Source organism: Abrus precatorius, unplaced genomic scaffold (genome assembly GCF_003935025.1).
Source record: "Abrus precatorius isolate BTA unplaced genomic scaffold, Abrus_2018 Scaffold1, whole genome shotgun sequence".
Classification (NCBI taxonomy): domain Eukaryota; kingdom Viridiplantae; phylum Streptophyta; class Magnoliopsida; order Fabales; family Fabaceae; genus Abrus; species Abrus precatorius.
Genome location: NW_020874291.1, coordinates 6,367,666 through 6,439,754, shown reverse-complemented (window position 1 = coordinate 6,439,754; position 72,089 = coordinate 6,367,666). Strand labels below are relative to the sequence as shown.

Genomic DNA, 72,089 nt, shown 5'->3' with positions numbered 1-72,089 from the left:
AGACAAACCATTTTCAACAATACACACTTAGATTTACCATGCAATGACACATCCATTCAAAGTTATCATTTTTGTGCAATAATAAGTATGGGCAACCGAGAACTAAGTAAGGATTACGATATCAACGACATGCAACAGGGTAAATGAAGTGTGGACCGAAGGAAGATAGATGAACTTCACAAAAATAATGCACAACATCATATTATTTCAAAATCTCCCATTGTACTGCCGAAAGGCAAGGATAATTAAAGATCATGAAAATATCAAGCAATCGTTGACATGTAAACACACACCAACCACAATCAGGTTCATGCAAGCCACAAGATAAGATTTTTTACTACACCATCCAAACAGAATCATTACGAGATGGAGGAAAATTGTTTGCATGTAATTTTTTATGAAGGTTAGAGACGAAATAAGAAGGAAAGAGCGCATGCAAGGTTTACAAATCAACGAACAAGCACACACATTCAAACGCAACCAAGGACTTCCCTAACCTGGTTTGAAATGAGAAAGAGAAAGTCGAAAGCTTGCTCAAGTGTCTTGCACAAGTTCGCCCACAGAGTGGCTCCTTGGTGGCGACGTAAACGTTGTAGAGGGTGAGAGTGAAGGCCGCCAAAGGAAGTGAAGGTGCAGGCCGTGAGGTTGAGCTCCTTTGCATCTTTGAGTTCCTTAAGTGGCAAAGTTGAGGAGATGTCTAAGAGAGGGAGGAATGGAGATGAAATGGTGAGAGAAAATGGTTCCAAACGTGTTAGGTCACAGTGATTTTGAGAGAGCCTTTTGGAAGGAGAAGGAAAAAGGCGCGTGGAAAGTGAGTAGAGTCCTTTTATAGCATGAGTGAAGTGTCCATGCCTTTTCATTTTCAAAAGGGCGTGACAGTTGAGGCTGCACATAAGGGGTCGTGGCTAGTGCAATTGGAGGGGTGTGGCTTTTGGACTTTCCTTGAAAAGTCACCTCTCTCAGGCTTCCTAGGGCATGCAAAACGTCCCATTATGACATTAAATGCAGCGAGTTGGCAAATGTAATAAGATAGTCGTTTGAATTAATTAGGGGAGGAGTAAAAAAAATCTTTCCATATTCGTGTCCTTTGGTTTGCTCATGAAAAAGTGGCTCTTCCTTTGGGGCAATGTGCGCACATAAACCTCATTATGATTAGCAATGAATGCAATGTAATTAAGGAAGGAATATGTAATTAATATCATGCACGGTTTTAGGGTTTTAAATGCACTAGGTAGTAATTCCTCACGTTGATTTATTGTCCCTTTAAATGCAGATTACGGTTTTGAGTTCCTATAGGGAGGAGTCAAGTTCAAACTCTTCATATTCCTTGCATTTGAAGGGTCATGTCCTTTGAATCGTTGGTGAGAAGGTGTGCTTCCATTATGGCCGTGTAAGGGCAAGGGTTTTCCACGAGAAATGGTAATTACAAAAATTAAAGGGAAAGGGAATATAAATTTAATGCTGGGCACAGTTCAAGGCAAGTAAATGCTCCAGGTGTAATCATCTTATGCTGATTGGCTCACCCATTAAATGTAGGCTGCGGTTTGGGTTATTTGAGGAGGGAAAATGAGCATGCACCCCTTCAGTTTCTCGAGGAGTTTAATACAGGTGGAAGGGAATTAAGACATTAGTGGTGCCTTAAATGGATAGGTGAAAGGTTTTTCGTGGGAGTGATTAAGCATGGAAAACTTCCTCAATAAATGACCATTGGAATGAATGCTAATTTAAATCAAATTGGTCAACTCTAATTAAAGGCACGAGAATAAAAAGGGTCCACACTTTGGGAAAGAATTATGGCTCCATTGTGGTTACCTAGGAATATGAAAAGTGTGCATTTAAAAGAGTGGACAAGGCTCTAAATTTTGAGTAGTGCTAGTCTCTCTCTCCCTCTGCCCATTTATGAGTTTTCAGTTGTACAATTAGGAGGGAGAATTCAAATAGTTGCCACGTGTGGCGGCTACAATTAAACTAGGTGCATTAAGTGCAATCATTTAGGGTTTAAGCCTATTAAAACCGGTTCTCTCCCCCTTCCCTAGGCATGCATGCATTATGATTGGTCAAGAAAAAGGTACAATTAATGAGGGCGGCTAGCATTAAATACCCACTGAGGTTCTATGTCTTCCACTTTCTCTCTCTTGCTAATTCGAGTGTCTCTTTATATTCCCAAGACCATCACACACTTGTCTCTCTCTCCTAGAGTAATGGCATGGAGATGAAAGGATGTCATTAAAATGACATTAAATGAGGATAATGGCACTTAATAGAGGTTCTATTCACGAGTTTCTCTCTCCTCTCTCTTCATAACTCGAGTTAGTAGGTCATTAAACATCCTTAATGCCTAGTGTTAAGGTGTCTCGAGTCACATTGATTAAGGAATAAATGTGTTCTAATGGCAATGCTAGTGGAATATTTAGAGGCAAAGAATCTCAAGAGACTTCAAGGAAGATAAAAAGGCACACGTGCATAGCACCCACAAAAGACATTAATAAATGCAATTAATAAAGTCTATATTAATGAGACAACAATGTATTTATGACGCACCAAGTCCAATCTTCTCTCTCCATGCTAATGTCTTTTCGTTTTCCAAATTCACTACACTTAATGTTTGCACAGCCAACTAGATATGACGTTTGAAATAACGATAAAGGCTTTAATGCTTATTAAATGACTAGTTGGACACTAAGGGTTGTCTTTAACTTCCACTAGCCTCTTGGTTTCATGTGATAAGCTTTAAATACATGGGTTAGTGGAATTTTAAGAAAGGAAATTAATGTGTCTCTTAGTGGTCTCTAATGCACATTAATGAGATGCCAACTAATTATTAGCCCCCCCTAATTAAAGGTAGTTAGAGAATCCGGCCAGCGTAATAACTAGACACATGGAAGAGTTAATTCCCTCTTTCTTGAAAACCAACGTGGCATTTAATGAAGAAAGAGAATGAGTGGAGTCTTAAGAAGGGTAGTCAAAAGGACACTTGAGAAAGGTACAAATAATTTATAATGAACAATCTTTCTCCTCATGCTATACAGAACTCTAAAAAGTGTCAATACAAAAGATCAAAGGGCAGTACATGTGATTAGCAAAACCTAGAGAGTAAGCGAAGAGTTATAGCTTAGTTGTACCCCTTTAAACAAAATCAATAAGTCAAGGGTGGTCAAAATAGACTTTTACTCTTCACATCCCACATGTTGCATTTTTAGGTAAACGAAAGGTAATAAAATAGAAAGGGAAGAACAAGTCATGCATACATAGAAGGTAAAATATATTGATTGTTGCATACATGGAAGGTAAAATATATTGATTGCAAGTTCATATGTCTATAACAAGTAAATTAAACAAAATAATTTTCAGCAAAGCAAAAATTCAAATAACAGAATGTCAAAGACTAAAAAAAAAATCCATTCTAACATATGACAACACATCAAAATAGTATGTGGAAATAGAATATAAGAGAACAAAGGGAAAAAAAAAATTTCTCCGTTTCTGAAATAGCGCACATTTGCAAACTAAGGTTTAGAAACTAAATAAAATTTTGAGGATGTTACATGTTTCCGCCCCTACGTATCTTCTATATGCAACGGAAGAATCAAAGCTACCACATAGTTCTTTTTCCAAAAATTGTATTTTGGATAAGTTTTAAATATTTTCTTTTTTTTTTTTGGTTTTTGAAAAGCTTGATTTTTCTTTATTATTAATTTTTTAAGTAAATCCACTCCTGCACAGGGTTCAAGTTAGCACACGGCTACTCAATAAATTCTTACGATCCAAACAACATTGAAAGTGGATCCACCACTCTATCAAAATTGTTTGACCCTTATGTGGATTTAAAATATTTTTTAATATTAATTTTTTTCATAAAAATAAAAAATATACTATTCACGTATTAACATTAAATTTTTACATGTGAGAAGGAAATAAACGAGAAACATAAAACAAATAAAAGATAAAATGAAAGGAAAAAAAACAACAGTTTTTTATAGATATTTTTAGGGTTTAAAAAAAACAAAGTTTGCAAACATTATCAGGGCTAAAAAAATTACTTTTTAGAGTTGACAAAAAGGCAAAGCAAACAATAAGCTTTTTTTTTAAAAAAAATTTTAGAGTTTGGTAAAACAAGGTTTGTAAAATATGTTAGGATTTAAAAATTATTTTCTAGGGTTAGAGAAAGATTCGGACTTTTAGTTTTTTTTAATCAAATAAGTTTTTTAGGGTTTGAGAAAAAAATTAGAAATGGAGAAAGATTTAAGACTCCAAGGGTTTACAAAAAAAGCTAAACTTTTTTAGGATTTTATAAAAAAATAACCTTTTGGAGTCAGAGAAAAAAATTAAGATGTCCTAGGGTTTGCAAAAAGGGAAAGAGTTCTTGAAGGATTATTTTTTGTAAGATCTACAAAGAAACTATTTTAAAAAAATAAAATAAAATAAAATAAAAGATAGTAGGAAAAAATTAGAATTTTCAAAAAGAATAGTTTTCAAGATGAAAAAGATTTTAAAGGAAAAATTAGGGTGTTTTCTTTCATTTTTCAAAGGGATGAATTTTAGGGGGAAGAATTAGGGCTTTTTATGATTTTGCAAAAAGCATGATTTTTTAGCATAAAAGACTTTCTAACTTTTAGAACACAAATTCATATTAAAAACATATTCACATTACACATCATTCCATAATTTATTATCCATTGTCTGTTCTCTTATACCAATATGCATTTAAGTGCACTATAATCACAGATATCGATGCCTCCAGCATTTCTTGAGGGCTTACCTAACTAGGTAAATAGTTGCGGTTAGCTCATACACACGGATACAACATGTACAATAATTGAACCCCTTATCAAGGCATAGTCAGGTGTCTAGTTAGAAAATGAGTGTGAGGCCATGTGACGCATTCGCTCTCAGAAAGAGTGAGTACACATACGCGAATGTTGCTCACCACCCTATGTTTCTCCCAGAATTTCATCGTCTCCGAACTCTATACTCCCAGTGTATCTCTGTAACTATTCACACTAAATCCAATCCATATCTGACTCTTTGATCATTCTCCAAGTTATTTTGTTTCTCATTCATAAGATTGTGCTTAGTAAAGAACTTCCAGATTAAGTCTATTCCACTCATACTCTTATTATATCATTTCATATCCAGACATATTTCATAAAATCGCAACAAAATTACTCAACAAGTTTCACAATATTCCACATTAAGTTCTCATCATACAATGCATATAAGGATATACCAACTATTTGGCCCAAACAATAAATTAGTCCAAACAATCAAACAACATATTTTTCCTTCATTATTCACACAATAGCTATCTCAATCACATATTCTCATAAAATATTCATATAACAATGCTCTAAGATCACAAAAATAAATACTGTAATATAACGATAAAATAGAGCCCTCTTTACCTCCAAGATGTTTTCACAAGAGATAATGAAAAGGATCAATGATCAACTATGGAAGTTCCCCTGAATATCAAGAGATATCCATAAGAAACAAAAACGGGAAAAACAATCGAAAAAAATCAAGTTTAATCCAAAGAATCTTACGTAGAGTCGCTTAGCTTCAACGTCCAAGCTCGACTTTGAAGAGAAATTACAGTTTTTGAAGCTTTTATCTAGGTAAAAGGAAGAGAGTTCAGAGAAAACTTGAGAGAGAGACGTGAGTTTAGAATGAAATGAGAATTTCCTTGCTGAAAATCTCTTAAATACCCCTCAGCCTCACGCGTTCTCGCTTAAGCGACAAACATCTCAGTTGAACAACGACATCTCGCTTGAGCGACGGGGTCTGTCGCCTGAGCAAGATATGCAAACAGTGATCTTGCCAACTATTTTCTAATATGCTTGCTTGAGCGAGCTCCATCTCGCCTAAGTGAGATGGCATCTAGAAAGCACGAGATTCCATCTCGCCTAAGCAAGATCACTCTCGCCTGGGTGAGGTGATAGATAGACTGCATTTATCTTATCTTGCTTGAGTGAAAGTCCTGCAATTATGAATTTCTGCATGCTCAATCTCGCCTGAGCTAGATTTGCCTCGCCTAAGTGAGATCTCCTACACCAGAATTCTTCCAAAAATCCTCTATACTTTCCTCTAAATGCACTCAAGTACTACTTAATATTGAATTAAACATAAATTACTAAAAAGTGAAAAGAGGATGTTACACTACTCTCACCTTTTTAGAAATTTTGCCCCCGAAATTCTCTGATTTAGGAAGAGATAAGGATATGCTTCCTTCATTTGGTCTTCTGGCTCCCAAGTGGCATCTCCTTCATCGCTTGTGTTCCAAATTACTTTTACCAATGAAATTTCTTTATCCCTTAGTTGCTTGACTCGATGATCCACAATCTTTACAGGGAAAATAACATATGACAAATTCTCTTGAACTTGGATAGGATTAAGTTCAATCACATAAGAAGGATTCAGAATGTATTTCCTCAATTGTGACACATGGAACACAGGATTCAAATTGGACATATTTCTGGGTAAGGCAATATGATAAGCTATAGGATCAACTCTACTCAAAACTTCGAATGGTCCAATGAATTTGGGAGATAGCTTTCGAAATCTCAATGCCCTACCTGTAACGCCTTATATTTCTATCCTCAATATATGATAAATTTTCATAAAAAATTTAAATGGTAAAGTAAATTTTCTTTCAAAAAAACTCTCTAGTAAGAAAGAGACATTGAAATGATATAAGGTTCATAGAGTAAAATTTCATTAATTCATAAGTACTTTAGAAAAACAAAGATTCTAGAATTTTCATCAACAAAAAAAGAAATAGTAGTTTTACAACTGTTTCAAAAGAATGCTATAGAACTGAAAAATATCCATTACATAACTCAAAATAACTAAGTCCTATAGCAGTTCCCATCCATCCATGCACTGTGAGCCTGGTACTATTCGTCTTGCTTTCCTGAAAATGTTGTGTAAGGGTGAGTCTCCACCCTACCACACATACATCAAACATATTCATCACAAAACACATCTTATCACGATTAAAGGAAAACATCATGGCATTACATATCACAGTGTCATATAAATCATGTTCTTATATCAACACACAAACACATATTATATTCCACAGATTCACAATTTCTTTTTCTTTTAACCGCGCTTACCGCGCCCTGTGGCCACAGTTATCCAATGCCTCTATCCCGAGGTCTTACACATCCATGTAAATAGTCGCCGGATGGCCCAATGCAATACGGATACAACGCATGCAATATACGGCCCCTTAGCAAAGGTAATGATCAGGAGTCAAGTCGAGAAATGAGTGTGTGGCCATGTGGTGCATTCGAACACAATATTCTGTGCACAATCCAGAATGTCACTCACCACCCTGCATTTCCCTAAGATATTCCATATCGTCTCCATCTTCCACTCCTCCAGTGTATCTCTGTAACTATTTACATCATATCTTTTTCCATCTTATACTTTTTCAAGTATATTCAATGTTCACATATGCCATTTATCATGTTCATACATATTTTTCATTATATTTCCACATACTTTTCATCATATACATCAAACCATGGCATATTCACAATACACGTCATTTTTACATGAAACACAATATATTCAAACATGAAACATCCATCTCTTCGTATATTTCATATCACAAAATCATAAAATCATATCAATCATCCTCAATATACCTTATCATGCCCTATTTGAACATAATATTACCATTTCACCATGTACCCATCATAAAATCACATAAACAGCCAATTATTCTCACTTTTCACCGATTATTTCTCATCAAACAGGGATTATTCCACATATAATCACATAAATGACAAGATATATGAGAATATAAGTAATAAACATAACAAAATGATAAAGTTGAGCCCCCTTACCTCAAAACAGAGCTTTTACAAAGATTTAACCGAAGATTTAACTCTAGAACGGAGTTTTTCCTAAGAACATCATGAACATCTATAAGAAAAAGAAGAAGAAGAGAAACGAACGGTAAATCTAGCTTCAAACTTAGAGAAACTTACTTGAAATCCTTTAGAACCAAAGTAGAATCATAGATCTGAAGAGAAATCTAAGTTTAGGAGATTTAGTATGGGAGAAAATGGCGAGATATAGCCTTAGAACCTTTGAGAGCCTTGGATAGGAATGAAGAAATAAAAATTTCGTCTGAAACCCCCTTTTTATAGAAAATTTTCAAAAGTTACTGTTCACCGCTGAAATTTACTGTTCTTTGCCGAAAACACTGTTCACCGCCTTACTGTTCACGCCAAATCACTGTTCGCGGACACTATTCAAGCTGGAAACACTGTGCACACGTACTGTACGCAGATGTGACGTCAGCCATGACGTTATGATGATTGCACTGATGACGTCATTGTCACTGTACATACGTGGTTTCACTATTCATACGCGGTTTACTGTTCATACGCGGTTTCACTGTTCATAGGCGGTTTTACTGTTCACTTTTTTTTTTTAAATATAAATTCTATCAAAATCTATTCCAATTATACTTTAACAAACCTCATTTTATTTAAATCAAAGTACAGGATGTTACAATTCTCCCCTCCTTGAAGGAATTTCGTCCCCGAAATTCGTTAAGTTACAAAAAGATCAGGATATAATTCTCTCATCTTATTCTCAGCTTCCCACGTGGCATCTCCCTCATCACTAGTATTCCATATTACTTTAACAAGTGAAATATCCTTACCCCTTAATTTCTTAACACGGTGATCAACAATTTTCACCAGCTGTACATCATATGACAAATTCTCTCTCACTTGAACAGGATCAAGTTCTATCACATGAGTAGGGTCAGGAATATACTTTTTAAGCTGAGATACATGAAATATAGGATGCAGGTTTGAGAGATTTGGAGGAAAAGCAATCTCATAAGCAACAGGACCAACTATACTTAGCACTTCAAATTGCCCAATAAACTTAGGAGATAACTTCTTAGATTTTAGAGCTCTTCCAACTCCAGTCATAGGTGAAACTTTCAAAAACACATGATCATTTACGTGAAACTCCAAAGGTTTTCTCCTCTTATCATAGTAACTCCTTTGCCTATCCTGTGCTATTTTCATCTTTTCTCTAATCAATTTAATTTGCTCATGTTGCTTCTGAACCATATCTAGCACATATAGGATCGCTTCTCCAGTTTCATACCAACACAAAGGTGTTCTACACTTTCTTCCATACAGAGCCTCAAATAGAGCCATTCCAATACTTGCATGATAACTATTATTATACGTGAATTCCACCAAAGGTAAACATTCCTCCCAAGTTCCTTGTTGTTCCATAACACAAGCTCTCAACAAATCCTCCAAGGACTGTATTGTTCTTTCAATCTGACCATCAGTTTGTGGATGATAAGCTAAACTAAGTTTTAACTTAGTACCCAAGGCTTTCTGCAGACTCTCCCAAAATCTAGATGTAAACCTTGGATCTCTGTCTGACACAACACTAGTTGGCACTCCATGCAATCTAACTATCTCTCTCACATACATATCTGCTAGCTTCTCCAACTTGTACTTCATATTAATGGAAAGAAAATGAGCTTCTTTAGACAATCTATCTACTATCACCCAAATTGCATCACGATTACTCTTGGTTCTTGGTAAACTAGACACAAAATCCATAGAAATACTATCCCACTTCCACTCAGGAATTTCTAATGGCTGCAACATCCCAGGTAAATGTTGATGTTCTACCTTCACCTTTTGACAAGTTAAACACTTTGCTACATACTCAGCCACATCCTTCTTCATTCTATTCCACCAAAAATTCTTACGAAGGTCTTGATACATTTTTGTCGTACCAGGATAAAAACTCATTCTACTTTTATGAGCTTCCTCAAGTATCATCTACTTAAGCTCATTATTAGAAGGAATACACACACGGTTCTTGAACTTAATCAGTCTATTTGCATCACAATGGAACTCCAAATCCTTCCCTTCACCCCTCTGCCTCATCATTTCCTGCAAGAACACATCTTCTTGTTGGGCATCACGAACCCTAACCAAGAAATCATTGTTGATTATCAAAGTCTCAAGATACAGACTCTGAGGTCACACCTCCACTGCCAAGTTCATATCTTAGAACTTCTCAATCAACTCTAATTCTTTCACCATCATACTTGCCATATGCAAGGACTTCCTACTTAAAGCATCAACAACCACATTTGCCTTCCTAGGATGGTAAGACAATGTAAAATCATAATCCTTCAGAAATTCCATCCACCTTCTCTGCCTCATATTTAACTCTTTCTGATCAAACAAGTACTTCAAACTCTTATGATCACTAAACACCTCAAATCTCATCTCGAATAGATAATGTCTCCATATCTTAAGGGCAAAAACCATTACGGCTAATTCTAGGTCATGAGTAGGATAATTAACTTCATGAGGACGCAATTGCCTCGAAGCATAAGCAACTACCCTTTCATCCTGCATCAAGACACAACCAAGCCCTTGCTCAGATGCATCACAATACACATCAAACTTTTGTTCTGGATTAGGCAAAACTAAGACAGGGGCAGATGTTAACTTTTCTTTTAGCTTTTGGAAACTAGCTTCACACTTTTCATTCCACACAAACTCCTTTCCTTTTCTTGTTAACTTCGTCAAGGGAAAAGCTATTTTAGAAAATCCTTCAATAAATTTCCTATAATAGCCAGCTAGTCCCAGAAAACTGCGAATTTCTGTTGGATTAGTAGGCCTTGGCCATTGAGCCACTGCCTCCACCATTACTGGATCCACCATAATGCCATCTTTCGATACCACATGTCCCAAAAATTGGATTTGTGGTAACCAAAATACACACTTAGAGAATTTTTCATACAACTATCTTTCTCTTAGTATCTGCAAAACAATTATCAAGTGTTCTGCATGTTCTTCATGAGTCTTGGAATAAATCAGAATATCATCTATAAATACTACAACAAATTTATCCAAAAACTCATGAAAAATTCTATTCATGTAGTCCATGAATACTGCAGGAGTATTAGTCACACCAAATGGCATAACTAGATACTCATAGTGGCCATAGCGGGTTCTAAACGCTGTCTTGGGGATATCCTCACTCTTGACTCTGATCTGATGATAACTAGATCGCAAATCAATCTTTGAAAATGCAGAAGCTCCTCGTAACTGATCCATCAACTCATCAATTTGAGGAATAGGATACTTGTTCTTTATTGTTACCTTATTCAACTGCCTATAATCAACACACATCCTCATGCTCCCATCTTTCTTTTTCACCAAAAGAACAGGTGCTCCCCAATGTAACACACTTGGCCTTATAAACCTTTTCTGCAATAATTCTTCTACCTGTTTCTTTACCTCGGCCAACTCCACTGGTGACATCCTATATGGTGCAACAGAAATAGGATTTGCTCCCGGAATGAGATCAATAGTAAACTCAATCTCTCTGGCAATTCAGTAACATCATTAGGGAAAACTTCTAAAAAATATCTAACCACTGGGATATACTCAGGCTTCATTTCCTTTTCAGTCTCAATTGAAAATAGAACCATGAAAGCCTTAGCACTCAATACATTTTCCAATGGATCTGGACCTAAGAGTTTAGCACTTTCTGATACTTTAGTGCCAAAAATCAAGACTTTCTCTTTATAGTCCAATAGAACATGGTTGGATGACAACCAATCCATTCCCAAAATTACATCAAGTTGGGAAAGAGGTAAACAAATCAAATCTATACTAAAACTCCTACCATGTACCGTCACAGGACAACCTAAACACACTGAAGAAGTTGCTACGGACTTACCCGTAAGAGTAGATAAAATAACATCACAAGACAATCAGATACACGTAATTCTAGACATCTCATACAATCCACAGAAATAAAGGAATGAGTAGCACCAGAATCAAACAACACATCTACAAGTCGGTCTTTTATGATACATTTACCTCTAATAAGCCCCTCTGATTTTGAAGCCTCAGCTCCACTCATAGCAAAAACTTTGCCTTTCACATTTAGCTTTATTCCAGTGCTTGCTTTAGATTCAGGTCTTTGTTCCACACTTATGCTTCCGTTCTTTTGTGGAGCAGACCAACAAACACTAGCAGAGTGTCCCATTTTCCTACAAATGTCACATGTTGGTGGAAGTTGAGGACAATTCTTTTTAATATGAGGCCTACCACACTTGAAACATTTTAGTGGCCTTTTGAAAGAACCAGAACCACCACTACTATCTTCTTGAGATACAGTCCCCTTCACTTGAGACTAATTTGGACTAGAGTAAGGTCCTCTAGAAAATCTTGGAGGCCTTCGGTCTTGCCTCATAGGACCACCGATTCTGGTATCCACCGTCTTACCCTTAGTATTGGCTTCAAATATTCTGCATTTACTCACTAGAGTGGGTAAATCTGTCAGCTGGAATACACTAATGGTAGCTCGAATATCTGGCCTTAGCCCATGTTCAAATTGAGCACATAGATCTTCCTCTCCATCATTATGTTGATAGTGAGGCCAGTATTTCATCAATTCATGAAATTTAGCAGCATATTCACCTATAGACATGTTTCCTTGTTTCAACTCAAGGAACTTCCTAGCCTTCTGTTTCTTTAAATCTCTAGGGAAATAACTTCCCAGGAAGGTTTCCTTGAATGTCTCCCAAGGAATATAACCATCTTCTTGCAGTAGAGTTTGACTAGCAAATCTCCACCAATCTTCAGCTTCTTCACTCAACATATAAGTAGCATAAGTTACCTTATGCTCCTCTCTACATCCCATGGCATGGAAAATCTTCTCCACATCTGCTATCCACCTCTGAGCTCCTTCAGGATCAAACTTTCCCTCAAATTTTGGAGGGTTATGCCTAGTAAAAGAAGAAAGTCCTCTATACTTGGCTGGTTTAGCCTCCTGGTTATGTGCCAAAGTCTCTAAGACTTGGGTCATGCGCTCCAGGAGTTCATTTGTAGCACCAGCAGATCTACCTCTACCAGCCATAGCTCTAATCTTGCAATAAACTCAAATCACTTATGAATCTATCATTCACATACACATTGATACATCTAGTTTAAGTAATTCACATCTAACAAGTCATATTAGCAAATAAACATTTCATATTCTAGTATATCTATTACACAACACAAACATGTTAGTCCCATACCCCAGTTTGGTCTGGATGAACTGCTCTAATACCAAAATTGTAACGCCTTATATTTCTTTCCTCAATATATGATAAATTTTCATAAAAAATTTAAATGGTAAAGTAAATTTTCTTTCAAAAAAAACTCCCTAATAAGAAAGAGACATTGAAATGATATAAGGTTCATAGAGTAAAATTTCATTAATTCATAAGTATTTTAGAAAAACAAAGATTCTAGAATTTTCATCAACAAAAAAAAGAAATAGTAGTTTTACAACTGTTTCAAAAGAATGCTATAGAACTGAAAAATATTCATTACTAACTCAAAATAACTAAGTCCTATAGCAGTTCCCATCCATCCATGCACTGTGAGCCTGGTACTATTCGTCCTGCTTTCTTGAAAATGTTGTGTAAGGGTGAGTCTCTACCCTACCACTCATACATCAAACATATTCATCACAAAACACATCTTATCACGATTAAAGAAAACATCATGGCATTACATATCATAGTGTCATATAAATCATGTTCTCATATCAACACACAAACACATATTATATTCCACAGATTCACAATTTCTTTTTCTTTTAACCGCACTTACCGCGCCTTGTGGCCACAGTTATCCGATGCCTCTATCCTGAGGTCTTACACATCCATGTAAATAGTCGCCGGATGACCCAATACAATACGGATACAACGCATTCAATAGATAGCCCCTTAGCAAAGGTAATGGTCAGGAGTCAAGTCGAGAAATGAGTGTGTGGCCATGTGGTGCATTCGAACACAATATTCCGTGCACAATCCTGAATGTCACTCACCACCCTGCATTTCCCCAAGATATTCCATATCATCTCCATCTTATACTTTTTCAAGTATATTCAATGTTCACATATGCCATTTATCATGTTCACACATATTTTTCATTATATTTCCACATACTTTTCATCATATACATCAAACCATGGCATATTCACAATACACGTCATTTTTACATGAAACGCAATATATTCAAACATGAAACATCCATCTCTTCGTATATTTCATATCACAAAATCATAAAATCATATCAACCATCCTCAATATACCTTATCATGCCCTATTTGAACATAATATTACCATTTCATCATGTACTCATCATAAAATCACATAAACAGCCAATTATTCTCACTTTTCACTGATTATTTCTCATAAAACAGGGATTATTCCACATATAATCACATACATGACAAGATATATGAGAATACAAGTAATAAACATAACAAAATGATAAAGTTGAGCCCCCTTACCTCAAAACAGAGCTTTTACAAAGATTTAACCGAAGATATAACTCTAGAACGGAGTTTTTCCTAAGAACATCATGAACATCTATAAGAAAAAGAAAAAGAAGAGAAACGAACGGTAAATCTAGCTTCAAACTTAGAGAAACTTACTTGAAATCCTTTAGAACGGAAGTAGAATCACAGATCTGAAGAGAAATCTAAGTTTAGGAGATTTAGTATGGGAGAAAATGGCGAAATATAGCCTTAGAACCTTTGAGAACCTTGGATAGGAATGAAGAAATAAAAATTTTGTCTGAAACCCCCTTTTTATAGAAAATTTTCAAAAGTTACTGTTCACCGCCGGAATTTACTGTTCTTCGCCAGAATTTACTGTTCACGCTGGAAACACTGTTTGCGGACACTGTTCAAGCCAGAAACACTGTGCACATGTACTGTACACGTACTGTACGCGGATGTGACGTCAGCCATGACATTATGATGATTGCACTGATAACGTCATCGTCACTGTACATACGTGATTTCACTATTCATACGTGGTTTACTGTTCATAGGCGGTTTCACTGTTCATACGCGGTTTACTGTTCATAGGTAGTTTTATTGTTCACTTTTTAAAAAAAATATATATAAATTCTATCAAAATCTATTCCAATTATACTTTAACAAACCTCATTTTATTTAAATCAAAGTACAGGATGTTACACTACCAACTCCAATAATGGGTGAAACTCGAAAAAATACATGATCGCGAACTTAAAATTCTAATGGCTTCTTTTGCTAATCATGGTAGCTCTTTTGTCTATCTTAAGCAATCTTTATCTTTGCTCTAATCATCTTTACTTGATCATTCTGTTTCTATACTACATCAGGCAGATACAAAATTGTTTCTCCAACTTCATATCAGCATAGAGGAGTTTGCCACCTCCTTTCGTATAATGCTTCATATGGTGTCATTTCGATGGTTGCATGATAACTATTATTGGAATTCTACCAAAGGTAGACATTCATCCCACACTCCTTGCTGCTCCATCACACAAGCTCGTAGCAAATACTCTAGTGATAGGATGGTACACTCTGTCTGCCTTTCAGTTTGAGGTTGATATGATGAACTAAGTTTCAACTTAGTCCCCAAAGCTTCTTGCAGACTCTCCCAAAACTTTGATGTAAATCTCGGGTCTCGATTTGATACGATGCTTAAGGGTACCCTATGCAATCTGACTAGTTCATTGATATACACTTTCGCTAACTTCTCCAATTTATACTTCATATTAATTGGAATGCAACGTGCAGTCTTGGTTAGACGGTCTACAATCACCCATATAACATCTTGATTTCTCTTTGTTTTTGGCAGTCGAGATACGAAGTCTATGGAGATACTACCCCATTTCCATTTTGGAATCTTCGATGGTTGTAATTCTCCTGGTACCCACCGATGTTCTGCTTTCAATTTCTGGCACGTTAAACACTTTGCAACTTACTCAACAATCTCTTTCTTCATGTCGTACCACCAGAAATTTCTTCACAAGTCGTTATACATCATTATTGCTCCAAGGTGGAAGCTTAGCTTACTCTTATATGCATCTTCCAATATCATTTGCTTCAATTCTTCATTTTGAGGAACGCACACTCTGCGTAACACCATAAATTTAATTTTAATAAATAAGGAATTTTGTAAATTTTTGAAATAATAAAATTTTCATTTTCAATTCAAGTTTCATCAACCATTTCAAATAAAGAAAGGGGTTACAAATTTAATCAAACAGTTGTTACATAACTTATTCAAACACAACAGTTTTCAAAATAATATCTTAAGTCCTATAGCAGTTCCATCCACCCCTCCATTGAGTTCGGTGCTGATCGTTTTGATTACCTGAAAAGTGAATGTAAGGGTGAGTACTCTACACTACTCAAAAATACACAGTCAACATAGAGTCTTACCTCTAGCACATTACCAATACATTAAACAAACACAATCACAGGCAGCATTTTACATCCACAAGTACAATACACAAAACTGTGCATACGCACCCCAGCCACACTCACTATGGCACTGTCATCACAGATTTACATCATAAATGGTTGCCGGTTACCCCCACCTCACGGATACCACGTGGTCAGTCATAGGTCGTTCAGCAAAAGTAGTGGTTAGAGGACTAGTCAGGAAGAGAGTGTGTGGCCCATGGTGCACCCGTTCCACAGTCGGTGTCACCACCACTCTCCCTTCCCCAAGGTATTTCTACCGTTCCCATCTTTCACACCCCAGTGTATCGCTGAACCATTCATAACACATTACAACGGCGCTTACACGCCTATTCATACATATTCCATTCACGCATGCAGTAATCATGGTTACACACTGCACACAGCCCACATTCCATTTCATAGCACACGACACGTAGCCTACAATTATTGTTCATATTACACGGCCTTTGGGCCCACATTTTCACAATATTCATTAAAAATATACGGCACAAGTGCCCATACCTATTCACAACACTCGGCATACATGCCCTCATTCTATCACACAATATTTACATACAATCCACATTCATCAATTTCGGGTCAACACACATAATGTTCACATAGCACGGCACATGGCCCACATTACATTTCTCAGTAATTTCCTACTCACTAACTCAGCCACAGCATGATATTCAGCAAAATAACAACAATTCATGCACAAAAGGGTAGGATAGAGCCCCTTTTACCTTGGATCGACGTCCCACACGATAAATCTACCAAGAAGTGCCCCCTTGCGGATTTCATCCTAAACACATGGAGAAACTCCATGAGAACCAAGAGAAACCACGAAAATAGAGAAAGAGAATGAAAAACAGAAACCTTAACCATTAAAACTCACCTCCAAGCGTTCCCCACACGGATTTATCCTTCAATCAAGCTTCTGAACGGCTTTGGAGGCAATTTAATCGGTGGAAAAGGGTTTGGGAATGAGAGGATCGAAGGGATTTCTAAGGGAGAGGGAGAAATAACTCTCCCTGAACCCTAACCCCCCTTTAAATCCTTTTCTGGTCGCGACACTCTCGCTATAGCGAGATATTCTCGCTGTAGTGTAAATCTCAGACGAAACTGCACCCTGGTTTCTACAGAATCTCACTACAACGAGACCATCTCGCTACAGCGAGACTGCACCCAGAAATGTACCATAAACTGTCGCTCTGTCGCTACAGCGAAAAGGCAACAACTTTGGTCCTTCCTTCCCAGGGCCCTCTCGCTGCAGCGAGAACAACCTAGTATTACACCCCGCATTTAAGCACTTAGCCCATTTTCGCCCTATCCAGTCATGCATACACATATATATACACACATCCACAACATTCATATATGTACATATATTCATACTCATTACACACAAAACACCATCATTACGCATCCAATGCAAATTTTCAACATCCATTTACACTTACACAAACATATATATGCATTTAGATTTTATATAAATAACAATAATTAATATCATGCGTTACAACTCTCCTCTCCTTTAAGGAATTTCGTCCCTAAAATTCAACTAACCCCGCACATGAATTACTCAAACAACTCTGGGTATAACTCTCTCATTCTACTCCCTGTTTCCCATGCGGCATCTCCCTCATCACTTGAGCTCCAAATTATCTTCACCAATGATATCTCTTTACCCCTCAGCTGTTTAACACGGTGATCTTTAATCCTCACCGAGTACACATCATACAACAAGTCTTCTTTTACTTGAATCGGGTCAAGATCAATCACATGGGAAGGATCTAGCACATATTGACTAAGCTACGACACATGGAACACCGGATGTAGATTCGAGAGATTCGGAGGCAACGCGATCTAATATGCAGTCGGACCAATTTTACTCAGCACTTCGAACAGTCCAATAAACTTAGGAGACAACTTTCGAGATTTTAGAGCCCTCCTAACTCTGGTCACAGGCGAGACCTTCAGAAACACATGGTCCCCCACTTGGAACTCCAACGGTTTCCTCCTCTTATCATAGTAGCTCTTTTGCCTATCTTGCGCAGCCTTCATTTTCTCTTTAATCATTCTAATTTGCTCATTCTGCCTTTGGATCATATCCAGCGCACACAAAGTCGCCTCTCTGGTTTCATACCAACACAACGGGGTTCTACACCTCTGCCCATACAAGGCCTCAAACGGTGCCATTCCAATGCTAGCATGGTAACTGTTGTTGTACGTGAATTCCACCAGCGGCAGGCACTATTCCTAAGTTCCCTGCTGCTCAAGCACACAAGCCCTCAACAAGTCCTCCAAGGACTGGATAGTCCGCTCAGTCTGACCGTCAGTCTGTGGGTGATAAGCCAAGCTCAGTCTCAACTTATTCCCTAATGCCTGTTGCAGGCTCAATTTTACTCAACACTTCAAATGGCCCAATAAACTTAGGAGACAGCTTCCGAGATTTTAGAGCCCTCCCAACTCCGGTCATAGGCGAGACCTTCAGAAACACATGGTCCCCCACTTGGAACTCCAACAATTTCCTCCTCTTATCATAGTAGCTCTTTTGCCTGTCTTGCGCAGCCTTCATTTTCTCTTTGATCATTTTGATTTGCTCATTCTGCCTTTGGATCATATCCAGCGCACACAGAGTCGCCTCTCTGGTTTCATACCAACACAACGGGGTTCTACACCTCCGCCCATACAAGGCCTCAAACAGTGCCATTCCAATGCTAGCATGATAACTGTTGTTGTACATGAATTCCACCAGCGGCAGGCACTCTTCCCAAGTTCCCTGTTGCTTAAGCACACAAGCCCTCAATAAGTCCTCTAGGGACTGGATAGTCCGCTCAGTCTGACCGTCAGTCTATGGGTGATAAGCCAAGCTCAGTCTCAACTTAGTCCCCAATGCCCGTTGCAGGCTCTCCCAAAACCTTGAGGTAAACCTTGGATCCCTATTTGACACCACACTAGTCGGCATTCCATGCAGCCTGACTATCTCCCGTACATTTAACTCTGCAAGTCTTTCCAACTTATATTTCATGTTGATCGGAAGAAAGTATACAGCCTTGGTTAACTGATCCACTATCACCCAGATGGCGTCATGGTTGTTCCTGGTCTTAGGCAGTCCAGTAACAAAGTCCATGGAAATACTATCACATTTCCACTCAAGGATCTCCAATGGCTATAACAACCTAGGAGGACGCTGGTGTTCTACCTTCGCCTTCTGGCAAGTTAGGCATTTAGCCACATATTCAACCACGTCTCTCTTCATACCATTCCACCAAAAACTCTTCCGGAGGTTCTGATACATTTTAGTTGCACTGGGGTGAAAACTCATCCTACTCTTATGCGCTCCCTCTAGCACCATCTGTCTCAGTTCATCCACTTGAGGAATGCACACTCGATTCTAGAACTTAATCACCCCATTCTCATCACGGTGGAAATCCAAGTCCTTTCCCTCATCCTTCTGTCTCATCATATCTTGCAGGAAAACATCTCTTTGTTGAGCATCTCGGACGTACACCAAGAAGTCATTGTGAATCGTCGTCGCTCTAAGATATAAACTCTCCGGCCTCACCTCCATGGCCAAATTCATGTCCCAAAATTCCTCAATCAACTTCATCTCTTTCACCATCATCGCTGCCACATGCAATGATTTCCGGCTCAATGCATTGGCTACCACATTTGCCTTGCCAGGGTGGTAAGACAATGTGAAGTCGTAGTCCTTGAGGAATTCCATCCATCTCCTCTGCCGCATGTTTAGTTCCTTTTGGTCAAATAGATACTTCAAGCTTTTGTGGTCACTGAACACCTCAAACCTCGCCCCATATAGGTAATGCCTCCACACCTTAAGAGCAAAAACCACTGCGGCTAACTTTAGATCGTGTGTCGGATAGTTGACTTCATGCGGACGTAATTGCCTCGAGACATAGGTGACCACTCACCCGTCTTGCATCAAAACACAACCAAGTCCTTGCCCGGATGCATCACAATACACATCAAATTTGTGCTCCGGGTCGGGTAGACACCATCATTACGCATCCAATGCAAATTTTCAACATCCATTTACACTTACTCACACATATATATGCATTTAGATTTTATATAAATAACAATAATTAATATCACAAAATTCGGGTGTTGCACTTTGCCCTTAAACCTGATAAGTCCACTTGAGTCACAATGAAATTCTAAGCCCCTAGCCTCATCCTTTGGCTACACCCTATCTTGTATATATTGGTCTTCCACTTGAGCATTCTGGACTTGCAAAAAAATATCGTTATTAATCTTCAAAGTACCCAAGTATAAACTTTTAGGTTGTACTTCTACTATCAAATTCAAGTCTCTAAATTCTTCAATCAATTTCTACTCCTTTATCATCATGGCAGAAATATGCAAGGATTTCCTGCTCAGTGCATCTGCTACAACATTCGCCTTCCCGGGATGGTAGGATAAGGTGAAGTCATAATCCTTGAGAAAATTCATCCATCACCTCTGCCTCATATCCAGCTCTTTCTGATTGAATAGATATTTCAGACTCTTGCGATCGCTGAATACTTCAAATCTCGATCTGAATAGATAATGCCTCTAGATTTTCAATGCAAATACCACTGCCGCTAACTCCAGATCATGTGTGGGGTAGTTGACTTCGTGAGGTCAAAGTTGTCTAGAAGCGTATGCAACTACTCTCTCGGATTGCATCAGAACACAACCAAGTCCTTGTCCTGAAGTATCACAATACGCTTTCAACTTTTGCTCTGGGTCTGGCAATATCAACACTAGAGTTGAAGTTAACTTTTCTTTTAAACTCTAAAAACTAGCTTCGCATTCTTCATTCCACTTGAAGTCTTTTTCCTTTACTCATCAGTTTTGTTAAAGGTAGCACTATTTTAGAAAATTTCTCAATGAATTTTCTATAATAGCCAGCCAATCCAAGGAAACTTCTGATCTCTATTAGAGTTGTAGGTCTCGACCAATGAGCTACTGCTTCTACTTTTGCTGGGTCGACCATAATTCCTTCCTTTGACACAACATGTCCTAAAAAATGTATTTGTGGAAGCCAAAATTCACACTTTGATAACTTCGCATACAGTTGTCTTTCCCTCAGCATTCACAAAACAATTCTTAAGTGTTCAGCATACTCCTTATGACTGTTAGAATATCATCAATAAACACTATTACAAATCGATCCAAGAATTCATGAAAAATCTAGTTCATATAGTCCATGAACACTGCTGAGGCATTAGTCACACCAAATGGCATCACCAAATATTCGTAGTGACCATAGCGGGTCCTAAAATCTGTCTTAGAGATATCTTCCTTCTTCACTTAGATCTAATGATAGCCTGATCGCAAATCGATCTTTGAGAAAACTGAAGCTCCTCATAGCTGATCCATCAAATCATCAACCCTAGGAATAGGGTACTTATTCTTAATCGTCACTTTGTTCAACTGACGATAATCAATGCATATTCTCATACTCCCATCCTTCTTTTTCACCAAAAGTACTAGAGCTCCCCATGGCGACACGCTTGGCCTTACAAATTGCTTTTTCAATAGATCTTCCACTTACTTTTTCACTTCTGCTAGTTCCATTGGTGACATTTGGTATAGTGTGATCGATACTGGGCTTGCTCCCAGAATCAAATCAATAGTAAATTTGATTTCTCTTTCTGGGGGCAATTCGGTTACATCCTCTAGAAAAACTTCCAGAAAATCTTGCACTATTGGAATACACTCAGCTTTCGTGGCCTTATCAATCTCAACAGGGAATAATACCATGAAGGCTTTAATTTCATCTATGTTTCTAGCTTCACCCATATTTAGGAGTTTAGAGTTTTTCGGTGTATCACCCAAGAATTAAAGCTTTCTCCTTACAATCTAACAAAACACGATTGGATGACAACCAATCAATGCCCAAAACAATATCGAGTTGAGAAAGCGGTAAATAGATTAAGTCCACATAGAAATTCCTACCATGAATCATAACAGAACAGCCTAAGCACATTGAAGAAGCTATAATAGGCTTAGTTATAGGAGTGGACACAACAATATTACATGGCAGGGAAAATATTGGCAATCTAATATTGTTCACACAATCCATAAAAACAAAAGAATGTGTAGCACCAGAATCAAATAAGACGTCACATATTCTGTCGTTAATTATTCATTTACCTCTAATCAATTTATCAAATTTGGACGCCTCATATCCATTCATCGCAAAGACCTTGCCTTCTACATTTGGCTTTGTTCCAATACTTGCTCTGGATGCAGGCCAGTTACTTCCACTCCGTTAAGGGGCTGACCAATAGTTATTCGTCGAGTGCCCCGTCTTCCCACAAATACTATAGGCTGATGATGGGTATGAACTATTTCTCACCAAATGGGGTCCTCCACATCTAAAGCATCTCAATGATCTTCTTGAGAAATTGGAACCACCGGTCCTCCAATTCGGCTGTCTACAGTCTTGCCTTTTGAATTTGCCTCAAAGATTTGGCATTTGCTGACCAATGTTGGCAGATCAGTCAGCTGGAAGACACTAACTATTGCTCGTATCTCAAGTCTTAGCCCATTCTCAAATTGGGCACATAAATCTTCATCTCCATCTTCGTGCTGGAAATGAGGCCAATACTTCATAAGTTCGTAGAATTTTGCAGCATACCTCCCACAGACATATTTCCTTATTTCAACTTAAGAAATTCCCGGGCCTTTTGTTTCTTCAAGTCTCTAGGGAAGTAGTTCCCTAGAAAACATGCTTTAAAAGCTTCCCAGTGGATGTAATCCTTCTTCTTATGGCAGAGTTTGACTGGAAAACTTCCACCAATCCTCTGCTTCACCTCCCAACATATAGGTGGCATAAACCACCTTGTGCTCCTCATAACATCCCATCGCATTGAATATCTTTTCTATATCCGCTATCTATCTCTACGCACCTTCTGAATCAAATTTCCCTTCAAACTTCGGAAGGTTATGTTTCGTGAACAAAGAGGGTTCACGATACTCTACCGGTTGTGCATCTTGGTTTTGCACCAAAGTCTCTAAGACTTGTGTCATGCGGGCCAAAATCTCATTTGTAGCACTAGTAAATCTAACTCTACCGGCCATAGTTCTAATTCTATAAAATATAAAATTTCACACATCAGCGTTCATTCTGATACATTTCATATCAAAATCAAACCATATAAACATTCCAAACATCTCAACCAATCAAACAATTCACAACCACTAGGTTATATTAACAAACAATTCTTAATCAATAACACATAATACAATATGTCGATGAACTAGTCTCATACCCAAGCTGGTTTGGACGAACTGCTCTAATACCAAATTGTAACATCCTAAAATCAAAATCTGTACAATGTATAATTTATTATTAATCATTTAAAATAAAACATCAGTTTCAGAATAATGAACTGATTATAGCAAATTAATGAAATTTTCTTTTAAGTTTTTGTATGTAAATGAGAATTTTAAACTTTACAATACTAATATAACAACAATAATAAATACTGTAAAAAGTAAATAAATATCACAACTAAAACTTATTATTCTTCATGGGGAACCTGAATATACATTACATATGTCAACATAAAAATGTACAATTGTTTGTCAAAATATATGGAATTTAAAACAATATTTACATAACCATAATATTTACATCACATAAATAAATATAAGTCCCAAAGCAGTCTTCCCCATAACTAAATATTGAAGACCAATCTTATTCATCACCAACATCCTAACTCTCTATCTTAGCTAAGTCTTCCGAATCTAGATCCTCGTCTGATCCCAAGTAGCAATTGTCTGAATCAGCTCTGACTTCTATACCAGTGACACGCTCAAAGGTCCATCTGAACGGTCTTCTAAGATGGTTGTGATCATGATAAGTGAATAGATAGGTGAAGGCTGCTGGAGTCCCAACAATACCTCTATATGTATAAGGTCTGATGTATTTTACTCCAAGGAAAACCAAAAAGAATACTATAAAAGAAATTTATCTCTACCATAACAAAATTCCTCAGCTCACTCTCCACAAGGACAACAAATTTAAAATAATACAGTCTTTGATATTCATTAAATACATAACTGAGCTTATTATATATTGATCTATCTATTAATCTAATTCTTCCCTTAGACTTCGTCATCCTAGTTTCCTAAAAATTTAGTAAGGATGAGTGTCTATTCTATCATTTACAAAACATTTATCATAGAATCATAATTTATAATGTACACAATACATTCAATTTCACAAATTCATATTACAAACATATTCACATTACACACCATTCAATAATTTATTATCCATTGTTCGTTCTCTTATTTCAATATGCATTCCCAGTGCACTGTGATCACAAATATCGATGCCTTCATCATTTCTTGAGGTCTTACTCAACTAGGTAAATAATCACCGGTTAGCCCATGCACACGGATATAACATGTACAATAATCAAGCCCCTTAGCAAAGGCATAGTTAGGAGTATAGTCAGGAAACGAGTGTGAGGCCATGTGACGCATTCGCTCTTAGAAAGAGTGTGCACACATACGCAAATGTCGCTCACCACCCTACATTTCTCCCAGAATTTCATCGTCTCCGAACTCTATACCCTGTGTATCTCTGTAACTATTCACACTAGATCCAATCTATATCCGACTCTTAGATCATTCTCCAAGTTATTCTTTTTCTCATTCATAAGATCGTTCTTAGTAAAGCACTTCTAGACTAAGTCTATTACTCAACAAGTTTCATAATATTTCACATTAAGTACTCATATATAATGCATATAAGCATATACTAGCCATTTGCCCCAAACAATAAATCAGTCCAAACAATCAAACATCTTTTTCCTTCATTATTCAAACAATAGTTATCTCAATCACATATTCTCATAAAATATTCATATAACAATGCTCTAAGATCACAAAAATAAATACTGTAATATAACGATAAAATAGAGCCCTCCTTACCTCCAAGATGCTTTCACAAGAGATAATGAAGAGGATCAACGATCAACTATGAAAGTTCTCCTGAATATCAAGAGATATCCAAAAGAAACAAAAATAAGAAAAACGATCAGAGAAAATCAAGTTTAATAGAATCTTACTTAGAGTCGCTTAGCTTCAACATTGACATTGAAGAGAAATCACAGTTTCTGAGGCTTTTATCTAGGTAAAAGGAAGAGATAGTTAAGAGAAAACTTAAGAGAGGGATGTGAGTTTAGAATGAAATGAGAATTTCCATGCTGGAAATCTCTTAAATACTCCTCAGCCTCGCGCATTCTCGCTTAAGTGAGGAACATCTCGCTTGAGCAATGGATCTTTCACCTGAGCGAGATATGCAGACAGTGGTCTCGCCAACTATTTTCTGATATACTAGCTTGAGCGAGCTCTATCTTGCCTAAGAGGCGAGATGGCATCCAGAGAGCACGATCTTTCTCCTGTGAGTCCTTGCCTGAGCGACCTATCTCGCCTGGGTGAGGTGACAGATGGGCTACATTTATCTTATCTCGCTTGAGCAAGAAGCATCTCGCTTGAGTGAAATAGCCCTACAACTATGTATTTCTGCACGCTCAATCTCGCCTGAGCGAGATTTGCCTCGCCTGAGCAAGATCTCTTGCACCAGAATTCTTCCAAAAATCCTCTATACTTTCTTTTAAATGCACTCTAATACTACTTAATATTAAATAAAACATAAATTATCAAAAAGTGAAAAGAGGATGTTACAAATAGCGCAAAAACTTGTTTGTAAGTAAGTGTACCTATCAAAAAGTAATAAAGGATTTTCGAATTAAGAGTTTCCAAGTTATCATTCCACTGAGATTATTTTTAAGTACCAAGAATAACTCAATTTGATTGTTTAAACGTAACGGGATTATAATGGATCAAAAACAGAGCTTAATGTTAACAATAAATTAAAAGAACAATAATATAATGTATAAGAGAGATTGGATGAGATGAGCCTAGGACTTATGAGTTCACTTACTACACTTCTTTATATTCTAATTAATTTAATCTCGATATTGGTATCCAAATATTTGTCAACCACTCATAATTAGTTCTATCAACACCTAATGATTATGCAATGTCAATATTCTTTTCCTTGAGCAAACACCCCCAATGATCATGCAAGGTAATTGGTCGAAAAAGCATGAAGATCTTATGAGTTTATTAATTTAATAACAGTTGAAAGAAGGAAATTAAGTGTGATTAACTTAACCCTTTATCTCATTTTATTTTATAGTTCCACTAATTACACGTGGTACAATCGCCTACAATGCAACTAACTATAGGATGCTAAGGGTGATCAAGTCTTAAAATATACAATATAATCCAATAAAAATAAACCAAACATTAAAGGAAAACCAATACCAACATTAAAGTAAAAATCACACAAAGTTTGTAGTAGGATCCACCATAGCCCTAGCTATGGGTTTAGTTACTCATAACAAAATAAACTAAGAACGTGATAAATAAACTCATTACCACAACGAAAAACTCAAACAAAAGAAACCCAGAAAGGTAAAAGACGAAGAAAGTTCTCATTCTCCGAAGGGCGCTCAATTTGGACTCCAGGAACAAGCTCATTGTCCTTGCCAATGGTCTTCAATGACTCTCAAAGATGAGTTTAATTAGAACTAAGAAGGAGAAGAAGGTGTGTAGAGAAGTGAAAGTGTCAAGTGTGGAGCATAAGGCCTCTTTATATAAGCTATATCCTGAGTTTCCAGTCGATTGAACTCTATCTTTTTAAATTTATTTTATCCATAATCAGAATCGCTCCAAATCTTCATATCTCAATTTTTAAATAAGTTTAAATTTTAAAATAAAAATTCAAACTCTGATTCATATCTCAATCTTCATATAAGTTTAAATATCTCCATAATGAACTAATAATAACTTTCAGTTAAATTATAACAATTAATAACATAATTAGTGTAAATATATATAAAATAGGGTTTAAATGTATAAATATAAGTCATATAATATATTAAAATATGAACTTATCACTGCGTTATCAATAAATAATAAAAAGTATTTTAAAAATTTATAAAGATTAAAGCCGGTTTAATTTTTTCAATTAGAAATAAATTTAATTGAATAATTTTCTTTTGTAAAATTTCACACTCCAAAGTTTTTCATTGATTTTCATTAATATGTACAATTTATTTCGATAAAACAAGTCGCCGATTAATTAAGCCGATCAGTTTGCCACCACTTAATGGTAATGGTTTTGTTATTAAATTATTTAATTTAAGATTTATTTTATATACTAAGAATATTTTCCAACCACAGTTAATTATTAATCCCTTTGAAGAGTAGAGATTACCTAATTAGAGTAAAAATTATGTATATAATTTTTCAACCAAGAATAAAAAGTATATACATAATCATGAATTAAAAATCCTATATATCAACATGTTTATAAGTATATAAAGTAGAGTTTACGTGTGGTGTTGTTCAACACAATCAATTTCATATAAAAAACTGTAAGTCGCTGCCTTCACATGATACAAGCTCAGGAGGCTCTATTGCCTTGTGTATGATCGTTGACTACCGATAAGGAAACATATATGCAAATTTTCAAAATGAAAAGGAAGTAAGAAAAGGTTTCGATTGTTGCTGCCTCAGAATATTTTAAAATGGAATTCAATTGCGTTGACATTTTTTTTATTTGTGCATACTCACTATTTTAGAAATGGAAGCTCCATTTTAAATAATAAAATATAAATCAAACTATTCCATAATAATTGATAATAAAAATAATAAATATTATTTTTATTATTTATTTATTTTAAATTTAGTAGAGGACGCGAGACATAGCCTAACAACAAACAGAACACTAAAATATAATGCAACCTCAAAATTTTAAAGGCAGTGGGTGTATGGATCCAATTTTTTATAAATATGTAATTTGCTCATATCCATTGAATTAGCTAGATTAATTCACACTTGAATCTAACAATTTTCATAATTATCAATGCCATTGAAATTATTATAAGTGTCATTAATATTACCTCTGCAACAATCCAATAAGTTTATTGTTATTATTTAAATTTAAATTTCAGAATTTAATATCTTTCTGCATTTTGGTCGAAATTACTGGTGCGAGTGTAAGTAGGGTGTACACGTTTGCTAGCAAATATGAACGCTAAGGTCTAAGTTTACCCTCTAAATAATAGCATATTATGCATCAAATATCCTGTTCTAAGTTCGTAGTTTCACACTTTCATGAAATAACGTGGAACGTGGAAAATATTAATAAAAGTTAACTATATTCTGTACTTTGCGTAATCGCTGACCTTAATTAATTTAAACTCTGAATGAATGGAATCATATTCTGGTATATTCTCAAGATGCCATATTAGACTATAATCCATGACTCGGACGATGGTAGGAGGAAACTCCATTGCAGTTCATATATGTCCCATCTTATTAATTTTTTATTTAAATTATTAAAAATCAATACAATATATGATACATGGTATATTTATATCTATTTTTTATTCAATTCTTTTATTTTTATATATACACTTAAAAATACATATCCGTACTATAAAAAATACTTAAAAATGTCTATTAAATTTCCTTCTCCAACTTCTCAATATCTGAAAATGGTTAGCCCCTCTTTTACTGATCATTCTAGCACACAGACACACAGAGCTGTTATTCTACTAGAAAATAGTAAAAGTGCTATCCTCTCTCACACATACGAGGGATTAACATCAGCATGGCGAACTTGGATTAAGCTGAGGCAGATAATATTGACCATTACAATGCATACGTAGCTTCGTTTTCAAGGTTACAATCATTCAATTTCTGGATCACCTGAATTAAGGGATTGTTTAAAAACTTGCTTTGAAAATTCAGCATATATTCGCATATTCAATTGGAATAATTAAGCACACAATAAAGTCTATGCAGTGTAGCATGAGCAACTCAATAATTATAGAAAGGACAACCACAGACACGTTGCCTGAAAAAAAAGCCGTTTCATTATATATTTTTATAAGGGTTGCGTTTAACAACTTGAAACTCCAATTTTTATTATAAACATTGTGTTTTAATTACGATGTAATAGAATTATATCTTTCTTAGAGTAAAATATACAATCTGATCATTGAAGTGATCGAAATCATTTACTTTTAGTCCTTGAAAGTTACACTTTGTACATACTACAAAAAATAAAGCTAAATTTTTTGACATCAAAAGTATGCAAAGTATAATTACTTTCTTGAATCAAAATAAATATATATATTGTCATTTATATGCGCGTATATATATATATCCTTGGAAAAGGAAAGAAACTCTTAAAAAAATTATAAACCAGTATTCTAACGCAAGTGAGTGAGTAATAATAAAAAACAGATCATGACGAAAGAAAACTAGCAGTGGGCGCAAACATGAGAACTGAAAAAGTGTATATATAAACACATGTAAGTGGTGTTTGATCTGCAAGAACTGATTCTTGAATCATTGAAACGCCAGCAAAAGGAGCGGTTCAGCTCAGCTTCTGAAGCTATTCAAAGCATGGCTCGTGATCAACTGGGCGTTCTAAGCGCCCTAGACGCAGCGAAGACTCAATGGTACCATTTCACAGCGATCATAATCGCGGGAATGGGGTTCTTCACAGACGCGTACGATCTTTTCAGCATCCCAAACGTCACAAAATTGCTCGGACGCATATACTACACCGAAGAAGGGGCAGCGAAACCGGGTACTCTACCTCCGAACGTCTCAGCCGCAGTAAACGGCGTCGCATTGTGCGGGACCCTTGCCGGCCAACTCTTCTTCGGTTGGCTCGGAGACAAACTGGGAAGAAAAAAAGTGTACGGCATAACCCTTGCTCTCATGGTTTTCTCCTCCCTCGCCTCTGGCCTCTCCTTCGGCTCCACCCCTAAGGGCGTCATCTCCACCCTCTGCTTCTTCCGCTTCTGGCTCGGCTTCGGCATCGGCGGCGACTACCCTCTCTCCGCCACCATCATGTCCGAATACGCCAACAAGAAAACTCGCGGCGCGTTTATAGCTTCTGTTTTCGCTATGCAAGGCTTCGGAATCCTTGCTGGCGCCGTTGTTTCTATCGTAGTCTCCACGGCTTTCGACCACGCTTATAAAGCTCCTCCCTACAATGTAAACCCCAAAGCCTCGCTTGTCCCTCAAGCCGACTACGTTTGGCGCATTATTTTAATGTTCGGCGCCTTGCCGGCTGCTCTCACTTATTACTGGCGCATGAAGATGCCTGAAACGGCGCGTTACACGGCTTTGGTAGCCAAGAATGCAAAGCAAGCCGCGCAAGACATGTCGACGGTGTTGCAGGTTGAGATCGAAGCAGAGCAAGAAAAAGTGGACAAAATAGCTGACAGAGATGCAAATAGCTTTGGGTTGTTTTCTAGGGAGTTTGTGCGGAGGCATGGACTTCACTTACTTGGGACTACCACCACTTGGTTTTTGCTGGACATTGCCTATTACAGTTCTAACCTTTTTCAGAAGGATATATACAGCAAAATTGGGTGGATTCCTTCTGCAGGGGAAATGAACGCCATTCATGAGGTTTTCAGGGTTGCTAGAGCCACCGCTCTCATAGCTCTCTGTGGAACTGTCCCAGGCTATTGGTTCACTGTGGCTTTCATAGACTATCTTGGCCGTTTCTTCATTCAACTCATGGGCTTCTTCTTCATGACTGTTTTTATGTTTGCTCTTGCCATTCCTTACAACCACTGGACCAAAAAGGACCACAGAATTGGGTTTCTTGTTATGTATGGTTTAACTTTCTTTTTCGCCAATTTTGGCCCCAACGCCACCACCTTTGTGGTGCCGGCCGAGATCTTCCCCGCCAGGTTGAGGTCCACCTGTCATGGAATATCCTCCGCGGCGGGCAAGGCCGGGGCCATAGTGGGGGCATTTGGATTTCTATACGCTTCGCAGGACAAGAATCCTGCAAAGCGCGACGCAGGGTACCCTGCTGGGATCGGCATGAAGAACACACTGATCGTACTTGCTTGTGTGAACTGTCTCGGCATTTTTTGCACGCTGCTGGTGCCCGAGTCCAAAGGGAAATCCTTGGAGGAGTTGAGCGGAGAGAATGAAGATGAAGGTGAACTTGAGAGTGCTGAGCCCCCACATGGGGCTTCTTCTTCTATTAGGACCGTTCCCGTTTGATGTATGGTAATGGTTACTGCAAGAATCTGAATCTATATATTTTCGATAGAATTGTTCAAGGAAAACTATTGTCAAGATTGCAACTTCCACAGTGTCAGTATATAATTATATGTACTTAGTAGAAGATGTGTGGTTTATACAATGATGTCAAATTTCTTGTTTTCTTCCGTTGAGAGAAGTGTTCAAGCTCGTTATTCAACAATTGCCTCTTACTGCTGCTAAATCTCAAAACTATTCACCCTCTGTCACATCATGTTCGTGTTCACGTTACTTTACTTTTTATTCTTTTCAGGGAAAATGTGTACCGGTACATTTTATTTTACCTAAATTGCTGTTATATATCTAATCATGTAGGCTAAAAAAGAAAAGTGAATATATAATATGAGATTTAAAATAATTGGAGAACGAGTAGGGCTCAGGGATGCATTGAACACACGTCACAGTTTTCTTAGTTCACACTAGAACCTGGGTAAAAAAGTTCGGGACTCTCCGTAAGTTTAATGTTCACCATTTGAACAAGAAGAAAGTAAACAGACGAAAAAGGAATTGAAAATTATGTTTTTTTTTCTTTTGTTGAAGATAAAATAAAGAAAGAGAAAAAATAACTTTTAAAAACAAAAATTTAAATGTTTATTTAGTTTAAAATTTAATTTTTTCTCTAATTATATTAATTTTATTTTTAATTTTTTAACTTGCATATAAACCCTGAAAATTACATAAGATTATTATATGGGATAAAATACTACTCATTCATTATGACAGAAAGAGAAATTATAGAAGATTATTGTAAATCAATTATTCATAATTGATCAATAAAATACTCATGTTCATTAATAATATAAATCTAGAAAATGTAATTGTTGATCAATAATAAACAATATTTCAAGTGTTTGTGGTTAATTTTTATTGAGTTTGTAAATAAAAAATATGTAACATGTTTGTCAATGTTATGTATTAATGTGTTATTGAAGAAGAAAAATCAGAATGAAGAAAGTTAAGAATTTATATTTGTTAATGACACATCTAAAATCTTAACTCAAATTTGAGAATATAATTAAAAGTTTGTGTTCGTTATCTCTAATTTATGCTATTATTTTACTTGTGCATGCATTTGAATGTATCATTTTGAATTGATTCTACACTAGTTTTAAAAATAAGTATTGTAAAATATACTTTCTATATTGGTAGATTTTGACACTGATATAAAAAGTATGTTTTTAATCAGTTTAAAAAGCAATCAATTTAAAAAGTATTTTTTACATTAATTTTTAAAATAAATGATTTAAAAATATTTTTTACATTAATTGCTAAACAATTTATGCAAAAAAAATTATGTAATTTTTTGCTTTCACAGTCATAAACATTGAAGAAACATAACTTTTAATAAATAATTTTGATTAATATAAATTATATATTTATTTCATATAACATATTTAGATTAATTCAATCTAAATAGCCATAATTGATTTGGATAACTTTTTTTCAAAATTCTAAAATTTTTTCTATTTATTTACATAGAAAAATAATCAATTTAAAAAATATTTTTTACATTAATTATTTTTACAATTGATGTTAAAAAATTTTGTTATTTTAAAAAATGTCACGTTAGTTTTTATTAAATCGATTAGTTTTTAATGGATATATTAACTGATATAAAAATCTATTATAAAAAAAAATCTTACTAAAAAAGGGGTTAATAAAATCCTTTTATAGAAACAATAAGAGATTAAATTTGAGTTAAATTTATGCTTAAATTATAGTTGATGGCCAAAGTTACTTTTTGAAAGTAATAACATTTCACTTTATTTTAAAATCTGTCATCCGAGCAAGTTGTGTAGAAAAATAAATAAATAAAGTTGTACAATTGATTTTCTCACTAAAAGTCGTTACATTTCAAAAAGTCAAATGTAGCATAAGTCGAATATAAACACGTTGACCTGCAAACTCGATAGAGAATGCAATATATAATAGCGATACTTTATTCTTTTTCTTGTAGAGAAATCATATTGTTACATAAAAATTATATAACATGTTATTATATATAGACAGAGAAATAAAAATAGAATATGTAGTGTGTGAGATAAGATATAACTAGTTATAAATAAAGAGAAAGGGAGGAAAATAATACTATCAAAGTGATTCATAATTATTTTTTTTATTCATGTTTCTTCTGGTGAATAACAACTAAAAAGTCAACATCAGAGAATCAGACGTGTGGAATAATCCTCCATTACAACTGGTAAGCGATTTTTATTTTTTTAATACATGATAGGGAAATATAATATATATATATATATATATATATATATATAATATTTTTTTAATTATTCTCTTGATTGATGTATGATGAGTAAGTATTTATTTGTCTTATGAGTTAAATTCCAACGAGTAATGTACGGGTTTATTTAAGCAATTGAGATAATTTATTTTATTAACAATAATAATAATAATAATAATAATTATTATTATTATTATTATTATTACTCGTTTAGTAACACATGTATTTTAGGTTAGAATAAATCTATATAATTTAATAATTAAAGAATAAAATTATATAATCTTATAAATAATTATATATATAATAAAATTATTTTAAACAGTAAATTTCTTTAAAAACATTTTAAATTAACTATATAATATATAAAATGATAATAAAATTTATAAAATAAATAATTTTAAAATAATAATTTTATCGTAGTGTAAAAAATATTTTAATTAAATATCAATAATTAATATATATATTAATCATTATAAATAAAAGAAATAAGACTATTAAAAATAAATTCTAAAATAAAATAATAGAAAAAATTATGATAATTTTTATAAATATAAAAATGGGTATTTATAAAAAATTTATAAATTTATGAAAGGCAATAAGAGAAAGTTAAGTAACAATTTTAATTTTTAAAATTTAGAAAGAAATTAATAAATATTTAAATAAAAATAAAAATAAAAATTATTAAAAAATAATAATTTACACAATATTCTCAATTAATTTTAATATTTAAGAGTATATTATCATTTATAATATAAAAATTGATCATTATTAATTATTGCAATAAATACATGATAAAATAATAAAAAAATATACAACGTTTTGAGGAAAATAAATAATGTAATAACGTTACTTAAAAGTTAAAATAAGGAAATATATTGTTTATTTGGAAGGAAGAAAGAGTTGTACAAGTTAAAAGTTAGTAGAAATAGACAATTGCTTAAACAAGGAAATTAAAATATAAAGAACGTCTATGTGATTGCGATAAATTGCTTGCTTGTGTCAACTGTCTTGGCATGTTCTGTAGAGAGTTAAAGAAAATCTTTGTAGGAATTGCTTATGAGAGAGTGTTGAGCAGCAAGGCACTTCCTCTTTTGTAGAAAATCTTTTATTGAAATTGAAACATCCATAGTGTGAAATAAAAAATTATATCTTTCAAAAATTTCTGGGAACAATTTATCTTTAAGTATAATTTTTTGAAGGACTAACGAAAAATGAAGTATTTAATTTATAATCTTGTTCCTTTACATAATTATTTTTTAATATTACATTGATCACTTAATATGTACAATACTTTATTAACAAAATAAATTATATTTACTTACCTTTGAAAAAACTGAGTCATAACATATATTCAAAGTGAATATTGTGTCCTGAAAAAGATATAAAATTTAATATTTTATTTTATAATTTCATTACCATATTAAAATATTGAAAAAGTTCAAAAGTAAATATTTTTATTACTATTCATAAGTTCTAGAATTTAATCAAATAAAATAATTACTTAAAATAATTCTAACACTTTCATGAATAAAATATTACTAAATAAATAATTTTTATGGTATTGAGCATTATAATAATGTATATTCTTTTCATTGTCTATTTATTAATAATAATAAATTATTTATTTAATGATTTCTTTATTTTCATTATTATTTTCTAAATTACTAAAATTGAATATAAAATTATAGAAAATAAATTGAAAAAGTTAGAATGCAAAAGATCAAATAACATATAAATAAAATAAAGATTTTAATATGTTTGGAGGACAAGTGTACCCATCGAGAAGTAATAAAGGGTTCTTATATTAAGTTCCCGAAATATCGTTCCACAAGAATTGTTTTCCAATTACTAAGAATTTCCTAATTCAATTGTTTAAGCTTCAAAGATATGAGATTAATTAAAACAATAATTTATAAAATTAATTATAAACTAAAAGCAAGGAATACAAAACACGTCTTGATTAAACTTATTGGAGAGGAACTTAGGGCATATGGGTTTTCTCATTCAATCCTTTATGTTATTTTTCTATTTAACTCTAAATCCAATTTTCTTGTGATTCCCAATCATTCATACGAATACTATTAATACTCAATGGTCATTAATTATTAATATTATTTTCTCTAAATTAATATCTCCAATGGTCATGCAAGACATCAATTTGAAAAAGCTTGAGGAACCTATGAACTTGTTATTTTAATAATTATTAGAAGAGAAAGATTAGTTTGGTCCACCTAATCCTTTGTCTCGTTTTACCCTATAGATATATTAATTAACCGAGGTATGGTCGCCTGACGATATAATTAATTAGGATTAAGAAAGAAGCGCAATAGGATAAAATCTAATCACAAAACGGAAATCAAATTTAAATTCAAATATTAAAATTCTATAAATTCATGAATAATAGTTCCCATAGCCTTAGCTATAGACTTAGTTACTCATGCTAATGAAAAGAACTAAAACAATCATAAACAAAGTCATAATCAAAAGAAATAGCTAACTAGAGTGTGAGATGTGTTCTTGGTCTTCAAGTACGATCGGTCGAAGCTCCAAGTGTCGCCAAGCATGTGCTAAGGATCTCGTGCAAGAGAGACGAGATCAGATGTATTCTAGAGCCAAAGCTAAGATGTAAAAATGGTATTCCCCAATGGTGCCTCAGGTCTTCTTTTAATAGGGTTTGAAAACCCTAAAAACTCTTTATAAATGGGCTTCCTACAGATGAGCACGGTCATGCAAGGCCTTAAGTACGACCATGCATGGGCTCAAAGCACCCCGTGCTTATTGAATGGGTCTGGGCGTGCTGACTCTTATGAAGCTCTAATCTTTTATCAATTTGGGCCCAGAATGCACCCAAAATCCACTTGCGGCCTCTTTATACCAAATTGCACAATTAATATATAAATTAGTGTAGAACCCAAATAAAATAAAGGTCAAATATGAATATATGACTGTAAAAGAGGGCCTAATTACAGACTTATCAACTCCCCCATACTTATCTGTTTGCTTGTCCTCAAGTAAAGTGCTGGTTAAGAGTAACATAATAACTTAAAACATAATACCACACAAGGAACCCGAGATGGGGAGATAAAGAGAGCAACAAGAGTAATATTACTGAGCATAAGCAATCAAAAGGATTCCCAATTAGAATCTTATATTTTCATACTTTTCACTCAAACATCAAACTGAGGTACTCTACTTTCCTTTCTCACTAAGGGACAAAATAAGATATCACTCAATTCTCCTAATGAATAGTGTACTACCATAGGCTTGACTATGAACCGACTCTCCACTAAATAAATTAAATGCAAGTAAAAATCATGAGGTCTTTTTCAGGTTATAATGTGGCCAAGGGGTTATAATAATTTGAGGTGAGATAAATGAAAGAAAGGGGATATACAAAGGAGTAATAAATTATAAAAATTATAAACATCCCCTAAATTTACAAATGAAGCTCTTGGAGTAATTTTTATATTTTTGTATATGAACAGTATCTTTACTCCTTTCTCCTTTCAATCATATATAACCCCTTTTTTTTTCATTTTCTTTTTCATACTTTCTTTCTTTCTTTTTGCACATGAGAGATATAGAGGAGAATTAATCAAACAATTCAACAACTCAATTGCTCCATTCATAAACTCAATGTCATCAAAATATTTTATAAATTTAATGCAAGGGACCAAGAAAATCAATAAAGCTCAAAGTGGACAACTAGTTGTATCTCAAACATGCTGAAGGCCAAGAATAAAAATCCTATTATGCCTCAATCATATTTAAAAAATGAAATTAAAAAGAAAAGTCTTAAGTCGGTTTCAAGTCAAGTTCTAGAGCACAAATCTTAAGGAGATAATCACACAAAACAATGATGAAAGGGGTACAATTAATTAAATTAAGATAAAAATCTCCTTTAAGGCTCAAAACTCACATCTGTGGGTTAAAATTTAATGTAGAGCATAAAAGTAAGGAACTTAGCTAATTATTAGTTTCCAAATGAAAGTATAATGTCAATAATAATCACTCAACATGCTCTTCTATCTGGAAAAATTAGGTTCCATGAGGGAAAAAGTTTTAAATTATCATAAAAAATAGCATAGGCACTTTACTCAATAACATGCAATAACAATCATATAATTAGAAACTACTCCCCCATACTTAAAGCAAAATATTGTCCTCAATGTTTGAAAGCAATTAACTTAAAAGCATGCAAAGAGGGCAATTGAATAAAAAGGAAAGAGGTTCCTTGATAATTCTTGGTGCGACGGCTTCGAGTGAGGGAGCACAGCCATGCTGAAATCTTGAGCACGCCCATGCTTATGATGTAAAGCTTTCTCTCATAACTGCGACTCAATGCACGACCGTGTCTGTGATGAGCACGGGCGTGCTTCCAAATCAGAGCACAAAAGTGTGTGTGGTAACTATCAATTTCATTCTTGCAATCTTTCAATATGCTTATTCTTTATTCTAAAAATAAAATAACAATAGCAAAATTAAAATAAACAAAAAGAAATAAAATTTAAATAAGATAAAAGACACATGTTGCCTCTTGGGAGCGCTTGTTTAACGTCACGAGCCTGACGTTCCTATTAAATCATGGTGGGAAGAAGGCACGAGTCTCAGAGGTGACTCCCTTGATATGTAATTGTCTTCCCAACAGCTTTGCCTCCCCAACACCTATTACATCAGAAAAATTATTCATAAGATGGGGATTAGAATAAAGAGAAGAAAATTTAAGCTCTAAATCAGGAGGCTTATTAATGAATGGTTTAAGCTTTTGTCTTTTCTTCTTCTTATATTGCTTCCTCCTTGGCATTCTTCTCGTAGTTCCATGCTTCACATAAATTGGAGGAGGAGAAGTAACATCCACAGTGCTCATAAAGTGACAAGACTCTTGGCTAGAAGGGTACTTGAAAGAATTGAAAACTTGAAATACAACTTCCTCATCATCTAGCCTCAGTGTGAGCTTCCCTTCTTGTACGTCTATGATGGCCCTAGCAGTGGCCAAGAACGGTCTCCCTAGTATGATAGGGACATCATCATCTTCCTCCATGTCAAGTACCACAAAATCAGCAGGAAATATAAACTCCCTAACTTTTACCAGTACGTTCTCTATTATGCCTTTGGGGTATGTGATCAACCTATCTGCTAGTTGAAGTGTCATGGAGCTCGGCATAGGTTTATGCATTCCAAGCTTCCTGAAAACAGAATAAGGCATAAGATTAATACTTGCTCCTAAATCACATAAAGCCTTATCAATATGAGTTTTTCCAATTGTGCAAGGAATAGTAAAACTCCCTGGGTCCTTAAACTTAGGTGGAAGCTTTTTAAGAACTATAGCTGAGCACTCCTGGGTGAGCTTCACAGTTTCATGTGCTTTTAGCTTTCTTTTATTGGTCAAAATCTCCTCTAAAAATTTAGCATATTTGGGCATTTTGGAGATAGCATCAATGAAAGGCATATTGATGTGCACTTTACCCAATAACTCTAAGAACTTATGGAACTCTTCATCATAAGAAGGGTGACCTTGCAGTCGTTGTGGGAAAGGTATCTTAGGCTCATAGGGCCTTGGTTGAACAAGAGACTCTTCCTTCTTTTCTTTTTCAGGCTCCTCACTTGAAGCATGGTCTTGCTCATAGTGATGCACGATCGTGCTTTGATTACTGTCATGGGCGTGCTTGTATAAGCACGGTCGTGCTTCAATTTCAGCATGGCCGTGCTCATCAGTGAGCACGGGCGTGCATATAGAATCAGCATTGGCGTGCTTCTCAACAAGCATGGGTGTGCATGTGCCTCTATTCTGCGATTCTTGTAGTTTCTTCTCACTTCTAAGGGTGAAGGCATTGCATTGCTCCCTTGGGTTAGGTTCAAGCTGAGATGGCAATGTTCCCATCACTCTTTGACTTAGAAAGTTCATAATTTGCTCCAATTGTGCACTTATCTTAAAAGAATTGACTTGTATTTCATATTTAACCTCTGCGAACTTCTTATCAGTTCTCTCAATATATTGGTCCAACTTAGATTCAAGCTTTGTCATCCTCTTATCAGAGTAATGCACATATGGCATCAACTGTTCTTGAAAGTTGGACTGAGATCTAGGAGTTTCTTTTCCTTCAGGTCTTGCTCCTTGACTTTGCATATGAGGAGGGCGATAAACACTTGAATTTTAACTTCCAAAGCCATTCCCCCAAGAGTTCGGAGGATTACTCCTCCACCCTAAACTGTGATTGCCCATGAAATCTGTCTCCTCTTGCTTAGATTCTGGGCATGCAGGAGCTCTTACAGGTTGGTCTTGAGCCTGCATTAAAGATTCTAGTTGCTTTGTAAGGGCTGTCTCTTTCCTCTTGATGTCATAAGAGTCAACAGTGTGCCACTCAAAGCTAGAAGATGCCATCTCATATATCAGCTTGTATGCATCATCTGGATCTTTTCTTATGAGGGACCCTCCTGCTGCGGCATCAATTGTAGCTCTAGTAGTGATTGATAGGCCATTGTAAAAAATTTGTACCTATCTCCACGTCAGAAAATCATGATGAGGACATCTCCTCAAAAACTCTCCAAATCGCTCCCATGCTTCGAATAAGGATTTTGCTTCATATTGTTGGAAGCAACATATGTCCGTCTTAAGCTTAGAGGACCTTGATGGGAGAAAATATTTTCCCAAGAATTGTTGAGTGAGATCCTCCCAAGTTCTGATGGAGTTGGCTGGGAGTGAGGAAAACCATGCATTCACCTTTTCAGATATCGAGAATGGGAAAAGACGGAGTCGAATAGCATCGTTGGAGACTCCATTGTATTTTATGGTATCTGTCAATCGGAGGAACATTGTCAGATGTAAATTGGGGTCTTCATTAGGCATGCCTCCAAACTATTTGGAGTTCTGAACCATGGTTATGAGTACTCATTTCAATTCAAAATTGTTTGCCTCCACATTAGGGGCTGCGATGCTTCTAGGGGTGCCTCTAGCAGTAGGTGTTATGTAATCTTGAATTGATCTCCTTTCCTCTGTCATTCTTTACTCTCTCACTTTTTTTCTTTGTCTACGTGTTGTTCTCTCAATCTCCGAATCAAATAAACAAGCTGTAGAGTACTTAGAACGAGTGAGCATACATTAAAAGAAATTGTGAAATAAAATAAAATAAAATAAATACGAAAATTATAAAAAAAATTTTAACAATAAACAAAAACAAAATACAAATTGCTTAAGTCAATTAAATTTCAAATTTTCTTAATACTGAAAAAGTAATCCCCGACAACGGCGCCAAAAACTTGTTCGGAGGGCAAGTATACCCATCGAGAAGTAATAAAAAGTTTTTATATTAAGTTCCCGAAATATCGTCCCACAAGGATTGTTTTCCAATTACTAAGAATTTTCTAATTCAATTGTTTAAGCTTCAAAGATATGAGATTAATTAAAACAATAATTTATAAAATTAATTATAAACTAAGAGTAAGGAATACAAAGCACGTCTTGGTTAAACTTATCGGAGAGGAACCTAAGGCATATGAGTTTTCTCATTCAATCCTTTATGTTATTTTTCTATTTAACTCTAAATCAGATTTCCTTATGATTCCCAATCATTCATACGAATACTATTAATACCCAATGGTCATGCAATATTAATATTCTCTTCTCTAAATTAATATCCCCAATGGTCATGCAAGACATCAATTTGAGAAAGCTTGAGGAACCTATGAACTTGTTAATTTAATAACGATTAGAAGAGAAAGATTGGTTTGGTCTACCTAATCCTTTGTCTCGTTTTACCCTATAGATATATTAATTAACCGAGGTACGGTCGCCTGACGATATAATTAATTAGGATTAAGAAAGAAGCGCAATAGGATAAAATCTAATCACAAAATGGAAATCAAATTTAAATTCAAATATAAAAATTCCATAAATTCATGAATAATAGTTCCCATAGCCCTAATCTTTCATCAATTTGGGCCAGAATGCACCGAAAATTCACTTTTTGCGGCCTCTTTATATCAAATTGCATAATTAATATATAAATTAGTGTAAAACCCAAATAAAATAAAGGTCAAATATGAATATATGGGCTATAAAAGAGGGTCTAATTACAGACTTATCATAATACAACATAAAATAAAATAAAAATTTTAAAATTAAAAATTGACAATGAATGTGAAAAAAAAAACCACACAAGACGATGCAAAATTAATTGTTAATATTCAAAAAAGTACTTTATGATGAAGTTTATTTTATGCAGAATAAATACTCTTAGATGATCACTAATCCTCTTGAATTGCCAAATTAGGGGTGAATAAGTGCTTATTCCTCTTCTTGCTCCTATGTCATTTAGGAATAAGCTCATGAGAATTGAAGCTCAACCATTTCATATCCACGAGAAGATCTCTTTGTGAAAGGGTGATGAAAGACTATCGCTGTTTTTGTAACATTCTCAATTTTATGACCTTTGTATGAAAAAAATAGAAATTTTGGTGTAGGTTATCTCGTTGTAGCGAGATATCTTTTGCTGTAACGAGAAAGAGCGTCCACAATCAGATATTCTGATGTTATCTCGCTGTAACCAGAATCTCTTGTTGTAGCGAGGATGCTCTCGTTGTTGTGAGGATGCTCTCGCTGTAGCTAGAATGACAGGCAGCAAAGAAAAATTTTATTTGATTTTTGCGCTGCAACGAGAGTTGGGCTCGTTGACGAGAGTTAGCTCGCTGTAGCGAGAATATCGCAAGTTAAGGGGTATTTAAGGTCCTTCAACCTAGAAAACTTATATTACAATCCAAAATCTTGACCTTCCCTTTGTTCTCTCTAATCTCTCACCCTCTCTTCTCAAAAATCCTCCTCTAAACTTCAATCTTCCTTCGAATTTGGACTTGGAAGCTCAACCATTCAGATCCAAGTAAGTTTCTTGAAGCTTGATTGTTCAGAGGGCAAGTGTACCCATCGAGAAGTAATAAAGGATTCTTAAATTAAGTTCTTGAAATATCGTCCCACAAGAATTGTTTTCCAATTACTAAGAATTTCCTAATTCAATTATTTAAGCTTCAAAGATACAAGATTAATTAAAAACAAAAATTTATAAAATCAATTATAAAACTACGGTAAAGAATACAATGCACGTCTTGGTTAAACTTATCAGAGAGGAACCTAGGGCATATGGATTTTCTCATTCAATCATTTATGTTATTTTTCTGTTTAACTCTAAATCCGATTTCCTTGTGATTACCAATCATTCATACGAATATTATTAATACCCAATGGTCATGCAATATTAATATTTTTTTCTCTAAATTAACATCCCTAATGGTCATGCAAGATATCAATTTGAGAAAGCTTAAGGAACCTATGAACTTGTTAATTTAATAACGATTAGAAGAGAAATATTGGTTTGGTCCACCTAATCCTTTGTCTCGTTTTACGCTATAGATATATTAATTAACCGACGTACGGTCGTCTGATGATATAATTAATTAGGATTAAGAGAGAAACACAATAGGATAAAATCTAATCACGAAACAGAAATCAAATTTAAATTCAAATATCAAAATTCTATAAATTCATGAATAATAGTTCTCATAGCCCTAGCTATAGACTTAGTTACTCATGCTAATGAAAAGAACTAAAATAATCATAAACAAAGCCATAATCAAAAGAAATAGCAAACTAGAGTGTGAGATGTGTTCCCGGTCTTCAAGTACGATCGGTCGAAGCTCTAAGTGTCACCAAGCATGTACCAAGGATCCCGTGTAAGAGAGACGAGATCAGATGTATTCTAGAGCCAAAGCTAAGATGTAAAAATGGTATTCCCCAATGGTGCCTCAGGTCTTGTTTTTAATAGGGTTTGAAAACCCTAAAAACTCTTTATAAATGGACTTCCTGCAAATGAGCACAACCGTGCAAGGCCTTAAGCACGACTGTGCATGGGCTCAAAGCACCTCGTGCTTATTGAATGAGTCTAAGCGTGCTGACTGCTGCGAAATTCTAATCTTCCATCAATTTGGGCCCAGAATGTAGGGATGGAAACAGGTCAGGCTAGACTTTACTCTAAACAGGCCTGGCCTGTAACATAATTATTAAGCCTGAGCCTGGCTTGTTACCTGTTAAAGGCTTTATTTTAGGTCTGGCCTGGCCTGTTTAAGTGGCCTGACCTAGCCTGAAGCCTGTTAACAAAGCCTGTTACAAAAAAAAAAATTAATATTAATAAAAATATAAATATTTTATTATCAAATTAGTTTATATATATTTTTAATTTCTATCTATGTTATTAATAATTATTAAATAATTTTTAAAATATTATTTAAGTATTAATTATAAATATTTTATATTAATAAAATTTATATTTATATTTTTCTTGATTTATTTTTAAAATTATATAAATATTAAATATTTTAGTTTTATTTTAGAAACATATTTTGTTTGTTTAAAGATATCTTATATTCAACAAATAAAGTCATAGTAAACACATAAAATTGATAAAGCCTTAAAAAAAGTCTAAGCTTGGTTTGTTTATTAAAAAAGTTAGGTCAGGCCTAAACCAGGCCAGGCCACAGCTCCTGTCAGGCGGCCTGGCCTGTTTCCATCCCTACCAGAATGCACCCAAAATTCACTTGCGGCTTCTTTATATCAAACTGCATAATTAATATATAAATTAGTGTAAAACTCAAATAAAATAAAGGTCAAATATGAATATATGGGCTGTAAAAGAGGGTCTAATTACAGACTTATCATTGGTCCTCCAAGTTCATTCTTATTTCTCCGTTTTATCTGATATAATATTTTGTACTTTGTGATACTCAAGGAAACTTTAACCTTTGAACCGATATCCTCGCCTAAAACGTTGTGTCTCTCCCTTAAATTTTTATTGATCATATTAATAATTTTTATTGATAATATAAATATATTTTTATTTAATCTCCATGTTTTAAGAGAATGTTTGATGAATAATCATTTTAAAATAGTTTAGGTTGTGCGAGTGACCTGAAATGAGAAAATGTATTTTTTTTTTAAAAAATTAGTATTCAGCACTTCACGACAACTTTAAAAAATTACTTAGACTTATGTTATTCATTTAAATAATTTATCTTTAAGTGTATTTTTAATTCCTATATTTTTATGAGCTTTTTTTATTTTAATCCTTCCAATTCTGTTTTATGATTTTGGTCTTTATATTTATACGACTTTGGTGTCTTAGTTCCTCTCATTAACATAACCTCACATATAATTGACACGAGGTAAAATAAAAAATATAAAAATATATTTAAGCTATTAATTTATTATATGTACAAAAATGAAGGGTAGGGGGAATTCATCTCTTACCCTCATCAAACTTGTTCAGATTGTTACTAACTTTCTTATGTGACGAGACATTTTGTCAACATACACATGATTAAATATTATAATGTTAAATGTGATAATTTGTTTTTAAATTTTGCATATATAAAATATCGACAATACATATTAATAATGAAAAGTATCAAACTTTTTAAGCTAGTTACCTGACAATAATTAAAAAATTGAGAGGTTTGTCGGCTATAAGAAGAAAAAAATATGTTTGTTTGGGTTTTAGAAAATAATTTTTCAAAAAATAAAATAAAATTCAGCTCAAATTTTAAAATAAAAAAATATTTTCAATCTTTTATTTAAAAATAAAAACGCTTAAAAATAAGAAAAATAAAAATATAGTAGCATCATTGTAAATATCATTTAATTTTAATTAAATTATATTATATTTAAAAATTTATGTTTTGATTCGCGTTTTATTCAATTTGTTATTTTTGCTTAAGTGCTTCTTGTTAAAGATAATTATACTTTTTTTTCTTTCTCCTATTCTTCTTTATATTTAGTTGTCCTCCTTCTCTTCCTTCTTCCTTTTCTTCCTCATTTTTTTTTTATTTTTAGCGACAAATTTTTTTTTCTATTCTTTATTTCTTTTTTCAATTTTTGTATAGTTTCTATAATTGAAATTCTGATGGGCATTATTATTTTTGATATCTTTGCATATAATTTTTTCAATTTTCATATGATATAGATATCATATTTTAGACATGAGTTTTGTAGAAATAGTAATTATACTAATTGGTCTTTATATAAAATGCATTATTCAAAAGTGATGGAAAGAAATGAAAGAAATTACTTTCAATATTAGTAAAATTTTATTTGAAGAAAAACTGAAATATACTATCTTAATAATAAATGATCACTTTACTTATATGTTGTATTTTTATTTGGCATATTTATTTTCAAATTAATTAATGATAATTCTTATTTCTTTATGCTTGCTTGATATAAAGTTATTAATATAAAATAAAAAAAAGTGAAAAAAGAAAAAAGTCACCGAAGATCTTGATTCTTTTTTATGATTAATAGTTATATTTAAAAATTAATAATTCTAATTTATATTGTACATTACAACTGAAGTCTATAAATAATAATTTTTATTATTTTCTTAATCTTTCATTTTATTACATTGTAATGCTATCCTATTGCTAATTTTTTAATATTTTATTTTATTATATTATAGAATTTAAAATATTAAGTATTATAACATTCACTTACTTACTTCTGATATATTAACTACTTCTTATATTATATATGTTATTTTTTTTAAATATTAAAATAAATATTTCTATATATTATATAATTTTTATATATTTTATTTTATAAATTAATAAATAAATTTTGCAAAATATATATTTATATTTTTTATATTTTTATCATTATACTTTTAGTTTCTATTTAAAAAATATCATATATTTACATTTTAATAATATTTTTAAGAACGTAGAAATATACATCAGCATTATTAGAATACTCATAATTAAATAAGATAAAATAGAGAAAAATATACTTTTTAATTTTTTTAAAATTTATTTTTATTAAAATTAATGAATATATAAAATTAATAAATTTATATTAAAAAATCTGTGTATCACACAGGTCAAAATTATAGTTCTATTTTTATTATTTTTTGAATTTTAAGACGTAATAGTTTTAGTTTATTTTTCAATTACTCCCACCCGGACTAGTTATACCACTGGATAATCATTTAAACATACAAGTCTTCATGTGGTGTTTTTCATTTATTCATATTTGCTTTCAAGTCTTTTGCTTATTATTATCCATTCATAATTAGCAAGTGACCATTTTCTTTTTAATAGCGAAGTGGCCATTCTCTTTCTTTTAAAATTGCTTCTCTTGAAATACTCCAAAGTATTTACCTGGAAAATACTAATAAAATATTATTAGACAAAGCAGTGTCATATTTGGAGTATGACTTCAGACTTTGGAGTATGACTTTAGACTTTGTTTTAATTTTTCTTAGTTAAATTATTGTGTAGGTTATGAATTATTTGGAGATTGCAAAATAAGTTTTAATAGTTTATGTTTTCGTAATTAAAATGTCTAATTTTTAAAATTATTTTTAATTGGATATTTTTAGTAGGGTTCTATATAATATAAAAATTTTATTATAAATTTAAAAAATTCAGTGACTAAATCAATATTTTAATTGTATTTAGTAAATTTTTGAATTGTTTTAAAAAATTAATTAGGTCTATATATTTAATAAAATTTAAAAAATATGGTCAAATACCTAATAAAAAAATAATTTAAATATTTTAAAATTAATAATAATTGTTTAAAAAATAAATAGGAATATATTTTAAAAATTTAAATAATTCAAGAACCTATAAATTTTTTGAACTTTTTTGTTGTGTTTGGTTATATTAAGTAAAATTAAGTTTGCTCTTCTCATTTGAGCTTGCTTGTTCAAAGTTTTGAAAAAAGTAATGATTGACATGCAAAAAAGTGATTATAATTTTAGAGTTTGTTTTATTGAAAACATGATTTATTTTTTGCCTAGTTTAATTTTTATGTGTGTGTACTAATTTTCATATGTGTGCCCTTGCATAAATACTTTCTTTTTCTGTTTTATTTTTTTATACTGATTTCTGTTCATCCGTAGGTTTTAATATAAATTATTATTTTATTGTTTCTTACTAACTGAATATCTCTAAATACTAACACATTTAAGCAAGTCAAACTAATTTATCATGATATTTTATTATTTTAATCTCTATTTCAAAGTTTGTGTGTTTAATTTTACAATTTTTTATTTTCAAATTTTCTTAGTCAACCCATTAATCTACTGAGTCGATGGGCTGATTCGAATTAACAGAATCTTTCTAATATGTCATTTGCCTCTTCAAGCTTTATTAATCAATAATCATTGATGATTGAATTTACTGTTTATTTTAAATAGCGATAGTTAATTTAATAAATTATCAAACAATATTATAAAAGTGAAATTATCATGTAGCCTTCTTGATGATCTGTGATGAGAAATTATTTTTTATAATTAAATTTTCAGCAACATATATGAATTGCAATTTTCATCACTTCCCTTTTTATCTTTCGAATTCAACTACCATTTCCAAAGTAAAGTTTAGAAATGTGATGGTTTCACAATCTATTTTTATTCTATCAACTTCGCTTCGAAAGTTCCAACAAGCACCGCACCTTCCAATTACTTCATTTTTTGTGCCCATCAACTCAAATTGACAAGGACAAGTCTAGGAATATAATTATTTAGTAAACAATACACCTGTTAAATAAGACCTGATATTGAATGTTAGCAAACAGAACAACTTTCTTTCATCATCAGAGCCATGACCTTCTCAAAGTTTATTCTCAGAGTTGGAGCTTGAACAGTTCAAAATATCATCCTAAATTCTGTTGTACCAAAACTAAAATGTTACTTTTGTTCAATTATTTTATTTTTTTGTTAGCACTGAGGCTGAGAATCATTCTGCTATAAAAAATTATTAAACATTCAACTTTTTAAGCTAACTCTTCATGATCAAACTCATGATCTCTTTGATAGGCTCCCTTTTTGGTTCAACTACTTGAGTCCACACCTTTGACTACTTCATCATTTCTTGAAACAAGCAAATTTTGGCAGCTATTGACATAAAAGGATAGGGAAAGTTATATTCTGGATAGAATGTCATATACAGCTACAACAATGTTCTCATAACACTGCCAGACTTGTGGTCCATCTTTATCTCTTGCTGCATAATCTAGCTGCAATGTACATGAACAACTGTTAATGGATAACCATTTCATAACAACAATGACAATAATAAACTCTTAATTACAAAGGCTTTTTTTAGCAAAACTGATAGAAAGCTTATAGTACACTAAATAAAAGCATTTGCACTAGTTAAGTGGTGCAAAGGTCAAAAAGTACTGATAAAGGGATATTAGAAAGTTTATCAAGTAATTATAATAAAAAGTTAGATTCTTAGATTTGTGTAATTTCTACTCTCTGTGAACACATAAACAGGAATGAAGGTATTATAATTTAAGAAAAAAATAGAAACTGCAAAATGAATACATATGTGTGAGGCATTTATGACTGAGTTTGAATGTGGGCATGTTACAACACTTACTCTAGTTACATTGTTGAAGAGAGTAGAATAGAGCTTCCTTAGTGGGGGCCTCTCAATTCCAGGCTTGTTTTGGATTATTGTATATATATCCTTTTTCAAGAGTGCTGAGCTTTGTCTCAATGTCTTTTGAGCTGCTTTCCATGACTCAGACTCTAATAGTTCTCTAACTTGTAACAAATCTTGTGCATGATCCTTAACTCCACTCAATGCCTCTTCAATTGTTTGACCTGGGGCCACAAATCTAAAGTCAAATGCATTTGCACTTTGAGTCATAAAATTGCCTTCTCCACCCAAAATCAAGGAAGTTACAGCTGCCAAAGCCACCAACCTTCTACTGATTTTCAGTGAAAGTTCCTTTTGGTGTAAATGCTGGAAAGAAGGTTTGACACAACATGTGAGTGTTGGTAACAACTGTGTCAAGTTGGGTTGCAATGTCAATGATCTTAACTCCATCGTTCTAGGAACTATCCCCTGACCACATCAAATGCATTAATTACTCAACATGAATTGCTACTTCTAAATTTGAAAACAGAAAAACAGAGCTTTACATGTTTGATTGTGATGTTTTGTGATGAAAACAATGTAGTGAATCACAACAACACTCCATGAAGAAAAAGAAATTGAGTCAACCCATAATAAATTGAATGCAAAGTTCATTCCTTTTCTGAAAGAAAATTTGAAATCTATAACGTTAAATTAAAACAGCCGAAAAGAAAATGAAACAAAGCGATAGAATATAAAGTAGAGGCAAGTAAAAATCTTATCTTTATCATCAAAGGTGACACAAATTATATGGACACCCTACTTTTCTAGCCAATTCCGTGCTCACAATTATGTAGACTCAAATGCTTTTATATATATAGTTGATTTAAATTCTTTTTATAAAATTATTAAACATAGTTTGATTACAAAACGCTTTTTTTAATTATAACAATATTATCATATTTTCTTTCTTTTTCTAAAGTTGTGTAAGAAATATTATTATTATTTTTGACTATTTTCTATACAAATTTTTAAAAACAAAAAATATAATAAAGTAGGATGACATTATTAGAATTAAAAGAAAATTCTGAAATTGAACAGCCCTTTAGTTTTCAATCATGTAATAAATTTCGTTTAATCTATATCATAACACATTTGGGTTAACGAATTATAAACTGTGAGCTTACAGTGAGGTCCACACACCTTGCCTAAATGATTGAGACCACTGCATATATCCAATTGATTCCCTGCTATCTATATCTATTGCAAATTATCACAATCTTGCAAACTCGCCACCTTCTGGTACAGCAAATTTATGCACTGTCCTTCATTTCCAAGTGTTTAATTGCTTCTCTTCTGTGTGAAACAAATGCATCTTCTTTTCCTATGTATCTGTTGAATTGAGATTCTTATTGTCATAAAAAGTGAAAATCGTTCGAATTGTATCATTAAAATGAAATAGTATAAAGCAAATGTGGATATGCATCAATCTCAAACACTGTCTTAAGATCTTGTTTGAACGTAGAAGCTTCTGTCAGATGGTTTAATTAATATATACATGTTGCTATTGTTGCATATCCAATATCAATAATGTATATACTTGACTAACATTTTGGTGACTCCAATGAATAAAAATTTAACATCCTGTTTAATACGTTCTTATTTTATAAAAATTTTATAACATAAATTTGATCATAAAATTTATTGATATGTATTGAAAAAAGCTTATTGTAAAAAGTTATTAAAATAAATGAAAAAGAACTTTCGAGGGTCATAAATTATTTTTAGAAACTCTTCAAATGCACTCCTAAAATTTGAAAGGGAAAATAATGCCTTGATAGACAAATTGAAAGAGCAAATTAACAGAACAAAAGGAGACCATACGTTTTTTATAGACAAAAGAGAGGGAATATGAATAGAATTGAGATGAAAAATAATTCAAACATTTGTTAAAGAACACACATGAGAGGGTAAATACATACTTAACCAGGCGTGTGATGAGTTAGCCACTGATGCTAGCTGCTCGAGTGTGAATTCTCCGTTATTGATTCAGTGTGGTATTCCCTTTTCCATATATGCAAGTAGTGGCCTCACATTCAGATAATGCATTCATTTGCAAATATTGGCCACATATTCATTATCCATTTGTTTCCAAATATTGCTCTTCTTTCTTTCAAAGAACTCGTCCGTGACCTATATATACATCCTTCACTGCTGGCCCATTTATTATAAAATGTTTTAATACTCCCACAATAAATCGGTTTAATCATATTTACATATTTTTCTTTTTACATTTACTTGGGAATACTTATTTGTGGTTAGTTAAAAATTAACCACACAACGTTAAAAAAGTGTATAACTAGCTTTTTTTTTTCTTATTAATGACAAATATTAGAAGACATACAATTTATAAACCAACACTTTAGAAAGCTGAAATTGAATACTAAATAAGTTGTAAGTTCAAGTGCCAAGGAGGAAAGAAGATTACAATATCACGACTTAAAAAGTAGGAAAAGATGATTTAAGATTTGCAAAGGCTTCTTTTGCCATATTGTTGGCATGTTGAACTTCTCGGACATCAATCTCTGAGGAAGCAAGTTCACAAAGTAATTGTGTAGCCTGTTGGGCCCAGTGAGTGCATTCAGCCTTCAACTTCTCCTTTTCAAGATCACACATTTTCATTGTTAACTTCAGAGCATCACTTTGATGCTCCATTTCTGCCACTAGTTTTCTAAGATCACAAATTTTCAAAGAAAGCTTATTTATTTGAACCTTGGCTGTGCAACTTTTATTGTCGATGTGGGCTTGTGTTCTTTTTGCACTTGAAAGCTTGTTAAGAAGACCATCTTTAGATTGGAGAAGTTGTTTGTGCTTCTTTATTACTTGTTGAGAAATTGTGTGTTTTCCCAAGTAGTCATTGAAGAAGTTCTCAACGTTCTTGACAAAGTTCTTGGTTTCAGAAGATAAGAGCCTTTGATGGTGATTCAACTGCGCCAAGAGAGAAACCAGTTTTGATCTAGACTCTTCATGAGTTAGAAGATGGTCGAGGTTTGAGTCCATTAATAAAGCCTTCAAATCTTGAAGTAGAATTCCAATGGAAGAACTTTGAATTTGTGAAATAGAGACTTTCCCAGTGAGAAGATTTTCAAGTGCACTAAGAGGGTCTTCTTCGATCAGCTTCTTAATCTCATCCATCCCTAGAAAAGTTGATTCACTTGTTACTTCTAGAGGCACTAAACCTGTTTCTTCCACTATTAGTTGAGTAGTTGCAGGTTTAGTTGAATGTTCAACACATACAGCAGGAGTGATCTCTTTAAGAGTTGAGCTAGCAATGACTTGCTCCACAATGGTACAAGAAATTCCCTCTATCATTGCAGGGCCTTCTGCTTCTGAAAATCCTATAAAAAAAAATTGTTATTTAATAATTGAACATGCTTTCATATAGGCATTCACATTTAAAGAAATTACACCAGAGGAGGATGTGACAAGAGTTAAAATCGAAAAGGTGAGAAGGCTAGAAATGATGCTACCTCCGTTTCCATTTATCATTCAGACAAAGAAGAAATTACCTAAATTAAGGAATCTAATTGTTATTTCTTAATTTATCTTTATTTATTTTAGTACTACACCATCCCTCTTTGAACTGTACACTTTTTAAATAGTTTAAAAGCTTTATTTATTATACTTTGAATTTTTACATGGGCAAAAAGGTATATAGTGAAAAAGTAACAATTAATAGTCTTAATTTTTACATAGACAAATAAACATAAACAAGTTTTTCTTACTCTATTTAAAAAGATAAATAAAAGCAAAAGTAGTAATGAATAGACGTAAGAGTATTCACCTGCAGGAGCGAGTTTAAGCAATGTCTTGAGAGTCTCTGATGCTAACATCATTGATCGTAGGATTCTCTCTAGTGATAACTGAAAAAGAAGGTGTGGCTATTTGGCCATCACCATCTTCCTATACATATTAAAATATGTAAATGATATCATCATCTTCAAAGCCATTACTAAATATACGATCAGTCACTAACTGTATTCAGCGATCAATGTTACAGTTCATATAAGCCTGATATTATCATGAGTGGAAAAAAGAAGAAGAAAGGAATAAGGAAACAAAAGAATTAATGTTATAAAATATAATAGACTTAAACTACTGTAAGAAGATCATTCCCCAAATATAACAGTAATGTCAATCCCTTCCTTCACAATCAACTAGTGTTATAAAATATAATAGTATCGATTAGTACAAGTTTATATTATAAAAAATATAGTAGTCTTGTCAATCCCTTCCTTTTCCTCCAAACATACCCTTAATTTTCTCCCATAATAAAAGATTAAGCAATTCAACAGCAAAAGTCTTGAGCCATTAGTTTCCTCTTGTGCTAAGAAGACTATGGCAGTGTTTGTTTTATCATTAGAAAATTAATTCTTAACTTTCCAATAAAATGCACACATTTGTTATACCAAAAATTATAGAAAATAATCAGAGTGAAGCCCAAAATATGGCATGTGTATGCAAGTAAGAAAGGACCAACCATTAAACGCAGAGTTAGTTAGTTAGTTAAGAAGTAAAAATGGAGAAAGAGATAACAAAAATGGGGAGGGAAAATTGTATTCTAGAAAGGAAGGTTCAATCTCTGGATATGCATATTCCCATGTCAACAAGAATGAGTGAGAAGGTCAACGTTCATGAAAGAAGGATGCAGCAAGTGGAATCGATGATTGGGGTTCTACAAACGTCTTATCAAGAACAAGTGGAGCGGCAAACAGCGTTTGGTGAACAAATGCGGGGAATGCAGGAAACACAACAAATGTTGATCAGAGAAATTCAGAAATTTAACAGCATTAGGGAAGAGGAATATCAAAATATTGTGGCCTCACAAAATGATCAAAAGGGGTGTGGAAGTTTTGAGGGATTATGTTCTCCAACCAAGAAAGTGAAACTTCCAGTGTTCAATGGAGTTGATCCCGTGGAATGGATTTGCAAGACCGATACCTATTTCGAGGTGCATGAGACAGCAGAAGTGATGAAGGTGAAGTTAGCCAAGTTATGCATGGTGGTTCAACCTATGGAGGGAGGAGGAAGAGCCTATGTGGGACAATCTGACACAATCCTTGATTGTCAAATTTGGGGTAGGTCGTCTTGATAATCCGTTCAAAGAATTGTCTTTATTGAAGTAGGAGGGTTCTTTAGAAGAGTACATTGAGGCCTTTGAGGTGTTGGCATCCCAAGTTCCCAAATCACCTGAAAGTTAGTATTTGAGATATTTCATGGGGGCTTTGAAATCAGAAGTTAGACTGAGAATTCAGACTTTTCTTGGAGGAGGATATGCGAATGCGATGGGGATCAAGAATGGGACAAGAAAGGAGTTTTCTTCTACCATTCAGCAAGGGCCATCACGAACGGACAAGCACAACTCCTATGGTTCATTCAAGTGTGAGTAGAAATGATGGCAATCGTATAGGAGCAGGGCCTAAATCCAGGGGTATTAGGCATCTCACAAATGAGGAGTTGCTGGAAAGAAGGTTGAGACTGTGTTTCAGGTGCGGAGATAGATTTAGACTGAAACATCAATGCCCAAACAGAACTCTCTGTGTCATGCTGTTGGCTGAGAATGAAAGAGACATGGATGGCGAAGATGAAGAAGTGATAGAAGTTGACGATGTGGAAGAGGACAAGGGACTGGAATGCAATGTGATGGGTCTATTAGGCTTCTCTGAGTTGGGTTCAAATGGTGCAAAAACAATGCACATTAAAGTAAGATTAGGGGATGGACATGTGGTGAGGACCAAAGGTCAGTGTTGTCAAATTATGCTCCAGCTGACAGGGGCTGAAATGAAGGTTGATGCTCATGTGTTAGATATTGGAGGATTGGATGTGATTTTAGGAGTAACATGGCTACAAACTCTAGGCAAGGTTATTATCAATGTTGCATGGATACGGGTACTGTACCGATACCGGGTACGGATACGGGTACTGTACCGGTACCGGGTACGGATACGGGTACTGTACCGGTACCGGGTACGGATACGGGTACGGGATACGGCATTTTTAAAAAAATTAAGATACGGGTACGTCAATTAAAAAAATATAAAAAATTATATATAAAATAAAAGCACACAAATTTTAACATATCATATATTATATAACATAAAAAAGGCATATATTTGTCCACAAAGATAATAAAACATCTTACAATACAAATTACAATACTTAAATTGTTCAACATGACATGACAATACTAAAACATAATTAAGAAAATCAAACTTTAACAGTGTCAATCTCATTATTTCCTTCCACATCATCAGTAAAAATAACTGCCTCTAGATCTGGTTCATCAAGAGAAAGACTAGCAACTTCAAGAATCCCAACACCTTCAATTGAATCCCATTCATCTCCACCAATATCCCACATTCTAGATTCACCCTCAGAATAATTCTTACTTTTCCTTGAAAGCAGACGAAGATTTGTGTGTACAAATACTAAATCTTCAGCTCTTTTAGGATTAAGCCTATTTCTTTTCAAAGAGTGGATAAAGGAATATGTGCTCCAATTTTTTTCACAACAAGAAGAAGAACATGGTTGTGAAAGAAGCTTCAAGGCTATGGACTGAAGTTTAGGAATTGCAGCTCCATACATAACCCACCATTCTTTTGGTTTTAAGTTCCACCTATCTTGCAAAGAATCAAATTGGCCAAGCTCTTCAGAAGAACTTGAGAATTTAACAAACTCAGTAGTTGCCTCTAACCTTTCCTTCGAATCTGGAAAGTAACTTCTTAGGCACTTATTTCTCCCTATGCAAACCTCATTATCCTTATGTGGTGGAAGTCGATTTGGAGCTTCCTCAAGCCATTGTCTACAATAATACCTATTATGCAAATATAAAGTATATAAATAAGTCAATTGGAACTTGAGAAAAAAAGTAAATAAAGTAAAAGGACTAAACTAAATTAATTAAATTTTACCGAGGATTGAGTGAATGAGCCAAACAATGAAGAGGTGTGTAGCTTTTAGTCCATCTATCAATTAAGATGTTATAAACCACATCATAAAAGGATGAATGTTGATTCAACTCCTTACCCTCTTATTGATATATTGCTAACTTCACTTGCTCAATCATAGAATCCCATTTCTCATAAACTAAGTGAAGACTTGGCTTATCAGTATCACAACAACGAAGCATATCATAAATGGGCTTTGTAAAACTTAGAACATAATCAACTTTATCCCACCAACTATCATTTAAAATTGTTTCTTTCACAACTGTAGCCTTCTCAACATCATCCTCCTTATAGTGAGACCATTCTTCACTAATAACCATAGATTGGAGACCATGCTTAATAGTTCTCAATATTTTAAACATAATAATGGTTGAGGCAAATCTAGTCTCAGCAATTGCAAGTAGCTTCAAATGCACAAATGCATTAAACATGGCTAGTCTCATAGAATGATTCATTATAAAATTTCTAATAAAATAAGCATCATCAGCAAGATTACAAATCCAACTACACTCACCATAAACAACCTCATTAGTTGGTGTATTTTTTGGTGCACAAATGTTTTTGAGGGCAAGATTTAAAGTGTGTACAACACATGGTGTCCAAAAAATATGAGGATGGATAGATTCAACAATTAATCCAGCTGCCTTGCAAACAGGAGCATTATCAGTAATGACTTGAACAACATTTTGTGGTCCAACCTCATCAATTGTAGAAAAAATTAAATTAGCAATGTAATGCTTGTCCTTATATTCACCAGAACCATCAATAGCTTTCAAGAACATAGGTCCCGAGTCTGAAGCTGCCATAAAGTTGATCAATGGCCTTCTTTGTGCATCAGTCCAACCATCAGTTACTATACTTATACCCTTTTCTGGCCAAGTATCTTTTATAGGTTGAAGTAACCTTAAAATGTGAGCCTTTTCTCTTTGCAACATACTAGTCCTTATAGCATTATAAGAAGGAGGAAGAAATCCCGAAATAGAAGTGTTTGCAGCATATGTGAATGCACTAATAAAATGAGGATTTCTGGTAATATTGAATGGTAAACCTGCAGAATAAAACATTCTGGCTATTTCACATGATAAATGGTCTCTTGCCTCATTATTAAATGCCCTTCCTAATGGACTTTCAATTGCTCTTCTTCTCTTGCTCCCATCAGCTATAGGGGGGTTTGAACTTGTAGTTCCAATAGGCAAAGGAACATCCACAAACTTTGATTTTTTACTAGCCTCTCTTTCAAGTTGTTTCATCTCTTGTAAATATTCATCTGTGACAGATAAACAAGTAGCTATCCCATGTCCCCTTTCTTTCAATAAATGAGATTTCACTCTAAAATAAGAACCCTTGTAAGTTCTTTGACAAAAGTTGCAACTCCAACTTGCATTTCCTCTACCATCTTTTTTACTTTGTAGCAAAGTTACATAACCCCAAAGAGGATTTTCACCCTCAATTGATCCCGTGGAAAATTTACTGGATGTCCTAGAACCAGAACCACTACCAGACCCACTACTAGAATATTGTGATTGCATCTGTTACAAAATAAATTAATAAACTTGAATCACTAATTTATTTAATTCAGATCAAGTTTAGTGTTCCTAACACATGAGATTAATTAAAAATTTAAAATTTACCTTGGAGCAATTGAGGGTTGACACTGAACGGAGTGGTGTGTGCAGGTTGGAAGGGGTTTGGACGCTGGACACTGCTACGCTGGACGCCGCTCTCGCTGTCGCTGCCGCTGCTGGACACTACCCTGAACGCTGTTGGACACGTTGGTGTTTTGCAGATGGAGGATGCTGCCCTGGACGCCGTTGCTGCCGCCACTAAATTGAAGGACGCTGCCCTGAATGCTGCTGGGCGTTAGCTTTTTGCAAATGGAAGACGGGAGCAGTTTTGCAGATGGAGGATGCCGCTAGACGCCGTTGTTGTGCCGCTGATGGAGGATGAGAGAAGTCACGGTTTGGAGGCTGAAAGTGGAGGGTGAACTGTGCGAAATAAGATTGGGAGAACGGGTTGATTTTGGGCCTAAATAAAACCTAACAAACTTTTCTAGTTTTTTGCAAAAAAAATTCTCATTTCCCGTACCCCATTAACGTACCCGAGTACCCGTCGACGTACCCATTATTTTTTGTTTGCAAAAGTGTTTGGGTACGTACCAGGTACGTACCCAGCCGTATCCTATGCGTACCCGTACCCAGTACGTACCCGGTACCGGTACGTTGCAAAAATTGGAGTACCCATGCTTCAGAGGTTATTATAGATTGGGGTGACATGCGCATGAATTTTGATTGACTGTGAAAAATAGTGGAGTTAAAAGGAATGCAAAATGATGGAAATAAAAGAAAAGTACGTTTCCTAGCTGAACATACACCTTTTTACAATTTGTTGAACAAGGAGGACGGGTTGAAATGGGACACACCAGCATCATAGACTTTGGGAGGATTTTCAGATATGTCTCCAATTCAAATGAGAGAGCTACAAGAGCTATTGGATGAACATAGTGCAATTTTTAGGGAAACCAATGGACTCCCACCAGTAGGAACTATTTTTCATTCCATCATCTTGAAAGATGGGGTAGAAGCTATAAATGTACGACCTTACAAATATCCTCGTCATCATAAAAATGAAATTGCAAAAGTCCGCAAAATGTTGAAACGGGGGATCATTTGTCACACTTCAAGTTCTTTCTCCAGCCCAGTGATATTGGTAAAAAAGAAAGATAATACTTGGAGGATGTGTGTAGACTACCGAGCACTAAACGCAGTCACTATTCCAAAAGTTCTCAATTCCTGTAGTTGATGAGTTATTAAATGAGCTATTTGGATCTTCTTTCTTCTCCAAGTTGGATTTGAAATCTAGGTATCATCAAATCTGAATGTAAAAAGAATACATTCACAAGACAGCCTTCCGAACTCATGAAAGCCATTATGAATATCTAGTTATACCCTTTGGATTAATAAATGCACCATCTACATTTCAAGCTGCGATGAATATGATCTTTAAACCTTTTTTACACAAATTTGTGTTGGTCTTTTTTTTTACGACATTTTGATATATAGCAGTAATTGGTCTAACCATATGTATCATTTGGCGTGTGTTTTGTAGATATGAAAACAGAACCGATTTGTTGCCAATCTGCAAAAGTGTTGTTTTGGATAAAGTCAAGTGGAATATTTGGGGCATGTTATCTCATCCAAAAGGGTATAGGTGGATCAGAATAAGGTGCAACATGTCCAGGATTAGCCAAGATCCAAGAATGTGAAAAGGGTACAAAGTTTTCTTGGATTAACGGGGTACTATCATAAGCTCATTGCAGGACATGGAAAAATTGCTAAACCTCTCACTGTTCTAACAAAGAAGGACGAGTTTAGTGCAGAGAAGATGTTGAAGATGTCTTTAAAATTCTTAGTGGCTTTAGTCACAACACCTGTGCTAACTATGCCAAATGAAAAGTTTGAGGTGGAATGTGATGCTTCTGGGAAAGGACTTGGGGCTGTTCTCATGCAGAAGGGTCAACCTATTGCATATTTTAACAAGGCTTTGTTGGAGGCTTAATGGGCTAAATTTGTCTATGAGAAGGAGTTGATGGCCATGGTTTCTGCCACTCAATATTGGAGTTGGATAGATCGATAGTTTGTGGTTTACACAAATCAAAGGAGTTTGACGCACTTACTACAGCAGCGAATAATTTCTGCAGACCAACAATGTTGGGTGGCAAAATTGCTTGGTTATCAATGTTAAGAATCTTTGTATTTCAGTTATTAATGTAGTTACTATTCTTTCCTTGTATATAGAAGTTTGATTTATTATGTAAATAGGGTAATTATGATCAGCTGTAATTACTCAGCCAATCCCTATTGTTAGAATATATTAGAATCTTGTAAATATAGTAGCTGTATATTTTGTAATTATGTACTCTTCTTTATAAATTTGAATAACTCCGTTGTGCCCTAAAACATACGGATTCAATATTTTCTCTCTCAACATGGTATCTAGAGCCTAGAGAGGCAACCGTAATATATTTTTTTTTCCGGTGGACCCATTGTTCACCGGTGCTATTTTTTTCCAACGCCATCACCACTGTCTGCCACTGTTTCAGCGCTGCCGCCGCCGCCGTCTGACCTTCGATCACTACGGCAACCCCGCCCTTGTGGTTGCCTTTGTCAGATCGGTCAAACACTACTGATTGCACCTTCATCAGAGTCCTCATGCGTCCCCACACGCTGCCTTCTCCTCTGTCGATTTTCTCACGCATCACCTTCTCTCTCTGCGCGTGACGGCGCGTCTAGCGTCTTTTCCTGATGCTGTCGACTGGGGTTTGCTGACCCCTCTCTTCTTTACCTATATCTAGTCTCCGTTAGTTGTTTAGACATCTATTCGTCCTTGTTTTGCCCTTTTTCGCTGCTGTTTGGGCATTTTCTCTCTCTTCTCGCTGACCAATGGCTGCCTCCAACACTCCAAAAGCCGACACTCAAATGTTTACCAACCATGTCACTGCACCTCTTTCTTCTAAGCAGTTGGATGGTAAACACTACTCCTCCTGGGCTTCTCACATTGAACTTTGGCTTGTTGGACAGGGTTATGAGACACATCTCACCCAAACAGCAGACGATGTCCTAGAGGCCGACTGTCCTCTGTGGTAAAAGGTTGATGCTCAACTGTGTTGTATCATCTGAGCCACCATGTAACATCTTTATTTTAAAACTCCGTACATTTCATAATATAGGCCATTATAATTCAATAAAAATATAAACTCCATGTACAATAAAATTGATCGGGATTTGAATACTGTAATTTATACAATAAGTTCCATTCATATAACTAAAAATGGTGCGATAAAATAAAACTTCTGTATTAATCTTAATAAAAAATATAAGTAAAAGACTATACATAAAACATCATAAATAAAATATCATAATTTACAAACTGTATATCAGAATATATGGGGTTCAAAATAATATTTACATCATTAATCATGATAAAAATAAATTCCAGAGTAGCCTCGACTCAAACCAACTGCTGGAAACCGATCCTACTCATCTCCAGCGTCCCGACTCTCTATCGTAGCTAGGTCTTCTGAGTCTAAGTCATCATCTAAGCCCAGATAACCATCACCCGAATCAGCTCTAACATCCGTCCCCATTACACACTCAAAGGTCCATCGGGTAAGCCTTCCAAGAGAGTCGTGGTCGTGGTAGGTATAAAGATAAGTAAGGGCTGCTGGGGTTCTAACCGTACCTCTGTACATATATACACATAGGGTCTGGTGGATTCTACTTCTAGGGTAATCAAAAGGAATACTATATGAGTAGTTCAATTCTAGCATTACAAAAACCCTAGGTTCATCCTCTACTAATACAGCAAATTTAAAATAATTAACCCTCTGGTATTCATTAAATATATAATTTAATCTAAAATCTACAGAACTATCTACAAGCCTAACTCTTCCCTAGGGCTCCATCATCCTGGTTCCCTGAAATTATCAGTAAGGATGAGTATCTATTCTATCCTGACAAACATTTATCATACAATCATATAATATAATCATGAATATCATACCATCAATCTCGTACATTCATTACAAAACACATGTACATTACACATAACATTCAACAATTCATTATTCAGTTTCCTTTCCCACATTCCAATACACACTCCCAGTGCATTGTGATCACAGATATCGATAACTCCAGCATTTTTGAGATCTTACTCAACTAGGTAAATAGTCGTCGGTTAGCCCATGTACAAGGATACAAAATGTACAATGTCTGGCCCCTTAGCAAAGGCATAGTCAGGAGTCTAGTCAGGAAAACGAGTGTGAGGCCATGTGACGCATTCGCTCTCAGACAGAGTGTGAACACATACGCGAATGTCACTCACTACCCTACGTTTCCTCGAGATTCTCATTGTCTCCAGACTCTATACCCTCAGTGTATCTCTGTAACTATTCACACTAGATTAATCCAAATTCGACTCTTAGAGTCAATATCAGCATTATTCTTTTTCTTATTCACAAGATCATGCTTAGTAAAGCACTTCTGGACTAAGTCCATTCCCGCTTATTTCACACATGCATTTACTCATACCATTCTAACAGCATATCTTTTCATCCCAAAGTCATTTCAACATATCATTTTACTCAAACATGTTTCATAATATCCCACCAATATCAATCAACAAGTCTCATAATATTTCATATCAAGTACTCATCACACAATGCAAATAAGCATGTATCAGCCACTTGGCCCAATCAATCAATCATTCAAAATCATCAAACAACCACAGTTTTAGCCATACTTCATATAACATATATCACAACCAACTATTTTTTTCTCTTATACTCACATAACAGTGCTCTATTATATAAAATAATAGCATTTTATAATGATAAAATAGAGCTTTCCTTACCTCGAAGATGAGTTTACAAAGATATTTCGTAAAGAGGCAAGGTCCACGAAACAAAGTTCTCTTGAATACCAAGAGATATCCATTAGAACCAAAAATAAGAAAACAATCGGTGAAAACAGAATTTTAACCAAAGAAACTTATGTGGGATCGTTCAGGATCAAGGTCCAAACGTAATTATGGAGAGAAATCAGAGTTTTTGAGGCTTAAAAAGGAGAGAAATTTCAGAGAAAATGAGAGGGAGGGAGGTGAGTTTAAGTTAGAATGAAATTTTCATGTTGGAATTTATATATGTTATAAATATTTAAATTCTTTCACACAGTGCAAATAAGCATGTATCTTTCATTTAAAATTTATATATGTTATAAATATTTAATTCATTAAAATGATTTTCAAAATATTTGTATTTTTTACAAATATTTTCATGCAGTACATAAGTTAAAAATACTAGTGTATATATATATATATTATTAATTATATTATATTATTTAAATTTAATATGTTATTTTTCGTATAATTTGATATTCAAAAGTTAAAAAAAAATGTGTTATGTGTCCACTTCTCGTTGTAGTTTAGTACTTGAATTTCTATACCCTAACCCTATTTTCTACCTCATTCAAACCTATTGCAGCAACCATGAAACGTTAAAGCTAGTTGCCAATGCTATCACAAGATGTCACCAAGTGCTCTCACATGAAAGTTCACCCATTATGCACATCCATCTCGTTGTCACCCAGTTCAATATTGTTGTCGTTCAATCAGATCTCACATAAGACAGGGTCATCACCGACAAATAACTTATGTGTTTAATTTTGCTTATGGTTTCTAAGAATTTTATTTTAGAAAGTTGTTATATTAAGATACATTTAACACTTGTGGTCTTTAAATATTTGTTTTCTATCTATACTTGTACCTTATTCAGCAATTATGTATTAAATTTTTATACTATTATGCCACTTATATGAAGTTATATAAGCATATTTTTTTTATAAATTTTTTTCAAATAAACACGGGTAATGGGTACGAGTATAGGTATGGAGTACCTAGAGATTATGAGTATGAAGATTAATATTACCACCCATGTGGGTATGAGGTTGGATAAAGGTATTTTTTTAAAAACGCGAGTATTGGGATAAGTACTATAGTACCCTACCCATTATCATTCCTACATGTCATGTGGTTCCAAATGGCAGTGCTGAGCTAGCATTTCATCAGTCAACTCAGTACTTAACAAAAGAAAGTTGACGACGGTGACTACATCCTAACTTCATAACTTTTAAAGAAATAAATCCTAACAAAAATTTTAAAAAGAACTATTACAAAATGCCTAATATTTATAGGGACCAAAAATGTAATTAAACCAATTTATAATTCAGCCACTTCAAATAAAAAAAGAAATTTATAAATTTTTTACATGTAAAAATTAAATTATAAATTTGTGTAAAGAAAAGGAAAAAAAAACTATTTAAACTACGAGTAAATAATAGTTTTTTACTTATAATATAATTTATTTATCGTAATTACTAAAACTGCATTTGTGTAATAGTTAAGATGTTTTAATATATATTAGTAATAAATTATTTATTAAGTTTTATATAACTTATCGTAATCAAGATACGCTTAAATTAATTTTTTTTTTAAATGTCCTACATTGTTATAATAAAATATAACAACTTAAATATAAATATTAAAAAATATTATATTAACTAGTTTAGTAAATTTTGCATATTTTATTTTAGAATAAATATACATATAATTTAATAATTAAACAATAATATTTATATTTTTATAAATAATTATATATAAAAAAATTATTTTAAACAATAAATTTTTAAAAAAATTGTATTAAACATTTTTCAAAAATAAAAAATTCCATGATAATAAATTAAGTTGAATATTTTTTAAGTTATCCCGGCAATCATTTCATTTGTGCATGTTTCCATTCAACGGAGAAACCAAACAAAACAATCTAACAAATAGGCGCCAATCACGATCATGTAAAAATTGTTATTGAGCGAAATATATATATATATAACGAAAAAAAAAAAAACCTTAATATTAATTCTTATGATTGATTTTTTTTTTTTTTGCAAATAAAAGTAATAATTTTTAATAAAAATTATCATTTTAAAATTATAAAGTGTAATAAATATTTTTTTAATAAAAGCTTACTAATTTTAAATATTTAAAATTAAGATTAATGCTAATAAAACCGATAATAGAAAACTACTCAAATGACAAGCAAGGCCACAAAAATTGGAGTAAGAAATTCGGAAAATAGATAATATACTTAGTTTGATATTTGAATTATGCACTTGTATTCCTCTCCTTGCATCTCAACACTTCTCTTCTATGCACTTTTTTTCCCTGCAATACTAATTAATTTTAAGTTATTTCTGTTGACATTAATTAATAAGCAATAATCATTTAACTCCTTTTCTTTTTTTCATTAATTCAACCATTGATTTAATAATTCTTAATAAATAAATAAGTTTATGAAATTTTATTGATATTTCATCAAATAAATTTATTTTAATAGAAATACCTTTTAAAATAAGTAAATATCTGTTATAAAATTCCATAGATATGAATATTTAAAATGTTTAAAATTTTTCATATATAATAATAAAGATAATATTAAATAATTTAATAATTAAGAAACAAAAAATTCATCCTAAAATAAATAGACTTATTTCCATTATTATATTACTATTACTAGTAAGAATCTGATAATATATTCTAATTAACTTTTCTATTACATTTTTATCTTTTATTTAAAAAAATAACTTACTCACAATATAAAAGAGTATTTGGTATTGCAGATCTACTTGTTGAGAAACTCATGACAAACTCAAATCAAGAATGGCAACAACAGCATAAACAAACAATGCGAAGATTGAAAAAAAATGGAAAAGCAAACAGAAGAGACCTTTAAACCTCATTTTGGAGACTTTCATGACATTGTTCTTCAATGTGAAGCAGCAACCAGAGAATAAGAAACTGCTCTGCAACTGAGAAACTATAAAGGCAAACCAATCTGCAAGTATAAAAAATATGCCATAGCTTAGCAACCTTCTGTTCCAAATTCAATCCCCTTTGATTTTTTTTTTAAATTATGCTTTTGGCCTATTGTGTAATTTTGGTCCTAAAGTTTTTTTTAAACAAAATGTTTCCGCGTATTGGATGATTATTATTAAACTCAAATATTTTAAATATAATAAATTTTATAAATTAAAAAAAACAAATATTCCAACTATCAATAATAAATTGAAGGATTTTAGAAGATATAAACACAAGATTTAAAATGATTGGATTTTGGTATTGGTTTTATTTTATGTAAAATATGTTTGGTTGGCAAATTTTGGGTAAAACATAATTTAGTTAATTCAATTTGTAAATATTTAAAGTAGAGAAAAATTTTGGGTGATTTGAATTAGAAGTTTTACAAAACTCTAAATTTATTTAATTTTAAATATTAAAGTCATAATTAACTTTCATTAATAAAAATATGCAAAATTTAGAGTAAAGTGACAAACAATAAGATTAAATTTTCTCTGCTTATTTTAACCATTTCCACCTACAACGAGCCGGCCGTTTATTTTAGAAAGCAATAAGCAAAAGTGTGATTTATATTGAAATAATAATAATAAATTTCTACTGAAACTTTATTTTAAACTCAAAATTCGATAATATATATGACAAGAATAAGTTAACATAGTTCATTGAAAAAATATACCGATCAAGTTTAAAGAATTTAATTTAAATATATAGATCATATAAAAAATTTTATATTATCATTTAATTATGAATTATTAAGCTTTCAAACTACTGTAGAATCCAGCAATCAAATGACCTTTATGATCCCGAATGAGACCTCCCCCATCCAACTGCATTGTGATTGTATGAAACAAAACTGTCAACATTTAACTTCAACTGCTAAAGGGGAGGAGGAGTCCATCTAATCTGACAAAGGCTATGAACAATGTTAGACATAGTCAAAGATTTACCCTTGCAACAGATTTTAAAATTATCAAAATTAGAAAAAACAAAATTATGAATAAGAGCATTAAAGTGGGAAGAGGAATTCAAGAAAATACCAGTATTTATATTCTTCCAAAGGTTTCAAATAACAATACCAAACAAATTATTGGGTATTTATTATTGCTATGATTTTACAATTAGAGATGTCAATGCTGAAAAAGTAAGCCCAATTATTAGGGATGTGGATTTGCTCAAGTTAATGTAGCATCCTAATTTTGTATTCCAATTCGTAGAGTAATTTATAATGAGAAGAGGAAAATAAAATAAATATTCTTAAAAAATATATAAAATATAGATCAAAGAATTAACGAAAAGATCAAAATATTAAAGTTACAATTTATTTATTTTCACAGAAATAGTTTTAAATTTTTTTAATTTATAAATAGAGTGAAATAAAAATTTTACTTCTTGACAATCTACTAAACTCGTGATATGCAGACTTATAAGTTTAAAACAGAAATAATAGTCTCCCAGCAGAACAAATTTTTATCAAAAATTGAATGTAAACAATAATTAAAATAACTGATAACCTATATTACAAATACTTCAAAATAATATTTACAATAAAATTTATCGAATATTATAAATTATGAATTTGGCATGTAAATAATCACACAACCTAATCAATTTAAAGTGGCTATGTTTATTATATACTTAATAAGTTTCTTTTCCTACTCTTCATTGTCTTGATATGTCACTGTAGCAAGGACTTCTCTTATAATAGAATAATCATTATATTTTTCCTACTTGAGATTATGCACTCTTTGAAAAAATGGAAGCTTTTTGTATTTAGTTTCATATATTGGCTTAGATGCATCTTCAAACAATTGCTTTTGATTTTTATTTCTTTTAGATTGTGTCTTGCTACTGTCCTTTGGTTGCTTTCTCTTACCTTTTTTTTTTAAAGAGTTGACTGCTCTTCCTTACAATCCTCCTGTTATTTATCTTGTTGTTGCTTACCTTGGTCATTGTTCTCTTTAAATTTATCTAATGCTTTATTTTGCTCAACAGCTTTAGGACTTGAAATTTCTACCCCACTCCTTATGAAGACAACTTGGCTTTGTTCTATTGGTTTCACAATGGTATTGCTAGAAAATTTCTCATCATTCCTATTTAACAATTGTTCTAAAAGTTGTCCTATTTGCATCTTCATGTTCTTCATGGATGCCTCTTGATTCTTTAAACTTGACTGAGTAACTTTCATGAATTGGAGCAAAGTTTCTTTAAGTTCATTCATTTTTTTATAAGAGTCTTTGAAGGTTGTTGTCCTCCTTAAGGTTGAGAATATGATGCTTGAAAATAAGGTTGTGAAAACTGAGGACTAAAGAATGGTGTTGTTGCATTAATAATATTTGCAACAGTCATTTGTTGATTCCAATTATGATATGGCTAACTCATGTTAGCTTGATACTGATAAGGTTGAGGTCCTTGAAAATTTCTCCTATAATTGGTTTGTTCCTGAAATTTTGGTGTAGCCACATCATATGTTCCATTCACATGGTTTTCAATGTAAAAATCACACACCAAGCGGTTTGTTTGGGCAACTCCAGCTTGAAAATTATTAATTAAAGCTTCAAAAGACTCTACTTTATAAGCTCCTATTCTTGCAACTTGGCTCTCATTGCAATTTTGATACATGTTGTCAGGATCAAACAAAAGAGCAACTTATTTTTTGGTTTTCTTTGCATACAAAAAGTAAGTAAACAAAATTAAAATGAAATCAGAAAATTATACAGAACAAAATTTGAATTTATGTAGAAAAATGAAAAATGAAATTATGCAAAAAATAATGTAGAACAACTACAAAAAATACAACAAAATGCATAAACAAAAAAAAAATGAATTATGCAAAAAAAAATTAGATAGTTTGCAAAAAAAAATTAAAAAGCAAAACAACAAAAATAAATGCTCAATCTAGCTATCTCTCTACTACTAATGATATTGAAAATAAACAATCATCGGCAATAGCGTCAAAAACTTGTCACTGCTCTAAGAGTACTAACTAGCAAGTGTACTAGGTAGTTGTAGCAAGTAATAAAATTCAAATTTTTTTTGAGTTTCGAGTATCATTCTCAGGAATTAGTTGAATCAATTACCACTTTACAAATCAATAACTATTTGAGCTAAACAAAATTTGGAGCATTTTGAACATTTGAAGACAAAAACAATAAAGTGCAATAAAATTAGAAAGTAACAACAAAACAGAGTGCAAAGTTCAGAAATGAGATGATATGTTAGAAATGATTTCACCTTTTTATCAATTGTAAAACTGAATGAGATCTAAACTCTTAAGTTCCTTAATTGATTCATGATCAATTTCACTAGATTAATCAAATTTTAATTTCTTGACTCAATGATCCTAATATTTAATTAACTACTCTAATTCTTTAGGTGTAAATCAATCAAACATTGCATTAAGCATTAGAAATTAAGAGATCATAAGATTATGAATACTTATCCCTAAGATATCAATAACCTTGATATTCAATTCAGATTTGAAAAATTAACTCAACTTCTATTGATGAAAATCCTCTAGGTTCAATTCAATTGAATAGCTAATCCAAGAATTGCATTAAGGATAAAATGAAATGTTCAACACAATCAAAGTCTTAAAATTCATATTCACAATCAATTTACAATATTAAAATTGGATCCATCAATTCTTAACTAAAAATAAATCAGAACATTTTCCTAAAAGAAAAAGAGAAAGAAAGAGTAGAAGATAAGCTGTAGAGTTTCTTCATAATTCCCTAGCCTAATTCATCAAGGTCCAGAGCTTGAAAGTCACCCCAATCTCTCTCTCTCTAACTCTCCTCGGTGTAGAAAAGAAAAAAAATGAGAAAAAGTCCCAAAAATTTTGAGTTTTTGGCTATTTATAACATTCCCGCGCTTTTGGCGTTGTCACTTTTTGTGAGAAAATGAGTAATGCGTTAGGCCATGTCTTCATAACAGGCCTGCGCATTGTCCCCTTCTTATGCTCCACCTTCTTCATAAGCTGCTTTATGTTGACATTCATAGAGGATTATGTTTATTCCAATCTCAACCACCCTTATCAGAGAATAGAGCCACAGGAATGTCTAAATCCCTCTTAGGAATAGGGTACAGGGAGTGAGATCTTAGATTAGGACAACTAGGAACTCAATGATCTATCCAAAACCTAACTAAAATACCATTCCCTAATTCCCAATTGAGACCTTTAGAAAATAGAGACCAAGTTGATGTTATTCTTTCTAAATAAGGGAAGCCTTAATATTTGTCCTACGATATAGGTTTTGACCAACAAAAAACTAATATTTTTCACATAAAACCTGAACCTAGAGATCACTAGGAGAAGTGTAAAGCCTCCAACACAGTTTTATTATGTAGGCTTTATTTAGCATGTGAAGATCTCTAAAACTTAATCCCCCCTCATTCTTAGCTTTGCAGATTTTATTCTAGCCAATAAGGTGACATTTTTTAGTACCCAAGGATTGTTTGATGGCAAGTGTACCTATTGAAAAGTAATATAGGGTTCTAAAATAAGTTCTCAAAATTATCATCCCACAAGGATTGTTTCCAATTACTAAGAAATTTCTAATTCAATTGTTTGGGTTTAAAGGATGCAGAATTAAACTATAAAATCAATTATAAAATTTAGAATAAATGACACAATGCACGTCTTGGTTGAGCTTAGAGGAGAGGAACCTAGGGCATATGGGCTTTCTCATTCAATCCTTTATGTTATTTTTCTATTTAACTCTAAATCCAATTTCTCTATGATTACTAATCATTCATACAAATACTATTAATACCCAATAGTCATGAAATATTAATATTCTTTTTTTTAAACTAACATCCACAATGGTCATTCAAGATATTAATTCAAGAAAGTATAAAAACACCTATGAACTTGTTAATTTAATAACAGTTGAAAGAGAAAGATTGGTTTAATCCACCTAATCTTTTGTCTCATTTTATCCTATAGATCCATTAACTAATCAAGGTATGGTCGCTTGATAATATAATTAATTAGGGTTATGTTATGAGTGATTAGTTCACATCATACAGTTATACGCAGGAAAAACACTAATCACGGATGAAAATCAGACTTAGACTCAAACATCAAAATCCCATAAATTCATGAACAAGAATTCCTATAGCTCTAACTATGGACTTAGTTACTCATGCTAAAGAAAAGAATTAAAACAATCATGAAAAAAGCCATAGAGAAAAGGAAATAGCAAACTAGAATATCTCCGAGGGCTGGGGATAAGATAAGTTCTCAGTCTTCAAGTACGATCACTTGAAGCTCCAAGCTTTGCCAAGAATATGCCAAAGATCTAGTCGGAAGAGATGTGAGAAAGATGAGGTGGAAGATGTATTCAAAGATGTCTTCATCACTACCTTCGAGACTTCTTTAATAGAGTTTGAAAACCCTAATGTTGGATTACCATAGCACATATGCATAACTGTGCATAGGGTCGAAGTACCCTCGTGCTTTCTTCTAAGGTCTAGGCGTATTGACTATTGCGAAGCTCTACTTTCTAGCTAATTTGGGCCCAAAATGCCCAAAATCCAATCGTGGCCCTTTTATTCTAAATTGCACAATATATATGTGAATTAATGCAAAACTCAAATAAAATAAAGGTCAAACATAACTATATGGGCTATAAAAGTAAGCCAAAATAAAGACTTATCTTCTCAAATGAATTTCTTACAAAGACTATTAATATCATTACACATAGTAGAAGGAATAAGGCCAGTTTGCATTACATAAGAGGGTATACTCATTAGACATGATTGAGCTAAGGTAACCCTACCATCTAAAGAGAAGGTTTTCATTTTTCAAATGGAGAGTTTTTTTTTCTCCTAATTTTATCAATCAAAAAGGAGAAATGATTCTTAGAGGGTTTATGATAATTAATAGAAATACCTAAGTATTTGCCAAATTTTCTAGAGGACTTAATACCCAAAAACTCACTAATATTCTAACTAAGAGTAAGGTCTGTATTTTTAGAGAAAAATAAAGAGGATTTATTAGTGTTAACCTTCAGACCAGAGGCTTGATAGAAGGAATTCAAAATATTTTAAATGATAGTTGCTTGATTAAGGTTAGCCTTAGCAATCAAAATAATGTCATCATAAAAAAAGAAATGAGAGATATGCAGGCCATGAGAACCAAAGAAGAAAGGACCCTAATCATTGTTGATAATACTGTCCTGAATGAGATGGGTAAGCCTTTTAATACACAAAACAAATAAATAATAGGATCCCTTTGCCTTCCTAGGATGAAGCTGCATTGATTGACAGAAATCAAATAGGACAGAAAGTCTCTTAATATTTTAGCAAGAACTTTAGTAATGATCTTATAACTCACATTACATAGAGAAATAGGCTTGAATTCCTTAATGGACTCTAAGTTTTCAGATTTGGGGATTAAGATGAGGCATGCTTCATTAAAATCAATTATTTTCCTTAAGTCTTGAAAAACATTTAGGACAAAA

General features: G+C 33.4%; 5 protein-coding genes and 1 non-coding gene across 12 annotated transcripts; 2 read left to right on the top strand and 4 right to left on the bottom strand.

Annotated features, from left to right (window-relative positions):
• Positions 1-12,216: 12,216 nt before the first annotated feature.
• LOC113855376 lies at positions 12,217-12,942 on the bottom strand. Its single transcript, XM_027487002.1, has one exon. The coding sequence runs from the start codon at positions 12,940-12,942 to the stop codon at positions 12,217-12,219; it is 726 nt and encodes a 241-aa protein (XP_027342803.1).
• Positions 12,943-17,904: 4,962 nt separating this feature from the next.
• LOC113855365 lies at positions 17,905-18,525 on the bottom strand. Its single transcript, XM_027486990.1, has 2 exons — positions 18,226-18,525; positions 17,905-18,138 (listed from the first exon to the last, which is right to left on the bottom strand). Exons 1-2 carry the CDS (start codon positions 18,523-18,525, stop codon positions 17,905-17,907), a joined length of 534 nt encoding a protein of 177 aa, XP_027342791.1.
• Positions 18,526-29,841: 11,316 nt separating this feature from the next.
• On the top strand, positions 29,842-31,470 carry LOC113856273 (probable inorganic phosphate transporter 1-5). The gene has a single exon (XM_027488028.1). It carries the CDS (start codon positions 29,842-29,844, stop codon positions 31,468-31,470), a length of 1,629 nt encoding a protein of 542 aa, XP_027343829.1.
• Positions 31,471-40,260: 8,790 nt separating this feature from the next.
• Positions 40,261-40,367, top strand: LOC113861633. Its single transcript, XR_003504278.1, has one exon. It is a non-coding gene; the product is annotated as a small nucleolar RNA R71 (small nucleolar RNA).
• A 7,800-nt stretch (positions 40,368-48,167) lies between these two features.
• LOC113856753 (psbQ-like protein 3, chloroplastic) lies at positions 48,168-51,326 on the bottom strand. 7 transcript variants are annotated; one of them, XM_027488656.1, is made up of 5 exons: positions 51,136-51,167; positions 50,357-50,545; positions 49,500-49,642; positions 49,172-49,412; positions 48,331-48,803 (listed from the first exon to the last, which is right to left on the bottom strand). In XM_027488656.1, exons 3-5 carry the CDS (start codon positions 49,622-49,624, stop codon positions 48,708-48,710), a joined length of 462 nt encoding a protein of 153 aa, XP_027344457.1. In that variant the 5' UTR covers positions 49,625-49,642; positions 50,357-50,545; positions 51,136-51,167; the 3' UTR covers positions 48,331-48,707. The 7 variants fall into 7 exon arrangements, with proteins under 7 accessions (XP_027344454.1, XP_027344453.1, XP_027344451.1 ...); XM_027488653.1 differs by having other exon boundaries at positions 48,168-48,803; positions 49,172-49,642; positions 50,341-50,545; positions 51,141-51,238; XM_027488652.1 differs by having other exon boundaries at positions 48,186-48,803; positions 49,172-49,642; positions 51,136-51,326.
• Positions 51,327-55,420: 4,094 nt separating this feature from the next.
• LOC113855350 lies at positions 55,421-57,689 on the bottom strand. The gene is made up of 2 exons (XM_027486967.1): positions 56,263-57,689; positions 55,421-56,027 (listed from the first exon to the last, which is right to left on the bottom strand). Exons 1-2 carry the CDS (start codon positions 57,687-57,689, stop codon positions 55,421-55,423), a joined length of 2,034 nt encoding a protein of 677 aa, XP_027342768.1.
• Between the last annotated feature and the right edge of the window lie 14,400 nt (positions 57,690-72,089).

What these genes read in the sequence shown, in the direction of transcription:
- LOC113855376 (XM_027487002.1), bottom strand. Translation starts at nt 12,942, where the DNA reads ATGGCTGGTAGAGGTAGATCTGCTGGTGCTACAAATGAACTCCTGGAG.
- LOC113855365 (XM_027486990.1), bottom strand. Translation starts at nt 18,525, where the DNA reads ATGGCACCGTTTGAGGCCTTGTATGGGCAGAGGTGTAGAACCCCGTTG. An exon ending in AGTTTATTGGACTGTTCGAA is followed by an intron (nt 18,139 to 18,225) that starts GTGCTGAGTAAA and finishes CATGTGTCGTAG; the next exon opens with CTTAGTCAATATGTGCTAGA.
- LOC113856273 (XM_027488028.1), top strand. Translation starts at nt 29,842, where the DNA reads ATGGCTCGTGATCAACTGGGCGTTCTAAGCGCCCTAGACGCAGCGAAG.
- LOC113856753 (XM_027488652.1), bottom strand. Translation starts at nt 49,624, where the DNA reads ATGGAGTTAAGATCATTGACATTGCAACCCAACTTGACACAGTTGTTA. An exon ending in TCTTCAACAATGTAACTAGA is followed by an intron (nt 48,804 to 49,171) that starts GTAAGTGTTGTA and finishes TGTACATTGCAG; the next exon opens with CTAGATTATGCAGCAAGAGA.
- LOC113855350 (XM_027486967.1), bottom strand. Translation starts at nt 57,689, where the DNA reads ATGCAATCACAATATTCTAGTAGTGGGTCTGGTAGTGGTTCTGGTTCT. An exon ending in TCTATGATTGAGCAAGTGAA is followed by an intron (nt 56,028 to 56,262) that starts GTTAGCAATATA and finishes TTTGCATAATAG; the next exon opens with GTATTATTGTAGACAATGGC.